The sequence below is a fragment of the Notolabrus celidotus genome, chromosome 19, assembly GCF_009762535.1.
Source record: "Notolabrus celidotus isolate fNotCel1 chromosome 19, fNotCel1.pri, whole genome shotgun sequence".
In the NCBI taxonomy this organism is placed as follows: Eukaryota; Metazoa; Chordata; class Actinopteri; order Labriformes; family Labridae; genus Notolabrus; species Notolabrus celidotus.
Window position 1 is genome coordinate 30,908,432 of NC_048290.1, and position 72,089 is coordinate 30,980,520.

At 39.0% G+C, this 72,089-nt stretch overlaps 3 protein-coding genes across 6 annotated transcripts; 1 reads left to right on the forward strand and 2 right to left on the reverse strand.

Annotated features, from left to right (window-relative positions):
• Window positions 1–1,968: 1,968 nt before the first annotated feature.
• LOC117831280 (N-acetyllactosaminide beta-1,3-N-acetylglucosaminyltransferase 2) lies at window positions 1,969–4,620 on the reverse strand. 4 transcript variants are annotated; one of them, XM_034709905.1, is made up of 3 exons: window positions 4,378–4,620; window positions 4,029–4,048; window positions 1,969–3,799 (listed from the first exon to the last, which is right to left on the reverse strand). In XM_034709905.1, exon 3 carries the CDS (start codon window positions 3,768–3,770, stop codon window positions 2,439–2,441), a length of 1,332 nt encoding a protein of 443 aa, XP_034565796.1. In that variant the 5' UTR covers window positions 3,771–3,799; window positions 4,029–4,048; window positions 4,378–4,620; the 3' UTR covers window positions 1,969–2,438. The 4 variants fall into 4 exon arrangements, with proteins under 4 accessions (XP_034565796.1, XP_034565794.1, XP_034565797.1 ...); XM_034709903.1 differs by having other exon boundaries at window positions 3,887–4,048; XM_034709906.1 differs by lacking the exon at window positions 4,029–4,048.
• A 1,700-nt stretch (window positions 4,621–6,320) lies between these two features.
• smad2 (SMAD family member 2) lies at window positions 6,321–40,528 on the forward strand. Its single transcript, XM_034709620.1, has 11 exons — window positions 6,321–6,533; window positions 16,009–16,502; window positions 23,918–24,007; window positions 24,603–24,796; window positions 25,060–25,194; window positions 27,271–27,333; window positions 27,524–27,577; window positions 27,671–27,883; window positions 28,078–28,215; window positions 30,127–30,271; window positions 33,691–40,528. The coding sequence occupies exons 2-11, from the start codon at window positions 16,255–16,257 to the stop codon at window positions 33,812–33,814; spliced, it is 1,404 nt and encodes a 467-aa protein (XP_034565511.1). The 5' UTR covers window positions 6,321–6,533; window positions 16,009–16,254; the 3' UTR covers window positions 33,815–40,528.
• On the reverse strand, window positions 10,738–13,663 carry LOC117831108 (zinc finger BED domain-containing protein 1-like). Its single transcript, XM_034709618.1, has 3 exons — window positions 13,233–13,663; window positions 11,446–12,826; window positions 10,738–11,329 (listed from the first exon to the last, which is right to left on the reverse strand). The coding sequence occupies exons 1-3, from the start codon at window positions 13,439–13,441 to the stop codon at window positions 11,078–11,080; spliced, it is 1,842 nt and encodes a 613-aa protein (XP_034565509.1). The 5' UTR covers window positions 13,442–13,663; the 3' UTR covers window positions 10,738–11,077.
• Window positions 40,529–72,089: the final 31,561 nt, after the last annotated feature.

Below are 72,089 nucleotides of genomic sequence, written 5' to 3' on the forward strand. Positions count from 1 at the left end.
AGTTTGGGCACCCCTGACAATTTCCATTATTTTCATTTATAGATCATTAGGTGTTTTTATCAGCAACTTCATTTTGATATATCAAATAACTGATGCCTGAGAACATTTTGAGCAGTGTTTTGGGTCGTTGTCTTGTTGAAATATCCAGCCCCGGCGTAACTTCAACTTTGGGACAGATTCTTTAACATTATTCTTAAGAATTTGCTGATGTTGAGTGGAATCCATGCAACCCTCAACTTTAACAAGATTCCCAGTACCAGCACTAACCACACTGCACCACAGCATGGTGGAACCTCCACCAAATTTTACTGTGGGTAGCAAGTGTTTTTCTTGAAATGTTTTGTTCTTTCGCCGCCATCCATAACGTTGCTTGTTATGCCCAAATAACTCAATCTTTGTTTCATCAGTCCACAGCACCGTATTCCAAAATGAAGCTGGCTTGTCCAAATGTGCTTTTGCATACCTCAAGCGACTCTCTTTTTGGCGTGTGCTCAGAAAAGGCTTCTTATGCATGACTCTCCCATACAGCTTTTCCTTGTGCAAAGTGCACTGAATTGTTGAACGATGTACATTGACACCACCTGCTGCAAGATGATCTTGTAGGTCTTTGGAGGTGGTCTGTGGATTGTTTTTGAACATTTTCACCATCCTTCGCCTTTGCCTCTGCAATATTTCTCTTGGCCTGCCACTTCTGGCCATAACAAGAACTGTGCCTGTAAGCCTTCCATTTCCTCACTATGTTCCTCACAGTGGAAACTGACAGCTGAAATCTCTGAGATAGCTTTTTGTAGCCTTCCCCTAAACCATAATGCTAAACAATCTTTGTTTTCAGGTCATTTGAGAGTTGTTTTGAAGTCCCCATGTCGCCACTCTTCTGAGGAGAGTCAAAGAGAAGAACAACTTGAAATTGGCCACCTTAAATACCTTTTCTAATAATTGGATGCACCTGTCTATGAAGTTCAATGCTAAACGAGCTCATAAAACCAATGTTGTGTTCCAATAAATCAGTGTTAAGTAGTTACAGGTATTCAAATTAATAAAATGACAAGGGTGCCCACACTTTTGCACAGCCTATTTTCTGTGAAGACAGAGTAAATTATTATGCAGCCTCAGAGGGGTGCCCAAACTTTTTCATACAACTGTATTTGCCCTGGTCCTAGCAACATCTCTTTCTTTAAGAAGATTTCCCCTCTCTGGGGTAAACCAGGGATAGTTTCTCTCTTTAACCCTGAATCTACGAAAAGGAGAATATTTGTCAATTCAACCCCACAAACCATTATAAAAAATACATCTAGGCCATCTGTACATCATCAAAGAGAGAAACTATGGTCCAATCAAAATGAGACAAATCATGAAGGAAAGCTTGCTCATGGAAGTGTTTGAAATGTCATTTAACCAGAAGTGGAGGCTTACTCTCTGGGAGTTTGGCGTTTCTAATAGCTGCAAAAGCACAATGATCGCTCAAGTCATTTGCAAAAACGCCAATATCAGCATAATTATGGGGGGCACTTAACAAAATGAAGAAAATGCTATTTGCAGCTCACAAATGCAGCTCTGATTGGGGATCTAAATTGTGACTGGTTAACCTCATCATCAGACAGCCTTAAAAAAAATTCTGTTTCCCTAACACAGTTAATTAATAGTCCGACTCAGCCCAACACTAAACAACCCACAAGATACTCCCTTCTTGACTTAATGTGACAATTTTTTCAACTGTATAATGGTCAGAGGATTTATTAGTTATTAGTATAACTTGTTGCAACCACATACAAACTTGATAACACTGATAAAAAAAATATGACATTTTAAAATAAAAGCCTCTATTAGAAAACTACTGTATGTTTATTCATTATGGCAAAGTTAGATTCTTTGTTGAAATCCTCGGTTCTAGTAACACCACTGTTGTATCTGTCCAATAACACTCCAATCCATTCCAAATAGAAGACATTTTTTATTTCTCTTCAACCAAACAACATTACAAGTCAGCCACATTCAAAGTTTTCATGATATAAAATCTTTAACTAAATTACTCTTATCCTGGAACGAAGACATGAATTAAACAAGAGAAAACGCTTATCAATAAATGTCCACCAGGGGATGTATCAGAAGGATATTAAAAGTATTCTCTTTAAACATAACTTATTTAAGGTAGCCTATACCCTTCATAGTGTAGTAAACTAAATCTTTTTGTTGAAAGGATATATATTCATACCTGAATTGATATTATAATAAACCTTTATGGTGTAATGCCCACAAAATACACTTTGAGGTAGATCTCCTCATTGTTGCATAACCCCCTCTTAAAAGGGTACATTATGTTCTTTGTGGGTGCTGCCTGCTTGACATGACTGTGCAGTCACGTGTGTACAAATTTCCACATGTGTGTTGGCGGCCTTCAACCTGTGCTCAATAGACTCCATTTGCCAGGCAAATGAGCCTCAGCAATGACCTGGCAGATTCTTGAGCCTCTTCCATAGCATCAGCATCTCATTGGGACTCCGTCTGTGAACGAGCAGAACAGATTTGTAAGCACAGGGATTGCCCCTATCTGCTTCTGGGAGATCAAATGTCAAAAAACCTGGATGATGGCTGGGTGACAACCCCAGTCTGTGAAGGCACATTCCCAGATACACATCATCGATTGGAAAGAGGCGAACTCTTTCAGACACCTTTTTCAATCGTAATGCAAGTGAGACAGAATACACCACCCCTCCTCCTCCTGCATATGGTGGGTAACCGCCTTTGTAGAAACTTCCTGGTATGTAATATTTGGTTGATGGTTCACGGTTTGGCATTGCATTATTTATTACATCACCTACAAACAAATTCATGTCAGTATCATTTGAAAAGGCTCTCCACAGGATATGCTCCTCCCACTGCACGTGAAGATAATCCAGAAGAGCACTTGTTCGAACAAAGACATCATCATCCCCTTTAAACACAAAGGTAGCTGTAGGGCAGTATTGCTGAAGCCAGTGCCAGAACAACAGGTCCTTTAAGGTCAAGTTAAAGAAAGTGTCCCTGAAATCCCACTGTAGGATATCCCCATATCTTCGATTCTCAAGCTCCAACAGATTTGTGAGGTCTGGATGAGGACCTGTACTAGAGTCCTGCCTTCCAAGCAGAAACAAAGTGCGCACTAATCCACCTTTTTTTTTGGATTCCCCACTCACTAGACCACTGCGTCCCCACGTTTCCCGAATGGCCTGCCTATTTTCAAAGTTTCCCATCTGAGATTTGATGGCCATGACGAGCATGGGAGAATCCAGACTACTGTTCTTTCTACACAAACCAGGCTGATTGATAAGGAGGGGATACTCCCTGCAGTGCATTGATCTGATAAATGCTCTCATTTGTTCTGGAAAGCTGTCTAAACCATGTACACGAGGGACTGAACACGGTGCCATGCAATCAGAAAGACATTCATCTTCAATTTTTGATATGAGCTTAGCCTTTGGATTTCTCATCATCCCAGTTGTGTTTCCTAGCAATATTGGATTATGCAGACGGTCCCAAGCATGCTGCATCTGGTTCCACAGTGCACTGTCCTCCAAGCGAAGGTTCCAGAAAGGGTGAAGTGGGTGAGAGGCCAATGCAGAGGAGTTAGCAGAAATCCCAGGGGCAACATAATGGATGGTTATTTTTGGAGGAGTGTAGGAGATGGTGACAAATATGGACACCATGATGTAAACCAGAAGATGGCCAGTCATCATGCATGGCAGCAGGCACATACACAGCAGCCTGCTGTTGCATTTGCAGCATTTGCCCATATCCTTGAGTGAACAAGTCAGTCACACACCTGCAGACACACAAAAAGTTAACACAAATGGAGAGTCATTTGTTTCATAATCATGATAGATGAAACTATTAACATTTTCCTCCTCACCAAATTCAGTGGATCTACTGAGGAGATCTCCAAAGCTAAAACTGCAGGCTACCCTCTGGAGTTTCTGTCTCCCTGGTGATGGCCCAGTGAGGGTTATTATCTCTTCTTGTCTACACACTTTAGAGCATCATCCAGCACTTACCTGCCATAGGCCCGTAGCCCCTGTAGACAAAATGTGGAACAAGTGATATGGAATAAATTGCATCAAGTCACTCTTTCCTTTCTTTTCCAATCTTAAAAGTTGAGTACACACAGGTATTATTTCTGCATTTAGCTTCAAAGGTGGATGACAGTACAACCGTTTTTTATTCATTAAGTCTCACTGCATGAAAAATAATACATGTTCAAGTCGGAGGGTAGCCTAAAACCACTAAGACTATAAAATGCACAACATAAACTTGTAATAATTAGTTTTGCACTCATTATTTCAACTGTTTGCCTAACCCATACCGATTTAGGAAATTACAGAAAGACCCAGCGTAATTACTTACAGGTGTGGGTCCTTATGTTGGTCAAGCCGACTGAGATGAAAAGGCAGTGTCTTCTGGTATCAATTTTTTTCTTTTTAGTGTTTTCATCCGGCTCGTATAGGCTGGTTATAACGTGGCAGGTCTCCAGTGCATCATTTTCGTCCATAACGATGAAGGATAACGAGAAGCATCCTACAAATCTGAAACAAGCCTTACAAAGCAGTCACCGCAGCTGAGCAACAGGTCTCAGGTGACTTTACGCACAGAGCGTGCGCACTGCAGAGACTGCAAGGTACGATATGGAAAATAGTATGCTCACAGACTTCACCTACTGGTTAGGCTGCAGATGGATTTAATCTGGAAAATAGCTTCATCAAGTAGTTTGACAACGGACGAGCCTTGATTTGCATTCACGAGCTGCGGATGCATGGGCTATGTTTCCATATTTGCATGATGTGGCACAATGGTCCTTGAATAGTTGAATGAACAGGAGCAATTTGGTCGTTTACCTCAAAGTGGCTATGAATTATCATTTCATCTCCTATTCAATAACACAATTACTTTGTTTTAAACAACGAAATATGCCTTAAGTAAATATAAAAATGAACCATGCCTGTGCTTCTATGAGGTGGCCTAAAACAAATGTAAAGTATTTATATCTAAGGGAGTAAGAATAACGTGGATCCCATTCAAGACAAAGTTTCCCACATAATCTGTCATTTTAAAGAATAGCCAATGTTAGGTGACAACTTCAACAGTCATCAGAGCGCTGCAGCACTTTATTGTACAGTTTATTGTGACCATATTTATTTATAACGACAGATGTATTTGTCATCATAGTTTTATTATTTCATTATTATTATTATTATTTTTACTATTAATTTTATTTTTATCATTATTATCTAGACCATTGTTTTAACATGTATTTATTTATCTTATTTATTTATTGTGTTCATCTGATGTTATAAACGCTACCTTATTTTTAACTTTTATTTCCACTCTTACTTATTTTATTAATTTTACTGTGTTGATTTTATTTTATTTGTTAAAGGCCCTGTGAGGAGTTTTGAAATGGCTGAGAAACAGACTGAAAATGATACTGATGCCTCTTTATAACCTTCAATAGCAAACAAGTCCATCAGCAGCAACACTGGCACCTTCTCTGTTGTAATTTTTAATGCCTGAAACCGCCCTGGGGGGGTAGGTGTCAGACCAGATGATGAACATCTCACTTCAGAAACAGCCTTTATTTGACTGTTTTCATGGAAAATAATCACATTGCCTGATAAAGTTGACTGTTGAACACAACAGGATGAGGCTTTAGTTGAAAACACTACTTTTGCATGTATAGGACAAGAGATAAGAGGTATCACTTTGTCCACAAGGGGGGCGCCAGAATCGATACATAACAAAAGTTCCTCACAGCACCTTTAAGTATTTCTTTCTTTTTTCTCTTTTTTTAAATCATGCCTTCTATAATTTTACCATTGCTGTTGTTTTCTGACTGTCTGTTACTCTGTGAAGCACTTTGGGCTACATGTTTTTATGTATGAAAGGTGCTATATAAGTAAATAAAGTTGAGTTGAGTTGAGTTGAGTTTTATGTGCTGAAAATTGGGCATTTTCAATACTTGGTAATGACATGATGGTGCATTGATTTAATTGCAGGTAATGGGAAAACAGGAAAGCACTTACAAATGCAATATTCTCTTTTATTCTTCTATATGCCAATCTATTCTATGACATCATCTTTGTCTGGGATTTATTTTATTCAGTTGAATCTAATTCAATTTACGAGCCACCTTTTATGGGACATTTCTCAACAAACCCCCCCCCCCCCCACTTACTAAGATCCCTGACATACCTTCGTATGACGGACATAACTTCAAGCCAACAAAACAAACGTCTAGCAACAGGATATAAGCTGAATGCTGGCCTCTGGCTGAACGCCGGCCTTCAGCCAATAGCACGACAGAGAAGGCGGGACATGACGGTGTCAAGTTGCCTATGCTGTTAGCGACACAAGTTAGGTTGAGCTTTGAATGAGGGGCCATCATCCCGGTGGCTCGAAGGTGGAAAACACAGTTTAAGTCCCTCTGACTGCATTCAAAATGAACAAACGGACTTTTCTGACTGGGACACGAGAAACTGTGAAGCGTTCTTTCGTATGTTTGTGAGGTAAGTGTGTTTTGGTCGTGTAAGGGGGTTTGATTTGTAAGCGACTAAACATGCAACAGACATGTTTATTGTGATACATATTAGCAAGCTTGCTAGCGGATTTTTTTCGTCCTCTTTCTTTGGGATGTAAGCTGAGTAGAAGGCAAGAGGGGACAGTTATTCCGCCACTAAAGAATAGGCTATTTTCACAATAGAACTACCAATGACAACTAGCCGGGAGTGTTATTTGCAGTCGGTGGCCTGTTAAAGTCTTCATTCACTGGTTACTGAGTCAGAGTCGTGGTTAGTAGCGTTAGCCTATTCTAGACATCGCTCGTGCTTCTGTGTATTTGTGTGGTTCAGAAGAACTAACCCAAGCGTACCTGTATAAACACAACGTGCACACATGCCGTTGTTTGTGCCACCCTAAAGGCCCTAGCACTTATGGTCAACACTACCACGAGACAAACACAGTGAGGTTACCTGGACACCTAATGACCATTGTGCTTCTTCCATTAAGACTTCTTTCTTGTTTAGTTTGAAAGGCTCCAGAACGCTGCAAGATTCATCAAATCAGCTGTTATTGTTTGACATTATCATTATTCCAACCCTTGTCCCTTTCTGGTGTTAAAGCCTGCTCCAAGTATGTTGACAAGTGTGTATGTAGTGCATGCTGGCCATGATGAACAGATTGCTACTATGGGTAACATCAATCAACTGCAAGTACTAAGATTAAGGCCCTTGTTAAATGATCTCAAGAATATTCTTCCCTTTTATCTAAAAACCATTCATACTCTTGCTCTATTAATGAGCAGTCCAACAGTTAAGGAAATTAATTCTGAGAAGGAGCTTGGACTTTTATTGTACAATGACGAGGACAGCTACCCCTTTCTTTTCTTGAAGTTGAGTGGAGAACTCTACAATAAAGGTTCCAATTTGGAGAAAAAACAACATTATATATATATATACTCTTAAATAGAGGATCTAATTTGTATAGAAAATAACTCGACTCGACTCAACTTTATTTATTTATATAGCACCCTTCATACATAAAAACATGTAGCCCAAAGTGCTTCACAGAGTAACAGACAGTCAGAAAACAACAGCAATGGTAAAATTATAAAAGGCATGATTAAAAAAGAAATACTTGAAATAGAAAATCAACACAGTAAAATTAATAAAATAAGAAAGAGTGGAAAGAAAAGGTAAAAATAAGGTAGAGTTAACGAGATCAGATGAACACAAAATAAATAAGATAAATAAATACATGTTAAAACAATGGTTTAGATTTAAAAAAGAATAATAATACAAATACAAATAATAATAAAAATAATAATGATAATGCAATGTATAAATACATACATACATTATATATATATATATATATATATATATATATATATATATATATATATATATATATATAAAAATGTGTATATATACATGTTTAAATGTATTTATTTTACACATGTTTAAAAACACACACACACTCACACATATACATCACATACATAATTAACACACATATAGGTCAGGGACATATAAGGATTTTCAACAGGCCAATTTTAAAATACAAAAAATTTGAATATCTATAGCAATTGTCCAAACATTAAGAATGTTATGTAAACATAAATTGATAATTACAATTTTAAATCAAGTGATTTGGGTGTTTTTTCATCTAGATTTATTGGCCCTGGCCTTGAAAAAAGTTGTGTGGTGCGACTGTGATTCATTTAAAAAAACAAAATTAATCTCCTTAATATGCTTTACTTTTTTTCCCACACATTCTGAGGTATATTACGTGTTTAGTAATTAAGTATCTGCATTTCTTTTAAGTTTTTGTAAATAATGATCTCATATTTTTCCTGTATAATTTCAGACGCCTTCCTAAATGCAGTTAACACAGACTTATTTCTCCTGTAAATTGCACAAAACTGATCAGGATTTAAAAAACATTCCATTCACTAAAGCATACTGTATCCCTGATTAGTATATCAGCTACAGATATTAGATATTTAGTTCAGAATTTAATACAGTTGTTGCTATTATTAGTCACAACACGTGATGAGTGGTCGCTCTGAATGGCATGAAGACCTCATATCATTAAAACATTATTAAAAGAAATCAATAGACAAAACATTCAATGCAATAAAAATGGATTTAAAACAGAGTTGATTAAAATGTCACACTTTAAATCAACACAGATATTTCATGAACATTTTCTTTTTTTTTTTAAATCTCATTAACATTTAGAAGTCCAGTGCACATTCACAGGCTTTTTTAAAGTGGAAAAAATGCAGTCGAACAGAAAATGAGGGCATCACGCCCTTGACCCTTATGTCTCCTGATGAACATGCATACAAATCAATCAATCAATCCAATCAATCAATCAATCAATCAATCAATCAATCAATCAATCAATCAATCAATCAATCAATCAATCAATCAATCAATCAAATTTTTAAGCAGACATTTTTGTGACGACACAAAATTCAAAAATGTTAAATGATAAATGTTACACATTTAACATTTAAAATGTTAAATGTGTGTCAACATTTAACATTTTATAAGCAGGTGGCATACAGGCTGTAGAACCAACTAATCATGCAGCTTTAGTCAATGGTTTGAAGTTGTGGGAGGGTGTGTGGTACCATCACTAGTGTATTACTACAGTGATGTTCATGGTGGACAGATAACACCAGGGTTATGCTAGCTATGATAACTTAAACAGCTTTGTAGCTGTGGGACAGAAAATGTGGGTGTCACGTAGAGCTGGGCGATTTTGAAAAATATGTTATCACAATAACTTTTTTGAAATCTGTCGACATCGCTAATTATCATGATAAATGTTAAATCATTATTTCATTTATACTTAAAGGTAGATTTTTGCTCCTGATTGAAAGTTGAAGACGGTCTTTCAGCTTGTATCTGGGTTTAGTTTTCTGATTAGCATCTTGAATCCCACGTTTTTTACAGATCTAACAGGAAGCAGGTCTTTAGTGTAAGATGAGATTTTTGTGAGTTTGTAGATTCTTATTTTTCTCAGCTTTTGATCATTTGCATGATTTGATTTAAATTTACAACAAAGATATTACATTTTATACTGTGTACAGTTTAGTAGAGTAGTGTTTACTAAGGGTTATGGGAGGAGTCATCGTTTCCTACGGTGCAGTGAATGCATCACGGTTATTCAGTGTTCAGTTGTACTGCGGTTGCGGTGGACATTAAACATGTCTGAAATGCACAGGAGAAGTTTTGCTCTTCTTTTCCCTACATCTTGAAAGTATATCTAACGAGGTGTTCTGAGTTTAGGGCATATAACAATTATTTTTGGTGATGACTAATCTATTGATTATTTTTTCGATTAGTTGATTAGTTATTTGGCTCAATTATTTGAGGGGTGCATGAGCCTCTCCTCATCACAAACTCATCCACACGCCTTTGCTTAGCACAACTTAAACAGAAGGAACAAAACAGAGTATTGTTGTTTATTGTTTCATTTTACTATCTTAAGGCTGTATATGTATATCATGTTTCATAACAGTGCAGTAAGTTAAACAAGTTATCACTGATTTCTTACTGCGTATAAATATTAGGGATACACCGAAATGAAAATTCTTTGCCGAAACATATTAAGACATCTACAGGTGCTTTATTTTACTCTTTGAGATTTGTGAAGTTACTACAGCTGACAACATGCTGCTTCCTGTTATAGCCCTTTCAAAATAAAGTTTTTTGGACCACATAACATTAGGGGACATTTATTGTGAAGGGTTCTTTAGGAACGTAATGTTTATCTTCGAAGTAACTTAACTCTGATAGCGGCGGACGTCGGGAGTTAAAATTAGGGATGCATGATAACTGTTTTTTCCACCGATACCGATAACCGATAACTTCCTGCTTCTCCAAACCAACACCGATAACCGATATCAGTTTTTTAATAGTCTATACTCACCTGACGGAAAGAAAGGCTAGGCGAGTGTGCAAAGATGAATTCAACATCATGGTTCTGCCTTTGACCTAAACAAATTATGTATCTGATATTACTATTAGGGCTGCAACAAACGATTATTTTTGGTGTCGACTAATCTATCGATTATATTTTCGATTAGTCGATTAGTCACGATTATTTGGCTTAAGTATTTTGGACTGCTTCAGTCTGCACACCTGTGAAATTCAACTTATTTACAAAGCAAATTTAAATAATGACACGTGAAACATGTACTTGTAACATAGTAAATATATTTTTAAGATAACATATCATTGTGATCACAATGAAAGGAAAAAATAAAACATAATACAAACTTAAAGTGCAAGCTGTCACTAAATCATGTGCAAAAAAGTAACTCAAAATAGCAGCTGTTAACCTGCCTTGCAGCTTAAGATCAACTAAAGTATAGCTTTCTTTGACAGTGACTGTTATGTCCATAAAAGTAAAAAAAAAGCCCATCCTATTTCAAAACTTGGTTGGTCTTCAAGTCCAAAAGGTCAAATAACCCTTCATGTAAACAAACCACAAAAACAAAAAACTTCCAGCCCAAGTGACTGAACATATATGTCACAGTTTATAATTTGGTTAAATTGAAGTGCAGGAACGTTAACATATCAACATGCTCAGGTGTCAGGCTGGCTCTCTTCTTTGAGGTAATGTTTCCCGCTGCTGAGAAGAGGCGCTCAGATGGTGTTGAAGTAGCTGGTATGCACAAGAATGACTTGGCTAGTGATGCAAGTGTTGGATACCTCGCCTCATTTGACTTCCACCAAGATAGAGGACTCTCCGTCTTTGAGAGAGGCTGCTCTCCAAAGTACATCAGCACCTGTCAGGGAACAGCAGATGAAAATTAGCATTGTGACCAAGGCTGGCATGTTACAATTAATTTGAAATATAAACAAACAAGGTCTATTCTTGTTCAAATAAATAAATACATCTTACCTCATTTGTGACAGCTTGGTTGTCAGCATCCTGTTCATTCTCACTGTCAGTGTCTGTTGAGGAGTCACACCCAAGCAGTGTATCAAGAGCTGAAACAGCTGAGGCAATGGCTTGGTCATTTTCACTGGCATGTTGTTTCCTCACAGTGCCTTGCATGGATTGTAGTGCCAGAGTTTGGACTTTCCTCTGAACACCAAACCTCTCCTCTGGTGTCAGGAATTTCAGTTTCCTGAATCGTGGGTCTAATGCAGTTGCGATGATCTGGCTGCTTGGGTTATCACTTGTGACTGTGACCTCTGTAGACCAGCGTGCAGTGATCTCATCTGAAGCAGCTGTCTGAAAGGCCTGCACAGGAGCTGTATCGTAAGTGGTTTGAGTGGACTTCAAAAGCCCTCTGACCAGAGGAGGCAGGGCAGATACTGTCACGTAGCTTTCACCACTCAAGTAGACTGTAGCACATTCAAAGGCCTGAAGAGCTTTAGCTAGCTCCTCTAGCAGGGCCCACTGGTCTGCTTTCAGGTCGAGGTATCTTTTCCCACTTTGTGTTACTGTTGGGTCAGACAGTGTCGCAGTCAGTGGCCATCTCTGTTCCAGCAGACGAGTGACCATGTAAAAGGTACTGTTCCACCTAGTAGAGACATCTTGGACAAGTTTATGCTCTGGGGTCCCCATCTGTTTTTGTTTGGTTTTCAGCTTGGTTGCAGCTAGTTCACTTTTTCTGAAGTGCTCCACAAGACACCTCGCAGCTCCAAGTGCTTTTGTGATCTGAGGCTGTTTCAGAGCATGATTGATCACCAGTTGCAAAGTGTGGCCTGCGCAGCGGATTGACATCCACCCATGCTTTTCTTGTAAAATGTTTGCTGCCAGGACAATATTACTGCCATTATCATGGACTATCGCCACAATCTTGCTTGGAGAGATCTCAAACCTTGCCACAGCCTGCTCAATCCATGCAGCAATGTTGGGTCCAGTGTGTCGTTCTTCCAGGGGCATGGTTGTAAGGCAGAGGGTCGTGAGCTCCCAGTCATCACTTATAAAGTGACAAGTGATGCCAAGATATGCCTCTGTGGCGACACTGGTCCAGGCATCAGCTGTCAGGGCAATCTTGTTCTTAGTTAGTTTCAGAGTATCTTTCATGTTTCCAACAGTAGCTCCGTACTTTCCCTCCATGAGTTTAGTGAAGTAAGTTCTGGATGGCAAGATGTAGCTAGGATGGAAGGTCTGGATCATGTGCTTGAAGCCATCATCCTCAACCATGGATAGTGGTCTCATGTCCTTGACAATCATGTTGAGGATGCTCTCTGTTAAGACCTCAGCCATTTGAGGGGTGCATGAACCTCTCCTCATCACAAACTCATCCACACGCCTTTGCTTGGCACAACTAGAATAGAAGGAACAAAACAGAGTAATGTTGTTATTGTATTATTTTAAGGCTATATATATATATATATATATCATGTTTTATATGTTAAACAAATTATCACTGATTTCTTACTGCGTAAATATCTTAAATTAATAGTAATCTGACTCAAAACAGACAAAATGAACCGATTTTTACAACTTAGAATGAACGCTAGTATTAACAGAAACAGAAAAGAGACAAGTAAAGACAAGCCACGCTAGCTTCCGCTTAGCACGCAACAACTACGGTATTCCGACAGATAGCGTATGCCACAAAATTCATCATAACGTTAAGTATTTATATTTAAGGCAGCTGATTAAAGCATAAAGTAAACAGTAATCGGAAATGAAGATGTACGAGCTATCAACGTAACTCGCTTACTCACCCATTTGCGGTATTTGAAGACACCATGGCTCCAGGATGTTTGCGTTTAAGGTGTTCGTGCATTGCCGTAGTGCTGCCATGGAATGAGAGATGCACTTCACATAGGGTGCACTTAACCTGTTTCGCTGCTTTGTTCTGGATAAAACTTTCCCAAACTTTGGAAATTTTGGGTCGGGGTTTTCGAGCCTCATCGTCTGTGCGTTCCGCCATAGTTAATGTCTTCTTCTTCTCTGTCTCGATACAGAATGTAAACGGTGGGGGCGATACTGCCCCCTGCACTTTTGGTTATGCACTGCAGCTACAAATGAACATGTACCGGCCGGCCAGGCATGTGATTTTTCATACAATTAAACAATTAACAACATTAGTATGACGCGTCGACGCTACATTTTCCGCATCGACGATTTTTTATAGTCGACGTAATCGATTATGTCGACTAATCGTTGCAGCCCTAATTACTATAGCTGTAATCACAACAACAACAGTTCAGTCTCCCAAAAAAATTTTTATTTATTAGTTTAAAAAAAAACGAATGCATCAGTCAATACAAAAAATAAAGTGCTTTAGTCAATTCAAAATTCTAAGTTTTTACAAAACAACAGTGTCAGTGCAATAAAGTCCTGGAAAGAGCATCACATGTGCAGCAGCAGAAAATGTTATTCCTGTCTGTCCTGGTCCTCTTTGCCTGCAGCTCATCTGTGGTACCTGAGTGAGGAGCAAAGGCTTTTAACGTTTTTTAAATGCCAAAAGATATAAATCCCTGAATAACAACTGTGATTGAGGATTAAACTTTACCCCAAGATTAGTTCTCTTTTATTGTCATTCACTTTATTTAGCCAATTCATTTCCATGTTCTATTACTGACAGATAATGAGCAGCTCCACTCTCATTTCACATTTCAAACAGCAGCATTATTAGAATCAGATTTTTGTACAGCCCCCATCAAATCTTGTAGATGCCCCCAACTTTTTAATACAGAAAAAAATATTTTATTTCTCTTACCCTTTGAGCCATGATCATCCTGGCTGCTCTCACTCTTCTCCCGCAGCCTTTCTGTTACTTTGGTTCGGTAGCATTAGCCGCAGCAGATTCAGCCTCTTCGTTTTCCTTCCATACACCGTCGTAGCGATGATTAAACTTTAGGTGACTTATGAGGTTTGATGTGTTGTATGTCACGCTCCTTTTCCCTCCTCTCTGAACTTCAGCTGAACATTTATTGCAAATTGCAATCGCGTTGTCTTTGTCGCAGGTAGTAATGAAAGCCCAAACTGGTGATGGAGGCGCCATGTTTACCTGCAGGCGCAGTAGTGTGACGTTATGATCGCGACAACAGCATGCAGCCGTATTTATACAGTCTGTGCATGCAGCACAGGCAAGACGAGAGGGACTGTAATCAGAGCAGTCTTGGTTTATTTGAGTCGGCTCTTGTTATCGTAAATTTTTTTCAATATCAGACTTATCGGTGTGACGTCATTTTTCCCAATATCGAACCGATAATTATCGAAACCGATATTTACCGTGCATCCCTACTTAAAATATGTACAGTTGTTCATTTAGCTTCAAGTGACAGCTACTGACATCGACTCTACACATTTTGGACTTTAGAAAACAGAGTGTTAACACACTTTGAAGCAGGTAGAGCCGTGGTAACAGATGAAAATCTCTGCATCCATGCTGCAGCTGATAAGTGTCTCTGCTCTGAACACTGCTCTGCTCTGTCACAGGGTAACACAGAGAGGAGGGGGGTCTGATCTATGTTGTTGTCTGTCACATATCACTCTGCTATGCTGCTATGTTTACCTGACACTTCACTTCTATCACACATACACATAGCTGGCCTAGTTAGCAGTGTGTCACCACGGCATTCTGTTTCGGCTGTGTTGTTATATCAGTTATTGTTATTATTATTATTATTATTATTATTATTATTATTATTGTTATTGTTGTTGTTTCGGTGATAAAAGTGTTTCGGCCGAAAACATTAATAATAACAATAATATGACGAGTCGACACTACATTTTCTGCGTCAACAAATTTTTGTAGTCGATGTAATCAATTGTGTCGACTAATTGTTGCAGCCCTAATTATAGCCCTATAGAATAATGTGTCTGAAGAAAACTCAAAACCTACCAGCTCAAAGCAGAGTCGCTGTTGTTCTTTCAGCTGTGTACATTTCGCCCCAAACATCTCTAAGCCCGCCCACGTCTTACCCTGCGACTTGATTGGCTGTTCAATACCGCCTTCTTCTTCTTCTTCTTTTTCTATTTAATGTTGGGTGGAAACTAGCGTTTAAGGAACATCCCTTTTTAGTGGTTGGGTGGTATAATTACAGGTTTAGATATATCAAATATTTATTGAACATTTGTTATATATATTTATATTGAGAATATAAAAACATTTTGAATTTTTTTGAATTTTAACATTGTATAGCCAGGTGGCACAAAGGCTGTAGAAACAACTAATCATGCAGCTTTGGTTAATGGTTTGAAGTTGTTGGAGGGTGTGTGGTACCATCACTGCCAATTGAGCATATAACAGTGATGTTCATGGTGGAAAGATAACAGCAGGGTTATGCTAGCAATGGTAACTATAACAGCTTTGATGCTGAACAGACAACTGTTTATCAGTTTGAACAAGTGGCCATAAATACTCATGAGTTCAGAGGAGATTGTTATGCTGTGAGTTGTAAATCAGACTTTTCATCTTACTGATTGTTGTACTCTTTGAGTTGACAATTGTTGACACTTGCTTTTTCTTCTTCCCTCTCTGTCTCTTAGGTTTCTCTGGATGCACTCCACTCTGGTCCCTGTGTTTATTATTTTGATATTTGCCAAGACCTCTATCAATGCCTTAGTTCTGTCCTGATATTAATTTCAACAACACATACATATATTTTGTGTGTTTTGTCGGTTCTCCAAAAACGACAGCTCGTGTCACCCTCCTTCCCCTTTCCCTTTTCTCTACGTCCACTTAAGAGGGTCGTTAAAAACATATTTAGGCAACACATACAAGCACAGGCTACCATGTCCTCCATCCTTCCCTTCACCCCCCCTGTAGTGAAACGCCTCCTGGGCTGGAAGAAGACTCCAGCAGGGAGTGGAGGAGCAGGGGGAGGAATAGGGGAGCAGAATGGAGGGGGACAGGAGGAAAAGTGGTGTGAAAAAGCTGTGAAGAGCTTGGTGAAGAAGCTGAAGAAGACTGGGCAGCTGGATGAGCTAGAGAAAGCCATCAGCATGCAGAACAGCAACACAAAGTGTGTCACCATACCAAGGTGAGATGAAGACACACACACACACACACACACACACGCACACACACACACACACACACACACACACACACACACACACACACACACACACACAGTATTCCTCATTTCATGTCTTTCTGATCTTTTGCATAAATCTGTAAGGTAAGGCTTTTTAAAAGTTCCAAAAGGCAGTGCCAGATGCTTTAAAACGTTCCATTATGTTATTTTTATGTTAAAAAGAAAAAAGTGCTTCCTCCTATCTGCTCTGTGTGTCCCTGCTCTGCCCCCTGTCACAGACAATACACCACCAATTCTCCTCATTCACAGGCCAGCCATACTGAGGTCTGCTAGGTAGTTTTAGCATCTAATAAGGACACAATATTAATTTATATTGCAGACAACAGAGAGCAGAGGAGAGAGACAATAATATAACCTTGTCCCAAGTTTTCACACCAAACTCAATTACGATTTTGAATCATTTTTTTTCCCTTCTTGAAATAAATTACAAATGACAAATACAATCTGGAATTAGAATCTGTACCAAGAACAAATTTGATAAGAGCCCTGAATGTATTACTGGGATATATGACCTAAAAATCATATCTCTGACTTTTTAACACCAAATTCAATAACGATTTTCCATAACCCCCCCCCCCTTGATATAAGCTGCAAATGACAAAGAAATACTTAAAACACATTTTTAGCCCCTGTGAGATTAGCTAACATTTGTCATCAGGGAGGTTAGCTGTTTGGAGGAAGGCACTTTGTAGAGCCCAATTGTCATTGATAAAATGCACTGTGAAATTAACCTAAGGCTGTTTGGTTAAGGCTGATTTATACTTCTGCGTTGAATCGACGGCGTAGCCTACGCCGTAGGTCCGCGTAGCTCCCGTACCTACGCAGAGGCCTACGCACGTAGCTGACGTGCACCTCCTCCAAAATGTAACTACGCGTAAAGCCGACGCGGACCGCAAGCCCTGTGATTGGTCCGCTCGACGGCTTTGTCTTTCCCGCATTCACAGCACTTCCGGGATCCCGGACATCGGCCAGACATCGGTCACACATCGGCCGTGTATTTCATCTCCTCCTCTCTATTCTTCATGTAATCATGTCTGTATGATAAACAGCAAAATGTATCAGCTGTAGATTAACAGAACACGCTCTGAATCGATGTGGAAAAGTAAACAGAGATCGTAGCTGGACCGGAAGCAGGCGACCGGCTATCAGAGAGACCACACTGCCCTCAGGCGTAACGGAGGAGAATTGCTGCGCGACACGGACACATCGACGCACAAGTATGTGGGGCTCTTGTCCGCGTCAGCCCCTGCTGCGTAGGGGAGACGCAGAAGTATAAATCAGCCTTTAGACCGGACCAAATTTCTGATGGAGTGGAATAAAAAAAAACATCTCCTCCATGTCTCTAGCGATCTTTTCACATGTGCACTTGGCATATTGCAACTTCAGCTAAATACTTGTGGATGAGTGGCGCATACCATGGGTCTATAGTTTTAAGCGTGTGAATAAACATAGGCTTTAACACTTTGTATATGGGCAGCACGTCTTTAGTGATATGCAGCACAACTGGATCAGTAACCTCCACTGGCTTGCAGAAAGTATTTGTTGTGCAACAACAGGGTCACTTCCCTAATGTGTTGTGACATAGCAGCAGAAGTGAAACCAGATCGGAGGAAACGGATGTCCAACATATGATGTCTGGCACCTTTAAGTTGAGCTTCTGTAGAATTCCTCAAATCTTATCCATGTATTCCCAGTCATATTTTTGCTCTCTTTTCACCAGTTGGTGCAAGTGGCGCAATCCTGATGCACCTAAGTTCAATCAATCAATCAATCAATCAATCTTTATTTCTACAGCGCCAAATCACAAAAAACGTTATCTCAAGACGTTTTTAAAGACATAGCTGGTCTAGACCATACTCTTTGTAAAGTTATTAACAAAGACCCAACATCAAGACAGGATAAGATCCAGTCCCCTCTTACTGACAGTTCTCGATCGTATCTCATCTTAATCCACCATGAGCATTAGGGGTGTCCAGATCCGATATTGATATCAGATATCGGACCGATATTGATATCGGATATCGGTCCGATATCATCAAAAATCCAGTATCCGATTTTATCGGCCTGCATCTAAAATCTTCGATATAAGCACTCAGATATAAGCAGTCCATTGCAGACTCCGCTCCAGCACTTCTATCCAGCAGCGCCCAGATCCAGAATGCAGAGCCCACGTGATCACAACAACAGCCTGTGCTATGAGTAGAAGTGATGTCGGCCGTGTGGCAGTGTTTTTCATTTAAGTCTGAAAAGGCGTTGCAGCTGTGGTGGCACAGAGCCAGGGAAGTTTAATATGACCAACCTCAACGCTCATTTGAAGCAGCATCACAAAAAAACAGCATGAAAATTTTCCCAAGCTATCTCTGTGAGGCCACTATTGAATGTAAGAACAATCCTTTACATTACTGGAGAGCAGGCTGAGTTATTATCAGTGTTAGCTTGGTCCTGCAGCAGGTGTGCTTTATGAACCAGCTCTCCCTGCCTCCATGCATCTGTCTCCTCTTCATTGATGATTTTTACCCCCCAGTGTGTGTTAGTGACAAAGACACAACCGGGGAACGTCTCTTTAATATTTGACGTTTGCAGATTTTGCCGCTCTCCCCGTAAAAAGCTCTGCGTCTAGAGCTTGATTTAATCCAGTTTGGGGATACATCAGACACATTTAGTAAGTTTGGATCAACTCCTTGTCATCAAAGATGCAGATGCATTTCAGTGTGAGTGCCATGAACTGTCTGTCCAGTGCCTCTGCTGCTGCGAGGTACATTCAGGGACCGTCGTAAAAGTGCAATACAGTCCTTCTTTTGTGTCCATGGCAATTTTATTTGAATCAAGAGAATCAAAATATCTTCATATCAAGAATTTTTTCTTTTTACTTTTTAGAAGTGAGAGGCTGAATCATTTAACTTCAGATATTACAAAAGTGTTTTATTTATTGTTCTCTGTATGAGTAATATCACTTGATCAAGCCTTTTCTAACATTCCATACTACAAAATAAGTAATAAAAGTATGTCTGATTCGATATTGGCCAAAACTCAAGGCTGCAATATCGGTATCGTATCAGAAGTGAAAAAGTCGGGACACCCCTAATGAGTATTGCACCGCTGAAACAAGTCCAAACTTTAACAGGCAGAAACCTTGAGCAGAACCAGACTCATGTTAGACAGCCATCTGCCTCGACCAAGTAAAGTTGAGGTCTCCTCCCACTTGTCTTCTCTATTCTGCCCTGTTATCATTGCTGTATGATAAACAGCAACATGCTTCAGCTGTAAGTTAACATAATACGTTCTGTATCGCAGTGAATAAGCAAACAGAGAACATAGTGGGGCCTAAAACAGGCGACTCGACTATCAGAGAGACCACACTGCCCTCAAGCGTTTTAGTGGAGTATTGCTGCACGACCCGTACACATCGACGCAGAAGTATGTTCACATTTTCTCTCCATTTAAAAAAACAATCCTGTCCACACCAGAGGTGTTTGGGGATATTTCTCCATCCACACGACAATGCAGAAACGGTTGAAAGAGCCTGCGTAAGCATGCCAAGCCAGTAAGTGGTGAGAATGTGTTAACAGTCTGCCGTAGCAGAACATCGTGCGCCTGTGTGAGTGCCTCCTTGAGGGGTAAGCGGTAATTGTAAACAGCCTTCTCTAAATTGTGCACAGAGTGGATATTTAAAACTATTGAGTGAAATGTATTAATTTGCCTTCACGCTGCAGTATTTGATGAAGAACAAGTGATGGAGTGGTTCCTTCTAAACATACAATTAAGCGTAACAGTTCTGAGCAAACATAAACAAACCGGCAGCTTACCACAGTGGTGGGTGTGTACTACAAATAAACAACAATTGCTTTTTGAACCAGGAGAATTTCTCCTCATGGTTGGAACCTCCACTTTTGACAAGCTGGTCTCTTACCTTTACATATTGCTGTAGGAGATTTTTGGTTGTTGAGTGACACTGCTTGGTAGAGCCGTTAAAGCCCTCCTAGATCATGAGCTGACTCACAAATTAGTAAACTTCTGTATTTTTGCAAGTGGTGGCCAGCACTTGACTAATATGCTCGTTTGATGGGGCATTTGACCGCCTCGCTGCTCCAACTGTCAACTGGGGACTTTCACACAAAATGTTTCTCTTGCAAATGCCTTTAGTTTTTCATTAAAGGCATATGTAAGGAGTATATTTTATATAGATTTTAGTGAAAGAAACAGGGAGAGAGTGGGGGAATGACATGCAGGAAAGGGGCTGCAGGCTGTAATCAAACCCGGGCCGCCCGCTAAATTAAGGTTAAATCCACGCCCAAGTAATCCTATTTAATTCTTCTCCCTTCTTGATCAACTTTTATTATGAAACATCAGTGATAGAATTTTGTGCCTGCAGAATGCGTCTGTCATTCTCAATTCCAATACCAGCCACAAATCAGTTCAACTCAAGTTGATAGCAATTCTAACTTGCTCTGAGACAATTCAGCCGGCTAGCTTGATTTTAAATGCTTCCCTGTACTCCTCTTGTGAAGGAAATAAATGTATAAAGTGGGTTAAAAAGGAAGAGAGCCTAACAAGTTCAGAAGTAGAACCATATGTGAAGTGTCTGATGTCAGGCCACTCTCTGTGACCTCCCCTCTGAGAAGGAAGAGGGACTAAATTATAGCTTCTGAAGTAGAAATGAACAGTTGATGGTGGTTTGACTTTTGCTTGATAACTGAAGCCGCCTATTTTAGATTATTTAGGCTTGCTCTTCTTGTTTTCACTTTATTGCCACAGGTCACAATTAATCCAGGTTTTTATAATGGCAGGAGAAACCTGATCATCAGACAGTAGAGAATGTTTTTAAGTATGTTTGATTTGAATCAGTCTGAACTTTTCACAGGTTTATAATGGCTTAAAAAGTTGTATGACAGGGGGCAACTCAGCCATCAAGAGACGTCAAGAGACATCTTTCTGACCGCTGAGAGCAATTTTACTCTACTTGTCACATTCACCCATTCATCATCACAGTACACAGGTTCAGCTCTTAAGCTTTAAAAGACAGACATTTTTAGAGATTGTACTGGTGGCATTTTTTTTTAAAGATATCAAGGCATGGATTTTCTTCTGGTGATGATCTTCAAAGGACTTTTACAACTCTGTTTCATATTAGTTGGAACTCTGGGTAAAGTGTAAAAGAGAGAGTGAGAGAGAGAGAGAGATAGGGACTCTGGAGTCCGGCACGTCCATAGCAGTTGGAGTCCAGAACGTCCACAGCAGCAGGCCTTCTACGGCAGAGTTAAAGTAAACGATAGGGAGCTTGAGAGATAAGATCCCAGTGTGTCAATGTGCTAGTTCCCCCTAGGAACAATCTAAGCCTATTGCAGACTGCACTGACAATAGTGCAACAGTTCAAGAATAAGGTTTCCCAACATAATAATGGAAAGAATTAGGGAATTTAATTATCTTCAGTACAGAATATTTCTAACAGAGAATCTAATAAAGTATCTTTACCCATGGGACTCGACTTACAACCAGTATTGTAAGGCTATGTTGTTTGAGCGGTCATGTATCACTGCATTAAGAACAGACATGATTTCCAAAACCATAATTTGTGAAATCCCCTCATCTTTGCATAGACAGATTCAGGTTACATAAACCAGGTCAATGATCAGCAGATTTTGGAGCAACATATGTTACTAAATAACCCTAACCCTTACTAACATTCTGCACATATAGTCAGCTAGTCATCACCAGAGTTACTAGTCAGTTAAATTCCTTTAATTGTTAGTATTTGTATCATTGCTGGCCATAAATGCCAGTCAACCTTTCAGTCTAATCTGTAACGCAGCCAACCTCCTCTAGCAAGGGCTGTGTTACAAGTGGTGCAACTATTTAAGGAGTCTGATAAGTGTTGATGTTGTACAGATAGTTCTGGCAGTTTCTTTGCTCTGATCAGACCACATAATCTTTTCCACCCCTCACTAAGAGACAGTGAAAATTAGTTTCAGAGAGCAAGTTTAGAGGGATGTTTAATTTTTGTTCTCAGTCATACACACCACTTGTTCATGAAACCGATTTGTATCTGTTTTTCCTTTTGTTGTCTCAACACATCTTGTGTAGTCTTTTGAATACCTTTGGATTCAAATGTATGTATCATTATGCATGCTGTTTCACGTGTTGCTTTACATCAGGCATGTCCAAAGTACGGCCCGGGGGCCAATTGTGGCCCAAGGTCCATGTATTTATGGCCCCAAGCTTCCATCTTAAAGCTCCTGTGAGGAGTTTTTGAGTGGTTATGAAACAGGCTGAAATCAACAACCATGCCTCTTCATGACCCTCAAAATCAATCAAAACCATTAGAAAATATTTTTAAAGCCTGAAACATCTCTGAGGGGGTAGGTGTCAGACGAGGTGATCAACAGCACATCAAAGAAAAACCCTTTTAGTACTTTTTCTGCAGCAAATATTCTAAATGAGTGAAATATTTGACTATTTGGTGCATAAAAATTGTTCAGAACTCAGGAAAATATATTTAGTTCTTGAAATGTTGTCTTCTGGTCAGAAAAGTCTTAAAATCAACATGAAAAAGAAGTGTGATGAAATCCAGATTGTAATCCTGCCATAGGAAAATAATGAGACAAGATTTTTCCCACATTGCCTGACCCTAATGAAAAACATTTTCCTCCAGAAGAAGATAAAGTTTGCTCATGTTTACATGGCTTGTGGAGAACTGACGACTCCCTAGTTACTGTTTCATTGAGGACATTTTTTAAATAATTGTTATTAGATAGATATTTCATACATAACTTTTATGATTCCTAAGTCACAGTATAGGAGCCACTGGCCCTGAGGTATTCTCACAACATTATATGTGGCCCTCTTTGAAAAAAGTTTGGACGCCCCTGCTTTACATCATACTTCTTATATCATAGAAATAAAATACAGAAATGTCCATCACATAAAAACTGTGTTGGGCCTGATGTCACTTTAATCCTTTCAAAACTAGTGGAATAATCAGTGATGCTCTTCAGATCTTTTAATGGTGTATACAGTCTCATTTAAAAGAAGTCATTTAGTTAGTGTCATTGGTGTCAACCTTTTTTCAAGTTTTAATCGGCTGCCACAATTCATTGGCATATTTATATTGTGTCATCAGATCATCCCTCTGTGAAACCACAGCTTTGTCACCTGTTTTTCTTTTGTTAAATGTTCTAGTATTTACTTCCTTCACCCCATTAAAAACATACAGTATATGTTTTTGATTTCAACCTGCCAGTTTGGAATGAAACACCTCATTATAACCATCTTTTCGTTTTCATTTTTACATCTTTTGCATTTGTCCTTTGTGTATGCATGTGTGTGTGTGTTTTTGTGTGTGTATGATTGGGTTTCTATAGCAATTGCTCAGATCTATGGGGTCTAGGCTCAGGCCACACGATAGAGCAGTGGGATTCCGCAGGCATGTATGGATACCCCGACCAGAGCAGGTGAATATACTCACACACTCAAACATAGCGAGTTGCTGTACTTCTCCTCTTTTCTTTACACACTATGCAGTACAAATGGTAATGTCCATGTGTTGTATCAATTTTCATCATGTTTCTGTAAACAACAGTATCACTTGGCTGATCTGTTTGGCCATTTCTTTTCATTCGTTACTTTCTATGATGTAGTGGCATCTCATACAGCATTATTATCGCTGTTAGCACAACAATGCTTTACATAGTACAACCAAATCACAAAACAAGGGGAGCTCAATAGCCAAAAATCTATTAATGTGGTGAAATGACTGATACTTGAAGGAGAGTATTACACTTAGAATTCTGAGCAATCTTCTTTTTTTTTTACTTCAATGAGTACAATAAAATAACACTTTGCCTTGAGACATTGTAGCAACCTGTACTGCACTGGTGCATAATATTCTGCCTTCCCTCCAACACTTTTTCTTTTTCTTTTATAATAAACGGCCCAACCAAAAATAAACAAAGAACTGTCTAATTCAAGCAATTCAGTTTATAGTTTCTATTCAAGCGCTGGGCATATCAGTAAGCTATTAGCTGTCCTTTCACTCATCCTGCTCAGGTCACTGGATGGACGTCTTCAGGTGTCCCATCGTAAGGGCCTGCCTCACGTCATCTACTGCCGCCTGTGGAGATGGCCAGACCTTCACAGTCACCATGAGCTAAGGGCCATTGAGGCCTGCCAGTATGCGTTCAACCTCAAAAAGGATGAAGTGTGTGTCAATCCGTACCATTACCAGAGAGTGGAGACACCCGGTAGTTATTTTCTTGAGATTACATGTGTGTGTTTGTTTCTTTGAAATACATTGTGCTCTGAAGTTCAAGATCTTCAAGGTGCTTTCTAATGAGTCTATTATTGGAGTAGCTACAGTAATGGGCAGTTCTGTTTTTACTTTTAATTTTGCCACTTTGTGTAATGATGTTATTGTTTATGTTTTGTATGTGTACAAAGAGCAAGATGTTTGATTTTTGTAGCAAATCATATTTGTCTCCGGTAGTGACAATTCATCTCTTTCCAGTGCTGCCTCCAGTGTTGGTTCCACGGCACACAGAGATTCTGACAGAGCTTCCACCTCTAGATGACTTTACAAACTCAATCCCTGAAAACACTAACTTTCCTGCAGGCATCGACCCTCCCAATAACTATATACCAGGTTAGTATGAAGGTCAGATATTGTTCTCATTTTTTCATTCCTACTCATTTGGGTAGGAAATAACATAAATGAATGAAGGGAAGTAATGAATTAATCAACCAGTCTTTATTTGTATAGTGCCAAATCCCAACAAACGTTATCTCAAGACACTTTTACAAACACAGCAGGTCCCAACATCAGACAGGACACAAACAGTCCCCGCTTACTGACAGGACTTGATCTTTTCTCATCTTAATCCACCATGAGCATTGCACCTTGCAGTATTTAGCTAGTTACAGCTGCAAGGAAAAACGTCCTTTTAACAGGCAGAAACCTCGAGCAGAACTAGACTCATGTCAGACAGCCATCTGCCTTGGGTGAGAGATAGGATGCCCGTTTGTAAATGTGCTAGTTCCCCCTAGGAACAGTCTAAGCCTATAGCAGCATAACTAAGAGCTGGTCCAAGCCTGAGCCGGCGCTCACTATAGGCTTTATCAAAAAGGAAAAACTTCCTTTTAACAGGCAGAAACCTCGAGCAGAACTAGACTCATGTCAGACAGCCATCTGCCTTGGGTGAGAGATAGGATGCCCGTTTGTAAATGTGCTAGTTCCCCCTAGGAACAGTCTCAGCCTATAGCAGCATAACTAAGAGCTGGTCCAAGCCTGAGCCAGCGCTCACTATAGGCTTTATCAAAAAGGAAAAACTTCCTTTAACAGGCAGAAACCTCAAGCAGAACTAGACTCAAGTTAGACAGCCATCTGCCTCGAACAAGTTGGGGTTGGAAAGAGGGATAGAGGAGAATAACAGGGTGATAATAGTCATGAGACACACTGTGTTCCCCACTGTGAACTGCACAGTGAGGAACGATGATCCATTAGTGGCTACCTAACTGCATTATGCTCATAAAGTGTAATCCAGTTACACTAGGCTCTTAATTTCCATGTGTCGGAAACTATCCCTCTCTCTTTCTCTTAGTTTGTACAGGACACTCTGTTACTTTCTTACGAGCCCTCACTTTATCAAATTAAGATTCCATCAGAAATTAAAAATCCATTGCATTCTGTGCTGTAGTAACCAGAATTGGAAGTCATATTACACAAAACTACATATAAACTACATATAGGCCAATTATATTTAGACTACAGCTCTAGAAATTCTTCAGAATTGAAATAATGCTAAAATAGGCATTATTGTTTTTGATTAAATGTTGTAGGCGCCATATGTAATTTTTAAGTGGTTCAGTTATTATTTAATTTATTGAAAAGGACAATGAACATCAGTCAACATATGAGCAATATGCTTTTTTTTTTTTTTTGATTTGATTTGATGACTTTATTTCGAACATGTAAAAGTAAAAAAAAATACAATTAAAAAAAAAAGCAGAAAAGAAGAAAGAGTTATACAAACATAAAATAAAAAGAAACAGTTTTACAAAAGAAACAAAATCAATATTAGCAAGCAGTGAAACAATTTACTCTACATGTACGAAAAGGAGTAGGAAGAAGTTTAAAACTTATCTAATCCTACCCCCTCTATTCACTATTTTCTGCCGTTATATGAGTGCAGTCCCACATGTCAAATCTTCATCTATTATCTTCATATTTATGCTAACAAACAAAAGTAAACCCCTCGTGATTATATACACTCGTCTTCCTCCTTGTACCTTATTAAAATCATTTCTTTGTACTTCTTCTTGAATTGAATTATGTTCAGACATTGCTTTAGTTCCATACTGAGACTGTTCCATAGTTTAACACCACAGACTGAAATACAAAAGCTTTTCCTTGTGGTCCGAACACTCATCATCTTTAATCTCAACTTCCCTCTGAAGTTATAACCCCCCTCTCTTTCAAAGAATAATCTTTGAATATTTCCTTGATGACAATATTCCAGATTTAGCCCAATAGCTGCCTAATAGTTGCCTGTTGAATAATAAGAAGACATGTAGATACAAGACAGCACACTTAGGTGTTGTGTCCACTGCCACCGTGCCTCCATGTCGTCTTATTACCTATAAGGGTTCCTTATTAATGTAGATGCTTCTTTGTGTTTTTTAAAATGTATTCTTATTGCATTCTTTTTTGTTTGTGTGACAGAGACTCCCCCGCCGGGCTACATCAGTGAAGATGGAGAGACCAGCGACCAGCAGATGAATCAAAGTATGGAAATGGGAAGACTTGTTGAGTGTTGTGCTAGTGTTGGCAGAAAAAGACACACCACGAACGGAAGGAGGAGTTTTCTGACAACTTAAAACCATTCTCAATGCCACTCATTATTTTCTTGTGCTGACAAACATACAGCTCTAAACATAAACACTTCAATATGTCTGTTTTGTTTGTTTTATCCAAGGCTCACCAGCAGAAATGTCACCAAGTACCCTGTCACCTGTCAGTCATGGCCTGGGTAAGACTGCTTTATTTGTAGTTGTCTGTTAGTGCTGGATGGATACATGTTAAATTATGTAAATCTAATGTCCCCTCCATTACTTCTTTTCAGACCTTCAACCAGTCACCTACAGTGAGCCTGCTTTCTGGTGCTCAATAGCCTACTACGAGCTAAACCAGCGGGTTGGGGAAACATTCCACGCCTCACAGCCATCCCTGACGGTCGACGGGTTCACTGACCCCTCCAACTCAGAACGCTTCTGTCTGGGGCTTCTCAGCAATGTTAACAGGAACGCAACTGTTGAAATGACAAGAAGACATATAGGTACAAGACTTCAAACTTATCAGTTATTTCTTTAAGTTTAGATTAAAATTGATCTTTATTTGTAGAGAAGGAGGCATGTTAAGTTCAAGGAGAGTTTTGGTATCTCAGAAGATCATGGAGCTAAACATTTTAGCCTGAAGTTCATGCATTAGTTAGTTATTTTAATCTGTATGTTTCTCTTCTCGCACCCTAAGGTCGTGGTGTAAGATTGTATTACATCGGAGGGGAGGTGTTCGCCGAGTGCCTCAGTGACAGTGCCATCTTTGTCCAGAGTCCAAACTGCAACCAACGATATGGCTGGCACCCTGCCACCGTCTGCAAGATACCGCCAGGTTTATCCAAATATTCAGATAGATGTTACACAACTAGCAAAAGGCCTTTTCTCTGAAATTGCGGATAGGGGATATATTGGCAGATCACATTTAGTCCTTAAGATGAACAGAGCATCAACTGTAACTTCAGACTTTGGTACTTACAAAGGTGGTTTACTTCTTACTGATCACCATGGTAAGTCATGCTAAACCTCAGGCGCAGATTAGACTTAAAGAGCACCAGGACATTCCCAACGGCCTGAGGGTGTACTTCGGCTGCCTTGTGCAGTCACTGTGAACAGCAAGAATGAGTAATGTACCTCTCTGAATGCACACATCATCATATGCGAGTGTAACTCTCGTAGTCAATTTATTTTGCTCAGCCAGTTGCCAGTTTGCCAGGCCGCTGTTAGCAAAATATGACGTTGTCCCTCTCATCGCACATAGCAACTGTCTACTTGCTGCTTCTCAATTGACATAAGTATAGTGTATATATAATATAGTGAAAGAGATAGGGAGAACCAGTAAGAGGATGCCCTTGCCACAGTGAAATGCAATAACATAACGGATATGTTCACTGGTAAGGGACCAGAGTAGTCTACACATAACCAGCATGGCAAGCTAAGTATCCGTGCTAATAACAGTGTGACCAAATGGCCCGTAGGCTACACAGTGAGCATGTCTCTCTACTGAGGAATTAATTCACACCAATAATGAGTGCAACAGAGTGATCATACATACAACATTAAAGGCAGTGTGTTTCAACCAAGTGAAAACCTCCAGTCTTGAGAATTGAAGCCAATGTGGAGGTGTTAAAAACTGCAGTTCCTCAAGTGACCTCTTGAGGCTGGATCCAGAAGTACCAGAAGCCACATGCCCACAAATAAAAAAATAAAAAAAATCTTTACAGAAGAAATGACCATGTTTACAGCCTGGTACAAAAAATTAGTTAAGTCTGAATAGCTCATTTCTCTACAGTACACACTGTACGGGGGCTGCATTTTGTCATAACACGGCAGTTTCCATTATGAGAGGAACAGCTGACTTGATGGACATGCGAGAACACTGTAGCTGTTAACGAGGAGACCCAAAGCCTGCCTCTTTACCTCACACTAGCTTGACAGAAGTTAGGTTGAGTTCAGCACTTCCAATATGGCTCCCGCCGACGATTGGCTTCAAAACAGTGCATCAGAAACAGATGGGTGATGTCACTGATAATCCGTCCATTGATTATACAGTCTAGGTTTCAACCAGATAAAAACAGTAAGAGCTAATGAATGTGCATACATACTCAGAGGTGGGAAATACAAAAAATGTAATCTGTTCATTGTTTATCCATTGACAAAGACAATCCGATAATGGTTGATTTTAGTTTGGATTAGCTGTTCAACTTATCCATATTGTTGAAGCAGTCTGAGGTGAAGTGATAGGAACAAACCAATGCAAATACTGTAGAATACAAAGCAACCACTTAAACAGCATTGCTTTTTTATTTCTTAGTCCGCCGGTGCTGGAACAGAGTACAAGAATTTGTGTTGGTTTTTGCAAACGACAAATGTGCAGCTGGCATGCCTGGCTCTAACCTTACATGTCTTGTCTCTGCAACACAAAAGCAAAACCACAATAACTGGAAGGAAACAGGATCGTCCGAGGAGTGGCAGTGGGAGTGGTTTGCATGCACGCTTATGCAAATTACTCCTGTCATTATGTCACCACAGGAACAAATTCAAATCACCTCGTATGAGCTATGTTTTCAGAAACGCACCCACAACTTTTATGCATATGCTGCCTTTGTCCTGGGGTCATCTGTTTTGAAAGCACACAATTTTGCAAAGTAAACCATAGTTAATCATTGTGTTTTCCATTCCTGTTTTACCTGTCAGCAATGACCAGCGTATGACTATCTTTTTTTTTGTCCTTTTTTTTTTAAAGGCTGTAATCTGAAGATTTTTAATAATCAGGAGTTTGCTGCACTGCTGGCCCAGTCAGTCAATCAGGGATTTGAAGCAGTTTATCAACTAACCAGGATGTGTACCATTAGAATGAGCTTCGTCAAGGGCTGGGGAGCAGAGTACAGGTATGTTGCTCACTTATATACATCATAATCTGATTTGATGCAGTCTAGCAGGGATGGGATTTTTCAGGATTTATCTGGAATTTAGGGTTATGATACTTTTCATTTCCGACTAATCATGCTGATGTTTGGGTTAAGCTTGAATGCAACCTGCCCTTTTAATTTTACAGCAGTGAACCATGTTAGCTGTTTATGCTAATTTGCAGGTTGTGCATGGACTTTAAAATGTACTATAATATGCGATTAGGTGCTAGCTAAAAGTACAGCAAATGAAGGGATCTGGTCGAAAATGGAACTGAGAGGTTGCTGCTTTTCAGTGAATGCTGAACGCAATGATCATTTGTTCTTTTTTTGTAAATCTCAGGAAACATCAGTAAATCACAATCAAGGTTCCATTTATATAGAAAAAGATCCCTTCTCTATTGCATGGACTGTGACTGTGTCACAGAAATTCAACAGCAACACTGATAACAAAAACTCTGACAACATATGTCTTGTTTTTAATGAGACGATGACGAGGCAAAATGTTAGTGGCGGACCGCCAGACATTCAAAATCCATGTTTTCCCAGACTGTGCGTCTAATCTTTGAAAATACAAGCAATGCAGTCCTGTGGCAGGCTGAGTTATCATTGAGGGGCACAGTGTTCGCTTGGTCACTACCTGCAGCAGGTGTGCTGTGTGAGCCAGCTCTCCTCACCTCCATGCATCTGTCTCATCTTCATTGATGATTTTTACCCCCCGGTGTGCGTGAGTGACAAAGACACAACCGGGGGACGTCTGTTTACTATTTGATGTTTGTGGCTGTTGCCACTATTATTGTAAAAAGCTCCACGACTAAAGCTTGATTTATTCCAGTTTGGAGAAACATCAGACACATTTACTTTAACATGAGACTTTTAATTCCTCTTTAATTCAGAATTAAAATTGAATCCTCTTTAAAAAAATGACCTTGTAAACACCGTATTCCAAATGAAAATGACCATTTCGAATTAAACTTAAATCCAAAGTAAGTGTCTGGTTTATTCTGATTTTAAATCCGAATTGAATAATTCCTCGATCATGTATACGTTCATTCTGCTTTAAATTAATTCCAGTCGTTCTGGGCATGCTCGTTCCCTTGTCCTGTCGCGATGACGCACATATTCAGCGCTGGCGGGCACATATTTCAGGCTGAGGTAGAGCAGCCGTTGCACTGACTGGCTTTGATTCTCCAAAGTCCGGTCTTCCACCTCCCTTCTCCGGTCGTCTATCTCTCTTCTCCTCCTCAGCTGACGGAAGTGAAGCAGTATGTTTGTGTCCAGCTGCTTATTCAAAACTATAATCAAAATCAAAGCGAAAGTTGTACTTATTGTGTGGTCTTCCATGTTGTAACCAAAAATAAAAGAAGCAGGAACTGGAGTCTGTTTTCTTCCGGTAAATGTAAATACGACACGCCTGCCCCTGTCCAATCAGAACCCTTCTCAACCCACAGACCTTAAGCAGAAATGAATAAAGACAAGAAAAAGGTTTTCTTTCTTTTCTTTTGCTGCAAGAATAAATTGCATTAATATTTGACAGTTTGTGACAAACATGACCCATATGCAGACAAGAGAAAAGAAGAAGAAAAAAAGAAAAAAAAAAGAAGATAGAGAAAATAAGAAAAAAAAAAGAGAAAAAAAAGAAAAAGAAAAAGAAAAAAAAAAAGAATTGAATAAAGACGCTTAAACGTGTTTTCAATGTAAACCTCATCTCGGAATAACTATTTCCATGTAAACACGAAGGAGAATACTTAAATTCTGAATGATTTAGTTCTGAATAATTAATTCTGAATTAAAAAACATCATGTAACCGTGGCCGACGTTAGTTCTGATCAACTCCTCATCGTCAAAGATGCAGATGCGTTTCAGAGTTCCTGTCTGTTCAGGGACCTTCATAAAAGTGCAACACAGCCCTGTATTTTGTGTCCATGGCATTTTTATTTGAATCAAGGCAATCAAAATATTGGCCTAGTGGTCACATCAAGAATGTTTTCTTTTGACTTTTTAGCAGGGACAGGAAAAATGATTGAACTTAAAATATAACACAAGCAAATGAGTTAAAAGAGTGAAATATTGACCATTTTAACACAACCCTGACACTGATATATGATCGACTACATGAATTATTTTAAAAAGAGAAAATGTTTCGGCGAAAGTCAAAGACTAAAATGTGACTTTAGACTAGAATGCTTTCAGTTTTCATGGACTAACACTAGACTAAAACTTTAAAGACTTGAAAAGACTAGTATGTGACTTAAACTAACAGTCTTTATCATCTAAAGACTTAATCTAAAATAGCTGCCAATATTAACACTGTAAAGGAATCTAGCAATGTTTACACAACTACAAATGAACTTTACATAGGTTACCTTGTTTGCAGCCTGTAGGCAGCGATCCTAAATCCCAGTACTAAAATACTACTGAAAAATAGGTTTGAAATGTATCAAAATAACTGAACAGGTATCAGTTAAACATTTAAAGGGGGTTAAGAGCTGATCTTCATTTTACATTTCTATTTAGTTAATTTATATGCTAAATTAAATAAAAAATATACAGTGTACATATTAGTGTAGTTCAGGAAATAATTGAAGTTGAACATTTTGGAATGCTTTATTCCACCCCCAAATTGACTGAAAAATAATAATAAAAAGCTTACCTCACTTTGGAACATTAGCTTTGTAACCTAAGTCAGTGGCAATGATCATTTAACATTTTCTTTGTCTCTTGAGTAAGCCACCCTTAGGAGTCTCATCACTAGGTGATAGCTGGATCATTTGTATAGGCATTAAATGTGTTTAGCTTTGGGCCACCTTATAGCAATACATATTTTACGAAAGGCCACCAGTAAAGTCATATCTGCAGCTCAAGACCTGAAATTTTCAAAAAAGAAAATATATAATATTTTTTCCTGGATAGAAACCTACTTTAAAATGAAGAGGGAATATTTTGCTGAAAGGCACTTTAATGCGCTTATTTGCACTTTTGTATAACTTTTAGTCTTATAATGTATTGTTGTTTTCATTGTCATGCTATCATGTATTGTTTCCATCTGTTATTTTTCTTTATCATTTGTTATGAATTGGCCTGCCGGAGACTACGGATGAAAATTAGCCTTATGGCTAATTCTGGTATATTTACAATGATGCTAAGCTGAAATGTTCATTAAGAATAAAATGCTGGGTAATTCTGGGTAAATTGTTTATATTACAAGAATTTGCAGTCAAATATATGTATATATATACTGTATATATATTGCTTTAATACTAATGAGTACTTCTTTAACATCATGATGTCAGTACTGAATAAAATACCAACATGGCTTTGGGATCCAATGTCATTTTCTATACATGCCTCCAAGGGTCGTGACTAACTAACTTTGACCTTGTTGTATTTTGTCTCTGCAGACGACAGACAGTAACCAGCACACCCTGTTGGATTGAGCTGCATCTCAACGGCCCCCTCCAGTGGTTGGATAAGGTGCTGACCCAGATGGGCTCACCATCAGTGCGCTGCTCCAGTATGTCCTAAACAGGGATCTGCTGCTGCTGCCTACGCTAAGTGAAACCGACATTTCACAACATTTGAAAGTATTTCTTTGAAGAGACCACCATGCGGTCTTGAACTCATGTCGTAACAACATTATGAATATGAAAAAACAAAAAAAATGGAAGGCTTGGAGAAAGACATCACTGATGAACCAAAATGGAATATAAAAGTGATGTCAAAGCGGGCCTAGATACCTTCGGCTCTCATGGACTAAAGTTGACATTCCAGTGATGATGGACCTTACAATTGAAATCACCCTGCAATATCCCAATAACCAGAGTGATGTCATAAGTGACCAGATTAGTTATTTTACTCAGGCTGTGCTCATGAAAGGAACATAGCAGGATGGACCTTTTGTTGTGCTCTTCATGACGAGTGAATGGCTGTTTTTGGGATAGCACATGTGACTTTCTAGTTGCATAACAGTCTCCCCAATCACTTTTCAACCCTGTCTTTTCAACACCTACTTAAAACAGCACAACTTTTATTGTGTTTACGCAAGGTTGTCAAACAAGTAATACTGACACTCCAGGTTTTTATTTTACCAAAGTCAGCTTTGAACTTTTTTTGGTATTGGTGACCAAACTTCAACTCCATTTTTAACTACGATTTCTACTTTTCCTGTTTTTTCTTACTTAGTCCAGTGTTATCATGATCCCCCACCTAGCTTAATTGGACTAACTGTCTTCAGCTCTTAAAGGGGTGACCACTGTAAGAACAATTTGATGTCCTTTATTCATTTTACATATCCTGTCTTCACATGTTCAGATACACAGCCATGTACTAAAACAGAAACAACCTTTAAGGTTCTGACATCATTTAATATTTTGACTTCTCTCTGTGTGTTTGAGGTCTTCCTCTTTACAGTTTAATTCTTCAGTATGCTCAGTTGCTTATCAGCACTGGTAAATATAATGAGAGAGCTATGGAATGCTCAGCCAAAGAGTGTACATGTCACTCCACTGGAACTTCACACAGTCTTTGAAGTATCGACTCTTTGAAGTGCTTAGCCTACGTGAACAGTTTGACCATGTTTGGATTTTAAGGCCAAGCAGTTCTTTTTCTCTCTCTCCCTCTTTCACTTTCTTTATCAATTTTTTTCTGAAACTCATATTTCTGAGCCTCAATTTCTGCCCAATGAACATAAGATGAATATCAGCTCAAGTTAACTGATATACATTATGCTATGACCTCATCTTTTTTGATGATATGCTTGGAATAATGCATTTGCCCAGTTATTGACATTTTAGTGATATAAAATGAAGACGAAAGTCCTGTAGTCCTGTGGGACTTTAAAGAAAAATGTACTTGCACTGCCCCAAATAATGCACCCATAGTATTGTAACAATAAAGTTGCCTTTGATGAAAATTACAGCAAGATATGCTTTGAAATGTGACATAGGAATGTATAAAAGGAGAACTGATATCCCCTCGGACTCATTACTAAATTAGAATATCATGAAAAAGTTCAATATTTTTCATCTTCTACATAAAGTGTTTCACCTTAAAGGAGACCCAACCAAATATTGAGTGTGAAAATGAACGCACTTTTCAGAAGTTGACATCTCTGTATTTTAAATTCTTTTTTTAATTTGTCTTTGGAAGTATTCTAAGAATGATTAAATACTGGATTTGTGATTTTCATTAGCTGTAAGCCAAAATGATCAAATTTGAGGAGGAAATGGCCTAAATTAGGTGTGTCAAACAATTTTGTTTTTGTTAATCGCGTCATTGTCTTTAAATATCTTGGTCACTTTACTCTGTGATCAATTGCAAATAAATTGCACATTTCTTAAACTCTTCTGAATGTACCTTTTTAAAGGAATACTGTTCAAGTTTTTAATACTCTTGTCATTGGAGTTAACAAATATGCATGCTTTTTTATTTTAATTTGAATATTTCCTTGAAAAATCTTGGCATCAATAGTTTTAATGATGTATTTCAAGCTTCTGAGAGTTCATGTTAGGAAGTTAAACAGATAGTAATTTCACCTGTTATTTTACATCTTGCTGGTTCATACAAATATTTCCCTCCGAAAACTTTATTAATCAAGTTTCTCTCCCAAATGTGAATTTTCATTTTCTTGACTTTGAATTTGAAAACATTATGACATTTTATTTTTTTAATAGTCATCTTTCCCAAACAACCTTGAACATATCCTGATATAACCCCATGCCTCCTCATTTAGTTTGCTTATTAGCCTTTGTCCTAGCCTTTTGACCCTTTGACATTTTAACACAGATTCCAACATGGCCCAAGTCTCAAAGATCGAGTGATTGATAGTTTTGAATGATATTGGTACAGCGCCAAATCACCACAAACGTTATCTCAAGACGCTTTTACAAACAGATCAAGACCATCCTCTATGTTGAATTATAAACAAAGACCCAACATCAAGGCAGGATACAAACCAGTCCCCTCTTACTGACAGAACTCGATCTTATCTCATCTTAATCCACCATGAGCATTGCACCTCACAGTATTTAGCTAGTTACAGCGGCGAGGACAAACTTCCTTTAACAGGCAGAAACCTCGAGCAGAACAAAACGCATGTGCTAATAGGCTAATGGCTAGGCTAGGCTGTGAGTAGTCGTAATCACCACTAAAGAGCTTACTAGATCAAAAGAAAAAGAGTGCTTGGTGAAGACTAGCTTACGTAGTGGAAGAATAAGTAAAGGTGAATTAAGGGAGATTTAGATTTAGGTCTAGAGATTTAGATTGAGAGCTATCTACAGCTACGTGCAACACAGAGGAGGAGGAAACGGAAATGATGTAATGCTCACTGGAACCCGTATTGGTCCAAAGTTTGGGTGTGATACCAAGGCTGCTTTAAGATGGGGAGTAGAATAACTTTCTAAAAACCTCTATACTACCAATTTTAACACGGATTTCAACATCGGATTACTATTTTGAATTTCGGGACTTGCTACAAAGTTCAGGTGAGATACCATGGCTGTCACAAGTGGGGGAGGGTAACTTTCTCATAGCAGTAGCAACAAGAAGCTGGCAGAGTTTTCAACCTGGAGACACCCGCTGGTATTGTATTTACCAAAACTTTAGACCTCTTCACACCATCAATAGTCCACACAAGCAACTGGCCACCAGAAAGGATTTGTCTTCTTGCAGTTAAGTTCCTGTTAGCTGGGAATTACATCTGATTCAAAATATTTGTAGACAATGGATGCATGTTTTTGCGTATGTGATATCAATGAACAGACATAGATCAACCCACTACATACTGGCTGTTTTCGAAACCGCCGACTTTAGCAGTACGTACTGATTTGGCCAAAATTCAGTATGTAGTAAGTAGAATGTTAAAAAGAGCAAAATCTGCAGTATGTCAAAACTCCCCGGATGTCTACTGATTCGGGAAAATGTCTAAGCCTGCATTGGACTAGTCTGCCTCGCGTACTGTTTCCCACAATGCACAGCGCTCTTTCAGCTTTTTCTTTTCTCAAATTTTTTTTGGGGGAGCACTCAGTTTTTAAATGCTGTGAAAATTATGAAATTCCATATAAACCACTTCCTAACTTTTAAATCATAAATTATGCTAAAGAAGCAGTTTCTCTATCAGCTTGGCCGGTGTTTACTTCTGCTAAACCGGAAATTCAGTGACGTCTGGCCCAGCGTACTGCAACACAGATCCAACAGAACAGTCAGACTACAGACTAAATTCAAACACAGTATGTAGTAGGCAATACCTACTGCCTACTACTTTAGTAGGTAGTATGTAGCAGGCCGTTTGTAAAGCAGCTAGAGTCATAGACCCAACCAGACTTGGTAGCAGTATGATAAGCTCAAACTTCATTCCCTTTTCTAAGCTTAAAACATTTGGAATCCAGCCCTTATTAGAACCGTGCTTCCAATTCTTTATCTATTTCGGCTCAATGAGGTATGTTGCTTCTTACCCTCCACAACGTTACTGCCACTTTCTTATTTCCCAAAGGACAGCTCACAATCATAGAAAATGTTTGTTAATTGTGTGTCCAAAAAAAAAAGTTTTGTTAAAAGGAATTTACGTAAACTGGTTATTAACACGTTAACTTTCACAGCCCTACCTGAAATATCAAAAATATATATATATTTAAATTGAAGCTTAATCTTTTTTGAATTAAATGACTGAAAAATGAACTTTTCACAATATTCTAATTAGTTGAGATGCACACCCAAACACACACAAACACATAGATGGATATATACTGTATATACATGTATATACCGTACGTATTTATATATATGTGTGTGTACATATATATACACACACATGTATATATATATATATATATACATGTGTGTGTGTATACATACATTTTCATTTTCGCAGTAAAGATTTCGATTCTTGTATTTTTTTTAAATTAGCTATTAAGTATAAGTTTGATTTTTCAATGTGATTAAGATGTACTGCCGAGTTGTAATACCAGCAAGTACCTTCCATTGTGTTCATAAGTCCAAATCTTTACTCAAAGTGTTTAAGCTTTAAGTATTAGATTAGTTCTACTACACAACTATTGTTTTCTTTAAATGTTATTTTGACTACTTTTTTGTCTTTTCATGTATTTTTTTATATGTGAATCTATTGAATATCTAATGCATTCTTCCTTTTGAACAAAAGATACTTTATTTTTTGTGGAATATGCCCCCTGTTAAATGATGATTAATTAAGTATGAAGCACAGGATATTACACTTTCAGTGATACTGCTGCAACCAGCACCAGTTATTCAAATTCTGTATGTGGCAAAGTTATCATAATTATATCTTATTTTCTTCAAACACTAACTTGGCCGCTTTCAATGTCCATATCCTGTTTTGCTATATTCCAGCTTGTATAGCCTTCCAAGAAGGTAGCCGTTTGTCCATTTATTCAACATTTTGTAGCTTTGTAGCTGAGGCCAAAAAACGATGTTGCCATCCCAAAGACTCCGTGCATGATTTTTAGTTTGTCCCGGCCACTCAAGAACCTCTGTGTCATCAACATAACTGGTGAAGAAAATCTTTCAGTTTGACTTTTTATGTACTGAATTTAATTGGTTTGAGTGTAATATTGCAAAATTTAATTTGGTCCTTTGGGATTTTGTCAGTTGCAAATAAAACTGTTTTACATCAAAGTGCCTGTTTAAAAACATGTTTATTTTTACTAGACATAGTCAGAAGAATAGGATGCTGCTTGAACAATTAAATACTGTATTTTTGGAGCTATTAGGATCTAATGAAGCAGCTAAACAAAAGAGTATTAAAGTTCAACGTCTAAATTATTGGTAGTAATTCAAAAGATCCAGACTCTGGAAGGTGAATTTGTGAGGATTCCACTTTGCAACAGATTTGATTGTTGAAAATCCTTATGGATGATTAAACACTTAAGTAAGTGTGTTTACATGCACACATTTTACTAAAATATTACATCGTAGTTGAGGCCTCTTACTACTCCCATTGTATTACTCACTGTCACCCCCCAAGATGAATGTTACAAAGAAAAACACTTTTGTTGGTGGTTTTCTTAGTAGAATTTTTGGCACTTGCCTCTCTTATACTTCTTACTGTCACATTCCAGAAAGCTTGTTTTGACTTTCCAAATTTACAGAAACCTGACCGTCTTAACTTTGTGATTTGTTGTTATTATTTTCTTTTTATAAAAGACCAAAAAAGCTTTTGGTTAATCCTAAAATAACTGGGGAAATAATCCAGAAATCTTTGTTTAATTATACAGATTGCACCCTGCAGAAAATTCATAACACAAGAGGATGTTTCAGCACCTCAGCCAGTCCAAGGTATAACATAATCACCAGCACTTGGTAATTGCTGCAATTGGACAACCTCTTCTCATGCTGCTGGTCACTGTTACAAATCATTTGCCAGTACTTGTTCCTACACTAGGTTTCAACTTGACCCCTTAAAACAGGGAGTCAAATATGACAGTCTTCAAAACAAACTGAGACCTGCCAACTGCACTGTTATTCATGTGTGTGTGTGAGTCTATCTGTGGACCTGTCTGCCCTGTCTTGTTGCTGGTCAGATTGTTTTTTTCTCATCAAAAAATAAACCTAACTGGACTGCGTTGCATTTTTACAAATGGTGCAATAACAAACATTATTTTCTCATTATTGTGTGTCATTGATTACACACTTAAATTGTGTCCTATGCAGTGGCATCAAATTGTTCGGACTGTACACTGAAAAATGTCCCCCCCTCAGAAATATTAAATGAAGTTACTGATGGCTTGAGACACTGTTTTTTATGCATATTGAGCCTTTGTATCTACCTATTTTTATCTGACACTCAACATACTTCACAAAAAAATTAAATAAGTAACCAGCTTGTCTCGCTTCAAGACAATTTACATTTCCATGTAGGCTGCAACTTCACATTGTGAGGGTCCACATTCCTATTTACAGAATACATTTTGTGTATTTTTGTTACTAATGATAATTGTATATCTCCAAATAAGCATTTTTTATTAATTACTTAAAGGATGGCCTATTGGAGAAAGTGAAGCTTTCACATAGAACAAGTGATCTTATTGTATATTTGTACTTTTATTTTAGCTTACACATTTTTTGTCTTGACATCAAAAGAGCCTTTCCGGGAGACAACTTGTCATTCTTTCTTTAGACATTGATGATGATCTTTAAAGGCTTTCAAACGACTCCACATAAACAGATGAACTCTTTCAATGCACACAAATAAAGCTGTTACTTCAGTTCAAATGTATGCGTGTTTATTTTGCTGTATGATGTGAGCTCTTATCAGTTCCAGGAATAGGGGCGGCTGTGGCTCAGTGGATAGAGTCGGTCGTCAATTAATCGGAAGGTTGGCGGTTCGAGCTGCCGAAGTGTCCTTGAGCAAGACACTGAACCCCGAATTGCTCCCTCTGTTGTTCAGAGGTGTTTGAATGTGAATGTGAATGAGTGAGATCAACTTCTTCCACCTCCGCAACATCTCCAGACTCCGCCCCTCACTGTCCCAATCCAGCACCAAAATCCTGGTTCATTCATTTGTCACTTCCCGTATCGATTACTGCAACGCCCTCCTCACTGGACTCCTCACCAAACTCATCAACAGACTGCAAATCAGTCAGAACTCGGCCGCCCGGATCATCACCCACACCAAATCATCTGACCACATCACTCCTGTTCTCATCCAACTTCACTGGCTCCCTGTACAACACCGCATCCACCACAAAAACCTTCTCCTCAACTATAAAGCTCTCCACAACCTGGCCCCCACTTACCTCCGAGACCTCCTTCATGAATACACTCCCTCCCGCTCCCTCCGCTCAACCTCTGCTGGACTATTAACCATCCCACCGTCACGCCTCAGTACCATGGGTACCCGAGCCTTCAGCTGCTCAGCACCCAAACTCTGGAACTCCCTCCCCCCACACATAAGACAGTCGGACTCCACAACATCATTCAAATCCCAGCTCAAAACCCACCTTTTCAAACTGGCATATTCACTCTAACTGGACTCTCTGCACTTCACTAGTTTTTATTTTCTATTTATTACTTTTTGTTTGTTTGTTTGTTTTTATGATGTTTTAATGATGAACGTTTTTACTATCTGTAAGGTGACCTTGGGTGATCTGAAAGGTGCCCAAAATAAAATGTATTATTATTATTATCATTATTATTATTAACTAATACTGATGGTCCCTCACTACATAGCAGCCTCTACCATCAGTGAGTGAATGGATATGAATGGGTGAATGTGACGAGTAGTGTAAAAGTGCTTTGAGTGGTCAGACAGACTAGACTATATAAGTACAAGTCCATTTAACATTTACCAATAGACTGTCTCCATAGCAAGTTATTCTCAAGTTTGGGTCACTAAAATAAATGCACAGCTTTAAGCATGAAGTGAACATGCATTAAGCACGGTACAAAGAGTATTAAAAGAAGGGAGAAAGGAGCCTAATTTACACTCATTTTCACTTTCCTTGTTTTTTTTTTTTTGGCTCAGGAGCAAAATTTGTCACTTTTTCATCTTTTTTCACTTTGGAGGAAAAATGTTCTCTTTTTTCATGTCTTTATGTTTTGGAAGATAAATTGTTACTTTTTCAGTTTTCTTTGTGTCAGAGTGGAAAATTTCACTTTTTCATGTTTTTTCCAAAGTTTCACTTTTTGATGGGTCTTTTTTTTTTGTATGTCTATATTCAGATACACAATATTGTTGTTTCCTAAATGATTTTTCAAAATGACATGACTTTTTTTTGTAGACATGTTTTATTGATTTGAACATTTTACAGGGTATGTATTGAAACATTTAGAAAACACATAGTAGAAAGTGACAGAATATTAAAACACAGAAAACATTAAATAAAATTATGTTGATAAAAAGTATGAGAAGTTTTTTACACTAAAAGCACCAAGTTTAAATAAAAAAACAAAACAAGTAAAGCTTTAATTATCAGTACATTTTCAGAAATTCAAGACAAAACCTTACAGTAAATTATGTAAAAATTAATTTATAATAATAATCTGAACCAACAGAATAAAAAAAATATATATAAATATACTGGCACATTGAATTTGTCATACATTTAATCAACATAAATATAGTGCATGTTATTTGCATCATGGCCTCACAATTCCATAACTTCTTCAATTTCAATTTTTTTGATAAAATTAAAAAATGTCTCCCAGATAAACTCTATAAACTCACAAGCCTTCTTCCTCACAACATAGGTAAGTTTTTCTGTTAAGTATTTCAACCAGTGACCAAAAGAGGGGCAACACATTTTTCCGATATAATGAAATTAAATGTCTTGCCCAGGGTTCCCACGCGTCCTGAAAAACCTGGAAAACAGTTGACCAGTTTTCCAGTACTGGAAAACACCTGGAAAATAGGAGAAAAAGTAAATTGTCCTGGAAAATTATTCCAACATGACTGTGCGACCTGACACGACTAAGAAAACACATCTCCATTTATTGAAAGTTGAGTGCCTCACTTGGTCCTAATCATTTATTCACAGTTAGCTTCTCTACACTGGCTCCCAATAAAATGTAGAATAGAATTTAAAATCCTTCTTTTAACCTACAAAGCCCTTGAAAATCAGGGACCCTCGTATCTTAAAGAGCTCATAGTGCCCTATAACCCCTCTAGAACTCTACGCTCCCAACATGCAGGCTTGCTAGTTGTACCTAAAATCTCTAAAAGTAGTATGGGAGGTAGAACCTTCAGTTATCAGGCCCCTCTCCTTTGGAATCATCTACCAGTCAGGGTCCGGGAGGCAGACACCCTCTCCACTTTTAAGAGTAGACTTAAAACTTTCCTTTTTGATAAAGCTTATAGTTAGAGCTGGCTCAGGCTTGGACCAGCTTTTGTCATGCTGCTATAGGCCTAGACTGCCGGGGGAACTGGCACACTGACACACTGGGATCCTAGCTCACCTTCTTCCCCCCAACCCCCTCATCACTTACTTTAACTCTGCCTGTCCCATTAAAGTTACTAACCATAGACCTTTCTGGAGTCCCTGAGCTCCCTTGTCTCGTAGATTCCTCTGAGCTGCCGTTGACGTCCTCCTGCTGTGGACGATCTGGACTCCAGCTGATACGGACGTGCTGGACTCCAGCGGCAACAGCTTCTACTACTCGTCTCATCACTATCACCTCTCTCTCTTACTCCCCTCTATCTGTCTTTCCAGACCCAACTCAGTTGAGGCATGATGGCTGTCTAACATGAGTCTGGTTCTGCCTGAGGTTTCTGCCTGTTAAAAGGAAGTTTTTCCTCACCACTGTAACTAGCTAAATACTGCGATGTGCAATGCTCATGATGGATTAAGGTGGGGTCAGACTGAGTCTTACCCTGTCTTGGTGTTGGGTCTCTGTTCATAATTTGACATAGTGTGGTCTAGACCTCCTATGTTTGTAAAAGAGTCTTGAGATAACGTTTGTTGTGATTTGGCGCTATACAAATAAAGATTGATTGATTGATTGATTGATTGATTGATTGACAGTAAACGGGGGTCTATTGTTTATGTTTTATGGTTAATTAACCTTGTAGAGTGCTCTTTTGATTCAAAGAGTCTTATATTGAAGTTAAAGAGTGAGCAGCGGAGTTGGGCAGAGAGCTTGGGGGTCTGTGACTCACAACTTTCCCTGCAGGCTGAGAGCTCAGTTACTGTACTGTAGCTAGTAGGAGTGCAAACTCCTTATGGTGAAAACAAACGGAACAAAAAGAGCTTCACAGAAACTACACGTTGTAGACATCGCCACACAGGAAGACAGTTTCAACTTTTTTAAATCTCTGAGAGACCTTCAAATACAGAGTGTGTCTTGTATACCGGTGTGATTTCTCAGGAGTTTATGGTAACTCAAATAAACATTTTTATTTGAATGTGACATTTACTTTGATTTATATCGACCACTTTGCTGGATGAATATCATGATAAAGCAGGTCTATTTTGAGTCAGAGTTGAGTTGAGAAACTTTTGTCGCCATTTTTGTCATTCAGTTTTATGTAGGTCATTAATGCACTGATCCTCTGATCATTCTTATTATTGTTTATTTCAGTAAGGCAGCTTCACGGTTCCTTTGGTGGCGCTTTTCTTTCTTACTTTTATTATTTTTTATTTTTTTGAGAAAAGAGAAAGCTGAGATGAGAATTGCCCATAATTTTTACTTGGTTATTTAGGAACTAAATTTAGACTGTCATACCAGCTTGATCATCGCTGAAAATGTCCTGGAAATGTCCAGGAAAATAACCTCTGGAAAAGAGTGGGAACCCTGCTTGCCTGTAACAAACAAAGTCCACTATCATGTCCCTTCTTTTTAGGCAGAGTACGGTTATCTGGAAACAAACCAAACAAGCACATTTCAGGATTTAGAGTCAAGGGGTCAAAGCTAACCACTGACCTCCAGAATGTTTGACCCTCTGCACATTCCCATAGGCAGTGATATAAGGTGTCTGGATATGACCTTGCACATCAAACAGAGGTCAGGATTATTAGAATCCATCTTATTCAATGTTCGACTTAGCCTTTTAATGTCCACCAAACAGTGAGATCACAGATTTACAGCTAATGGCGTATTAAGTGGTGTCAGCCAAGCAGCATGGCTGCACTTAGTTCTTGTATTAGATGTAATACACTAGAACAGCCCCTAGATGGAGTGGAAAGCACACTTATTAGAGACCGCTTGCTGTTTTTAAACAAACGGAAAGCTTTCTTGATTTTTGGGGAGCATTGATATTCTAAATTATGTACACGATCTTCAACTTAAAGAGAATCTGTAAAGATTTTGATTTAACATTATGCTAACTCTACAGGGTTATTTAAAGAACTCTAGGAAAGCCAACATGAATTATCTTTTTTAAGTGCAACATTTTTGATGTGTGTGTTAAAACAGATCAGTGTGTTTCAATGATTTTGTTGTTCATGATTGCTTGAATTTCAGAGCAGATTTAGCAAAGATCATTAGGGTTTATAATCTTACAATCTAGCTGTAATTTCGCTAGATATACAGCAATAACGAATAATGCAATGTGAATTTATACCTATGAATTATTTAGAATTGTTTACTATTTACAAAAAAGTCTCAAACCCCTCCTTCCTGTGCACAGTAGAGCACACTACTTAGGAAGGCATTGGCCTCATGTTTTAACATTTCAGATCATTTGAAATACATTAAGCATCTTTGCAGTTAAAAGGTTTGTTGGAGTTGAAGTAAACAATCTTTCATGCTTAATGGATAATATCTGTATGTGCAGAACAAGCACATTAGCTTACATTACACTGTAAATGTAGGAAGTTTGTAAAATAATTTTTTCCCTTCTCTGGATTCTAGTTATTCTATTTAGCATACTTTGAACATATTTCAGGCGAATACGTTTCGTTCTTCTGTCCATGTGCAAACACTTAACACAAACTAGATTACTGCAGTTGTGTTTGTGATAGCGCACATACTTCCATGTGTGTCTGAGTGTGTGTTTTTTTCCTCCTGCCAGAGTGAGTACTTTTTCTAAGTGACCCGCTTGTGCTCCATTACCAGAGAATCATTAAGCCGTTGTTGTTGATGTTTGCTCTCCTTCCTTATGGTTTGGCCTTGGATCCCATCTCTTCCCCTGAGCCCCATTAGAGCAAAGAGCAGTAAGCATTTCCCAAACAAATTAATACCATAACCTGAGTGTACCTAAACTTTCTGGAAGTGTAATATAGACTGGTAATGATGGCAGTCATTTTTATTTCTTGTGGTTGCAAAATGGATTTCAGCTCATGTTGATGTTTCTGAATGGTTTATAGACACAAGCATGTTAATTTCTGTGACTGTGGCGTCTGCTTTATGGACAAGATATTGATTGGACATGCTGTAACCATCTAGTCCCTTGCAGCGGCTGCCACTGCAAAATACCTATCAATAACAATGAGGGTAACTCAGATTGGTAAATTATAATCAGTTGAAAAATTATTACAACAGTGAGCATATACCAGCCTGAGAGCCTATGGTATATCATGGATTTCATTTCACTATCAGTTAGGTGTTTTGATGCATGTAAAAAAAAATCAAAACTCAGTCAAGTTACTTCAAAAACATTATAGAAAAACTTCCTAATCAATATGTAAATGTAAATATAACTATATATATATAGTTACAGATACAGATATGTAAAGTACTGTCCAGGGAGTTTGCAAGGTTCACAGCATGGAAATACAGATACACCATATACATATTAAGGAGGTTGACCATTCCTGAGAAGTTACTGCAGTTCAAAATTCTTCACAGAGGGAATTTCCCCTTGAAGAAAATAATGATTCTGACAATATAATGTAACATTGATAGTAGAATATAGGAGTGTGATTATGGGCTTGGGAACAAGCCGGAAACAGCTTTAGATAATGCATTACTGGAATTGTAGTTCATGATAAGTTGGTCAACATCATTTTATGCTTTTTCCTTTCTTTTGTTTATTTGTTTGTCGAGTTACTACCCTTCACATTGTCAATTTATTTGTAAAATAATATGCATGTAAATCATTATATGACGATCAATACTAGTTAGTTGATGTTTATGTCTATTTATATCCCAATCTATCATTATGTAGCTGATCAAGGGCTAAAAACCTTATTTGTCAAAGATAAGGTAGTATTTTATAAAACACATTTCATTTTCTTCGTCTTCTTCTTTGATACCTGGTGACAGCAATGAAGGTCCTGACATAGGACCTGAGCTCTGTCCCCAGACTGTCATCTATCATTAACATGACTTTTGTTTCTGACGTTGTTTTTGTGGCGTCTGACGTCCTGGGGTAAGGTTCCTCCAAGGGTTCCTTACATTTCACCTGCCTGACCCCTGTATTGTAAACCTTAGACACATAAGTGTGTGGGTGTGTGTTAATGTGTGTGTGCGTGCGTGCGTGCGTGTGTGTGTGTGTGTGTGTGTGTGTGTGTGTGTGTGTGTGTGTGTGTGTGTGTGTGTGTGTGTGTTTTGGGGCCATAGGATTTAAACAGAGGTAATCATGTATAAGTTATGTCAACTAATTAAGACTGGGTCCTAACCTATGGCTGACCCCGTGGAAATAACAATGCAACATCTGAAAGCCTTTGTACCAGTGTACCTGTGGCCTCTTGACCACACTAGAGTGTTGGATGTCCTGTGTGTTTGCGTGGTTTTGTGTGTGTGTGTGTGTGTGTGTGTGTGTGTGTGTGTTTGTGTGTGTGTGTGTGTGTGTGTGTGTTCTGGCTGGCTGGCTGATCGTGCTGGGCTACCTTGATCTGGTAACTGGAGCACAGGGCGAGAAGAAACGAGAGAAAAGAGAAAAGAACAGCAACGGAGTGAAGGAGAAAAGAGAAGCTTGGAGTGAAAAGAAAGTGCCTCATCAATGAAAGAAAGTAAGAGAGAGAGAAGCCTAGCCCATGTAATTAGGCCTAAATGAGTTTTCCACTGAGTCAGTGGGATGTGACAATGCAGTGGGACAAAGATAGACTGGAGGTCAGGAAGTCATGAAGACAGTGAGACAGGACATACTGGAGTCATACGAAGAGAGGGGGCAGTATGTAGGTTTTTCAGTTTGCACTACAGCAGTTTTTGCACTGTTCTTACACAGGAGCTGCACAAAGTAAGATTTTATTTGAACAATATATCAACCTGTATTTTACTAGTTTGACAAAGAGGAGATAATAAAATTGATGTTTTAGAAGGGAAGCTCACATAATTCTCATAATTTAAGGCCCTGCACCCTCATGGCAGCTACACAAGAGATTTCACTTATTGTAGAGGATTAGACTTCTTTTCAGATCATAGGGGTCATGTATTATTGCTAAAAGCAGTGGTGAAAAATTAAATTTATAATGGCTGAATATACAGCTTTGTTTTTGGAATCCTCGTTTTGTGCTTGCTTCTCTGTTGATCTGCCATGGCTTATGGGGCTTCTGAGTAGAGCTGAGCGACTGTTTGTGTTATTTGTGACACCTGTGTTTTTCCCAACACAACAAACTACTATAAACAAAACTAAATATTACCTAAGAAGAATGTTAATTCAAACTGCATTTTTGGCATTTGTTTCATACAGTAAATCACAGCTGTTCTGAGACGCGTTACACAGACCACTAAACAGGTGTACCTCAAAAATGTAGACATTTATTTTTAAAAAATTAATTTTAAAAAACAGATTTTGTGTCTTCATCTTGACAGCAGATAGAAGTTTAAGTGTAAAGTAGACAACTGCATACACTTTGGACTTTATGGAACACAGTGGACCAACATCAGGAGTAACTGGTGGAAAATATTTAACATTTACAATTTTTTTGTATTTTGAGATGCACCTTTATATGTGTATTTTTTTTTTTTAAATTATAGTGATTATAGCAACAATGCAGATTAGTACTGAGTTCCTGGTGAGATTTTTTCTATAACAGAAGATAGCTTAGAGGGACATCAGTGCTATTAGGTTACGCCCACAGTATGTTATTCAGTTTCAAATTACTGACATACATTCCTTCTTTCTTTTACAGACTTTCTTGCATTTGCTATTTACACTTGCAAATTCAACTTGCATTAACAAAATTACGTCCATTACAACGATTGGAAAAAGATATGAATCTAAATATATATATATGTATATACATATATACACATACATATATACATTTATATAGTTTCTCTCTCTCTCCCCCTCTCTCTCTCTGTATATATATATATATATATACCATATACCATTTTTGAGTCCAGCAGAATATTTATGGACAGAATGGTCATAATTCTATCAGTAACCTCCTTCCACAATTGATTAATTTCATCACACTACCAAATACAACGTATAATTGTCCCTTGAGCCCCATTACAGCTAAAACATGTGTCATGTGTCGTGTGTCATTTGCTGCTGACTGCCTTGGCCAGGTCTCCCTTGGAAAAGAGATCTTTGATCTCAATGAGACCAACCGGGTTAAATAAAGGTTAAATACAATTTTTTTAAAAAGGTGTATTGCTGTGATATCCCTACAATTAAATAAGTCTGCATCAGCCAGTTATACCGGAGAAGTTTGAAATCAGTGTCGGTTGTTTTACATTAACATCCTTTAAATCTCACGTTTTTGCATTAATTTTGTTTGTTGATGTTTCATTAGAACAAGATGCAAACCAGCTACAGTATAGCTATACTAATGAGATCAAACCATTGCCATTGCAATTTTTGGTTATACATTCTTGTAAGGATCATTGTGCATGAGTTTTTTAGGGAATAAATCTGCACAGGAGAAATAAAACTTCTTAACTAAAAGTATTTCAATAAGAATATTGTTGTATGAAAGAGAATTGTCCTAAAATGTCATTAAGACCTCCTCGTAATCAAAGTTAGATATTGCACACAGTTCTTTCTTTGCCCAACTTTGAAATCTTGCATCCAGCGTGCCTGGCTTACATGAAACATTGCCCTGGATTGGACTAAATTGTGATGGTTGGAAATAGATACGTGTGTTCATATATTTCTTTACTTCATGCCATATTATAACCATATGAAGCACTGTTGGATAGCATGTGTTTCTAAGTGTCTTAGATTGGCTGAATAAAGATTTAGTAGTGATTATTGAGAGGAGCATATCTTTATATCCATCCATGGTGGAGTATTTTCTTTATACAAAACACATAATGTTTCTTAAAGGTGCTGCCAATAAATACCTGTTAAGATTTAAATATTTTAACCTCCCTGTATCCAATGGAAAATATAACAGACAGACAGACAGACAGACAGACAGACAGACAGACAGACAGACAGAATCTTGACACTTCTTATTCCATGTACATTTTGTAATGAGTGATGAAGTTATTGTAAACCTATTTTTGGTGGCACCAAAGAGATATTCTGAGATCAATAAATTAATTTAGTTTTTATGTTCATTTTACTGTATTTATTCACCCTGAGTCCATTATATGCTATTAGTAAATTGACTATTACTTCCTGCTGAAATGCTAGGGTGATTCCAAAATAAATACAAATATTTGAGAAATTAAAGGCTGACATAAGATAAGATAAGATATACTTTATTTGTCCTCCGTTGGGGGAAATTTCTTTTGTTACAGCAGCTCACAACACGGGACAGGGGAATACAACAATGTAATAACATAGTTAAAAAATATAATAACAGTAATAATAGCAATGACAAGGTAAAATAAAATAAAATAAAATAAAATAAAATAAAAATAAGATAAAATAAAATAGAATAAAATATGACATGTGATGGGCCTGATATTGACTCTAATTTTCATTTAGCAACATAAGGACCGGTTTATACTTCTCATGACCCTACGTATCAGGGGTCGACGTGGACGTGAGCACTACATACTTCTGCGTAGATGTATCCGTGTCGTGCAGCAATACTCTGCCGAAACGCTTGAGGGCAGTGTGGTGTCTTTGATAGTCAGGTCGTTCGTTTCCAGCCCCGCTACGTTCTCTGTTTACTTTTTCACACCTATTCCACGTATTGCACTGAAGAATAGAGAGGAGACGTCGGAGTAGATGAGATACACGGCTGATGTGCAGCCAATGTGCGGGGATCCCGGATGTGCTGTAAATGCAGGTAACACAACACCGCTGAGCAGACCAATCACAGGACTTGCAGTCCGTTGATTCGATGCGTAGTCACATTTTGGAGGAGGTGCGCGTCGGCTACGTGTGTAGGCCTCTGCGTAGATACGGGAGCTAAGCGGACCTACTTGCTTAGGCTACACTGTCGATTCGATGCAGAAGTATAAGCCAGGCTTCATGTCTGATTGATTTTGGAACAGAATCACGTCATCTGCAAGGAAAGATGAGACACGTTTTTAATGCTTTGTCATTTAAAAAGTGAGCTGGTTCCTATACATCATGGATGTACCAGTATATAATGCAAAGAGAGGTATCCTATTGTGTTATGTTATTTTTCCCAGAAGACTGCACTCTAAGATGCAGACAACTGCTTCACTGTGCAAAGCTAGATGCGTACTTACATGGACCAGTCTAGCAGCCCCACTTTTTGATGCTTGTCTCCCTCACTGGGTCATTATAATGCATTTCAAGAAAACAATGGCACACTATTTAGTAAATAAACCAAGTCAAGTGCTGGTTTGATGGAAAAGACTATTCTTTTAGACAGCAAGTGACCGTTGTAGGTTGTTGAACCTATAATGATAATAAAACACTCTTGCCCAGTTTTATCTTGTTTATAATTGGGTAAAATCAGTGAGCGACTTGGCTTGTATATTACATCATAAAGCTTTGAAGGATATTCTTGGCACATAACATAAGACAAATTGAAACTCTGTCACACCTAAAGAATTCAGTGCAGAGTCTGCAGAGTACTTATGTATGTATCCTTGCGACAAGGTTACAAATGGGCAGGTAACAGCGTTAGCCGCGAAAACTCTGTGATTTGTTACAAAGGGAATTACACGTGAGTATGCACATCTAATGTATCTGTGCATTATGATGTATAACAGCATGTCTTCTCATATTGTTACTCTTAACAATATGATGCTGTTGTGGTAACAAGCACACAAAAACAGACACACACACACAGATGTATATTCACATCTTCCCTTTCTTATCATCACAAGCACCTCCATCCCCCTAATATCCTGTCCCTCCTCCCTCCTGCATGTGCTACATGGCAGGTTTAGTGTGGGGTTATGAAAACAGTTAGGCTTAATAATTGATGTTCTGCATTTCAATCAATTTCACCACAGAGTTAGGCTAATTAAGGTTACTTCCTTCCTCCCAGGGGCTGTGTGTGTGTGTGTGTGTGTGTGTGTGTGTGTGTGTGTGTGTGTGTGTGTGTGTGTGTGTGTGTGAAAGAAAATGTTTGACATAGACAGTATGTGTGAATTTTGCTCCTGAGGGTTTCACACTTCGTTTTATATCTCAGAATACATGGGAATTCTCTATTTCAGGAACAAGAGAAGAGAGAAAGCCTCCCTTTTTTATTCTTTCTTTACCTATCTCTCTCTTATTCTCTTTCTTGCTCTTGTGCAATGTTCCCTTGCTCTCTCTCTCTCTCTCTCTCTTTCTCTCTCTCCCCAGGCAGGATCCTAAATGCAATTAACACAGCCGCTTTACTGCCTGCTAATTATTAACACGCACACGCATGCACACATCCCCCAGCTTACACGGATACAGCACACAACCACACTCACTCACACACACACACGCACGCACACACACACACGGTGAAAATGATTATTTTATGCTGGACTAATTTAAAGTTCATTGACCATTGTTTTAATTAATTAAATAAGAAAAGTACACACTTTAAAAAAAACGTGAGTATGCCAGACAGGCACTGCAGGCGTTTGCTTATGAAGGTAATAATTATCCTGAGTGTGTGCGTGTGTTTCTGTGTTCCTATGTGTGTGTGCAATCCCTTTCATGCATGTATCTGTGTCTGTGTGTTTAGTTCACCCAGCCATACAACCTTAAGGTGTGTGTAAGTGTGAGTCTGTGTGTTAATGAGCCTTTAAACCCTCTCTGCCAGTATTTAACATTAACATGAATAACTAAAGACTCCACTTAAGAAGCATAGGCTGCTTTATGTGCAGCAAATTTGTTTTGATTTCAAGATAAATGATTGGTCCGCCGCAAACCCAGGGAGATGGGACTCAACCAATGGAAAATCAGTCTAATGCCTTGCTGTTTCAGAGAGTAATTAGACAAATGCCATGTTTAACGTACAATCTGTATAGAGACCGTGGTTTAACTTCAGTACATGATCACTTCTTCACTTTGCTTCTTTACACTTCTCCATGTAGAACGGTGGCTGGGAAGTGCAATGCAAATGAACAACTGATGCTGCATTTTTACAAAGTTAGAGACAAATTTACATTTGGCATTTTGTTTTTTTTACATTTTAAAAAACTAAATGACATTAGCAAAATACTTTTACCAGTCCCCCCCAAAAAATAAACAAAGATTCTGACAGAAAAGGAATGTGCTAAAGACCTAAAGTGATCAGGAAGTAATTGAGAGAGCGGTTTCTTTTGGCAGAGAGAAACAGACTGTCCTGTCAATCACAGGTCATTCTGGTGTGTGTCCTTTCAAAATAAAAGCCAAACGAAATTTGAAAAATAATCCTATATGTGCTTTCTGGTGTTTCTGCAGCCAGCCTCAAGCGGATGCTGCACGAACTGCAGTTTTTAGCACTTCCACATGGGCTTCATATTTTAAGACCAGCGGTTGCCACTTGGTCATGACTAGCTCTTATAATCTTAAGTGCAAGAAATAACAGCATAGCTTTTTTCTTTCTTGTCATCTGGCTAAATAGTGAACCAGAAAACCATGCTGCTTGTATCCCAACCTTCAATAGGCAGCGAGTAAGGCTAATGTCTAACCAACAATCATTCTAGTTTATATAATTGTTAAAAATGAACAGTTTGCACCATGCTAGCTCGCTCTCTCTCTCTCTCTCTCTCTCTCTCTCTCTCTCTCTCTCTCTCTCTCTCTCTCTCTCTCTCTCTCTCTCTTGCTTGCCCACACAATAACACACACACACACACACACACCCTAATTATCCATACTCCTTTCACAATTCACAACACATATACCCAAGTTTCCTCTGCAGTGGGTCTTACAGTAACCATATGCCACAATAGTAAGACAGCAGTGACACGCACAAAATTTGCTCACTTCAAACCACATGATCTGACCCTCGTATCTTAAAGAGCTCATAGTGCCCGATTACCCCTCTAGAACTCTACGCTCCCAACATGCAGGCTTGCTAGTTGTACCTAAAATCTCTAAAAGTAGTATGGGAGGTAGAACCTTCAGTTATCAGGCCCCTCTCCTTTGGAATCATCTACCAGTCAGGGTCCGGGAGGCAGACACCCTCTCCACTTTTAACAGTAGACTTAAAACTTTCCTTTTTGATAAAGCTTATAGTTAGAGCTGGATCAGGCTTGGACCAGCTTTTGTCATGCTGCTATAGGCCTAGACTGCCGGGGGAACTGGCACACTGACACACTGGGATCCTAGCTCACCTTCTTCCCCCCAACCCCCTCGTCACTTACTTTAACTCTGCCTGTCCCATTAAAGTTACTAACCATAGACCTTTCTGGAGTCCCTGAGCTCCATTGTCTCGTAGATTCCTCTGAGCTGCCGTAGACGTCCTCCTGCTGTGGACGATCTGGACTCCAGCTGATACGGACGTGCTGGACTCCAGCGGCAACAGCTTCTACGACTCGTCTCATCACTATCACCTCTCTCTCTCTTTTACTCCCCTCTATCTGTCTTTCCAGACCCAACTCAGTCGAGGCATGATGGCTGTCTAACATGAGTCTGGTTCTGCCTGAGGTTTCTGCCTGTTAAAAGGAAGTTTTTCCTCTCCACTGTAACTAGCTAAATACTGCGATGTGCAATGCTCATGGTGGATTAAGGTGGGGTCAGACTGAGTCTTATCCTGTCTTGGTGTTGGGTCTCTGTTCATAATTTGACATAGAGTGGTCTAGACCTCCTATGTTTGTAAAAGCGTCTTGAAATAACGTTTGTTGTGATTTGGCGCTATACAAATAAAGATTGATGGATTGATTGATTGACTGACAACCATCGGCGTTGTTAGACAGAATAATTTTAGTCCCTTTTGATTAGGATTTACAAAGTTATCCCTCATCAATTAATCTTTATTTGTATAGCGCCGAATCACAACAAACATGATTTCAAGACACTTTCACAAACACTACTAATATGATAAGAATCAGTTTTTTGGTTCTATTATGACATCCTGGGCCGTTTGAGTGTTTTTTTTTTTTTTTGGTATACCATTCTTTTGCATTTTAGATTTTAAAAAAACGTCCTTTCAACAGGCAGAACCAGACTCATGTTAGACAGCCATCTGCCTCGACCGAGTTGGGGTTGGAAAGAGGGATGGAGGAGAATAAGAGAGAGAGGGAGCGGTGATAGTGATGAGACGAGTAGTAGTAGTAGTTGTAGTAGCTGTTGCCACTGGAGTCCAGCACGTCCGTATCAGCTGGAGTCTGGGCAGTGACTCAGAGGAACCTACGAGACAATGGAGCTCAGGGACTCCAGAAAGGTCTATGGTTAGTAACTTATTGGTTAAGTTGTTGAAAATCCATTACTGCTTCACACAACTTTTCTTAAGGGTTAAACATCAGATACTATTTATGCAGGCGTGATGTTATACACTCTGGTACAGAAAGTGGCAACACATGCCTTAAAGGTTGCTGTCTGCTACATCTAGGGTTGCCAACTGTCCCGTATTCGCCGGAACATCCCGTATATTGGGCTAAATTGGTTTGTTTCATACTGGACCTCATTTCTCCCGTATGTTGATTATTAACTCTTGTAAATACAGCAGACTGCATTCTACAGATCCTAGATCAGATAAAACCACAGATCATGTGCCAATCACACCGCCTGTCATCCAATCACAAGCCCCCTCACACACATCAGTTGTATACAGCGCAGATGCTCCAAGTCCTGCAAAAAAAAAAAAAAAGGCAAAACAAAGTTAAGGTTATGTGTAGTGTTGTCCGGTCGGTTTGGCAAAGACAAGCATGGATAAACCTGCAAAAAAGAAAAGACTGTGCAATTACAAAAAACAATGGGAAGCAAAGAAGACATGGGTTAAGCCTCAGGGGGGAGAGGATTTTCTCTCTGATGGCCATTAAATGGTCAGATTCAAAAAACAGATGCAGCACAGAGCTGTTCCAAAATGAACTTCAAATATCTGTAAACTGTGACTCGTCATGTCAGGACTTCTCTCTGGCTGCAAAAGGACAAAAGACTGCTTGAGTCAGTCAAGAGCAGCAAAAAGGATCCACGGAACAAGTATACTTGGTGAGTCATACTCCTCTTTTGCATTTAATTTTTCTTTTGCCTGTTTTTTGATGTAAAGAGCCAAACTGTGGTTTCTTTGAGGTTTATTCATATGAGGTTACATAATGATACAGTAAGGATTAAAGGGAGTACACACATTTTCTGCATTTCCAGTTGAATCAGAATCAGCATATACTCTGAGTTCACACATCATGCTCACACCACCATGGCACCGTGCAACTGTCCCTTATTTAGTAGTGAGAAAGTTGGCAGCCCTAGCTACATCAGTCAGGAGGAGAGCAATAGTGGGGCACCAGTAAGTTGATATGTGAGTAAGTTCAAATGTCAACATTATTCCTTTGGAAAGTGTCTGGTTGAAGTTACATCCCAGCTTGAATGGTGTCAAAAAACATGTTGAGATTATAAAACTATTGTAGCAAGCTAACGGCTATACTTAGCTCTCTGCTCTTTACCTTCTTCACTTGCTACCTTCCAAACTAACTGATGCACTTTATTATTTTAATATTGCCACAATACCACTAATCTTGTTAGGATTGGGCTTTATGGTTTATTCATTACATTTATGGATAGTATTGAAGCTCACAGTGAACGCACAAAAACTAGAAACTGTCTTTTTTTCAGAGCTAACCAATTTCTTTTGAAAGAAGAAGCCAGGTTCAGGTGAGAGAGTGAGGGCAATATGTTACTTGACGGCACTTCCCACAGGGACCCAATAATCAATAAAAACTATGTCACAACGTTTTAATGGATCATGCTCTCCTTATTATTGCATTATAAAGTCTGTGTGGTTATTAATGTTTGCCTTTTGGTTGACAGCACAAAGAGAGAGAGAGAGAGAGAGAGAGAGAGAGAGAGAGAGAGAGAGAGAGAGAGAGAGAGAGAGAGAGAGAGAGAGAGAGAGAAAAGGATTGAGTCAGGAGAGGGAAAGAGCAAGAATTAAGTGAGAAAGTGGACAGGTATTCATGAATACATCATTTCATGTCAGGGCTTCTGTTTACCCACACTTTGCAGTCAAATCCAAAAAAATATTTACATTAGAAAACAGTTTAATGATTGATTGATTGATTGATTGATTGATTGATTGATTGATTGATTGAGTGAGTATATTTTTCTCTATTAAAATGTTTTTAGAAGCATTAAAAGGAAAAACACACAATGAATGATAGACCATGCAGATTAAAGGGATATTTCAGTGTTTTTGAAGTGGGGTCGTATGAGTTACATTACACTAGTACTCCTGCTAGCCCCACTGCGTGCCGGTGAGCTCTTCCCCTTTAATGAGAAAATTCCCAGGGGACCTGGCAGGCAAGCTAGGCTATTTTCTTTGCCGACGGGTCCTCCTATTTCACGTAATTTCACTAAAGTTAAGAAAATATGGTCCAGGCACTCATCACGGTGCAAATGCATGCACCAATAGAAAAAATTGGAGCTATTCAGTTCACCGTCAGAAACCCTCTTTGTTTTGGCACTATTTTCAGACGCACCTCGCAGACCGGTGTTCTTCCGCTGCATGAGCATGGATACACGCCGATCAGCTGTTTGGATCTGTCTGCATTTTTAGGAACAAAAACTACAAACTGCAGAATTGAGTGATTCTGACAGTGACGATGACATGGCGTTTACTGTGGATACAAGAGGATACCTCTATGAACCAGAGTTTACAGAGGAAGAACTCCAGATGCAGACCCAACGTACTGAAGAAGAGAGGGGAGAACGTTCTGTGCTAACAAGTGAGCAGGAGAGATCCCACGTTACCTGGTGGTGCCGGTGTGTAAACTGTGAGCCCATGCCAACAAACCCAGAGAGCTTCTGCTGTCAGGAGAGGCAACAATACCTCAGGACCTTTCTGAATCAGAGGATACCAGCGGCTCACATACGGCTCCAGTCTGCATCACTCGTCATCCAGAGTTCCCTTCCTTACAGGAGGTTTGCTTGTTTGGACAGCCAGGATAAAGACAGGTACGTCCCATCTTTTAAATTTGCAGAAAAGTGAGTTTAATTCACTGTAAAGACTGATACCGCTACTTGATCCTGCTACCTGCTTGTTGATCCAAACTGCTGATCGGCCTGTATCCATGCTCATGCAGCGGAAGAACACCGGTCTGCGAGGTGCGTCTGAAAATAGTGCCAAAACAAAGAGGGTTTCTGACGGCAAACTGAATAGCTCCAAATTTTTTTCTACTGGTTAATGCATTTGCACTGTGATGAGTGCCTGGACCATATTTTCATAACTTTGGCAAAATGACATGAAGTTGGTGACCCCATCCGCAGAGAATTGAAGCCTAGCTTGCCGGCCGGTCCTCTGGGAATTTTCTCGTTTAAGGGGAAGAGCTCACCGGCACTCATTGTGGCTAGCAGGAGCAATAGTGTACTGTAACTCATACAACCCCACTTCAAAAAAACTAAAATATCCCTTTAAGAGCTTGAGTCAACGCTCTGCAGCCAAATCAATTATTAAAACACTGTCTTACCATAATGCAGCAATACAAGATATTTCATCTTAGCATCGTTAGCATAGATGATGTCTTTTGCTCTGAATGTTTGTCCGTTTTGTTAGCTGAATTATTAGGTAGTTATAACTACCAAATTAGCGCTCCATAGCCTTAATATGATGAGTGCTAAAGGTGACACACACACACACACACACACACACACACACACACACACACACACACACACACACACACACACACACACACACACAAACACCACTCTAACCATCCAGGCATTTTTAAGTTAATGCACATTTGCCACTTAGCTTTCCCTTTGTAATGTTTGTATCAATGTCATTCTAACAAGGTATTCTGTAGTTATCTGGCACAGTAGGCAAGTTAAACTTCCTGTTGGGTTTTTCAAGTTGTATCACTGTTGAATTGAATTTTAACATTTTCTTACTAATGTATAAACCTGAAGCGATGCACAAAGCCCATGCTGATGATTGGTAGCTTTGAAGAGAGTAATTGTAACAGTGAAGTTAATCTTACAGTTGCACCAGCAGCTTATTGCCAGAGTTGCAGATTACACACTGCCTATGCCTTGATTAACTTAATTGAAAGTAACATCTTAATGAGGTGTTGATAGTCATATAACATTATTTACAACATTTCTTAATTTAGATTGAAACAACTGTATTGGTAAAAAAAATTACATGTTGTACTTAAGTCAACACCTGAAAGCAGAAGCATTTAGTTGTAGTTTTTAATCAAATTTTTTTTTTTAATAAATGTTTAATTTCATTTTAATTTTCTCTTTTTCTATTATAACTGTCTTTTTTTTTTACCCTTTATGCATGACCTGTTTTCTCTTTAAGCACTACCTATTTATCTCTTTTGTGGATAAAACAGTTATTTTAACAAATCAAATTTTATTGAAACCCCTTCTCACCTCATTCTTGTCAGTAACCACAGAGATGCTGCTGGAGCAGCAGGAGAACATGTGGTCATGGGGTGGGGGGAGGACCTCAGGCCCGGAGGCGACAGAGCCATATTGTAAGGCCCTTTTGTTCTTTTGCTACTCTCGTTTAGCTTGACCACTTTGTGTCCGTAAGTGTGTGTGTGTGTGTGTGTGTGTGTGTGTGTGTGTGTGTGTGTGTGTTTGAATGAATGCATGAATATGTGAAAGTGACAAATATGGGGATGTATTTGTGCACACATTTGTGAATGAGTGTGTGTGTGTGTGTGTGTGTGTGTGTGTGTGTGTGTGTGTGTGTGTGTGTGTTAAGGGAGGCCCCTGGCCAGGCCATACTTTATTGATGCTCCCCCCTCAGGGTATGTCGGGGGAAATGGATGTGTGTATGTGTGGGAGTGTATGTTTGTGTGTGTGCGTAGAGGGTCATGTTCTGTCTTCAAACAGCGGCTGGTGAAAGATGGCCAGTGCTGTTATGATCAGTCATCTGTTGATCAAGATGTACTGCCAACGCTTCATTGCAGTTTCTCTCTCTTTATTTCACTGTTAACTCACTTTTTCTCTTCTCTCTTTTTCTCTTCATGGATTCCTCTTTTTTGTCCCTTCTCTGTCTTTACCAAGTTTCCTTTGAATTTCAATCATGCATCATCTTTGTTTCATTTTCTCATAATTTGGACTGTGCTTTGAGAACATTTTAATATTTCCAGCCTTAAATTATTATTTTTTTAATTGAGGGGCGCTGGTTTAGCTCACCTGGTAGACCAGGTGCCCCACGTACAGAGGCTACAGTCCTCGAAGCCTTCGACATAGGCCCGATCTCCAGTCCTTACTTTAATGGGGTCATGTCATTCCCTCTCTCCTCCCACATTGCCTGTCCTTCTCAAGCTGTCCTGTCTAATACAAACAAAAGCCTCAAGAAATAATCCTGAAAAAAATGTCAAAATAGTCAAAATCACAAAAACAGAAGACACAAATATGCTGTCGACACGTAGTAAAAAAAATACAGACTCTCTCTGCCCACTCCATATACACGTGGTTAAGAGCTCTTTCAGTGTCTCCTTCTGTGTGTGTGTTTATGTGTGTTTGTGTGTTTATGTGTGTTCATGCTCATGTATCCTTGTCTTGTCTTGATACATTAAATAGACTTGTACTCATTTAGAGCTAATCTTGTCTTCAGTCCACATATTGATTTTACATTTCTTGTCAATTCACCCACTAAGTCATTCATACACGATAGTTGAGGGTATTACGTAAAGTGCTCATAAGTACTAATTCCATTCTTATATACTCATATTCTGCAAGACACGCCATTGGGTCCTGGGTCCACTTCAACATGTTACTGCAGGAGCTGGGTGATTTGCCAACCTTCAAGTAGAGACAACCAACTCTACCACTGACCCACAGCCACCCCTTGGATTCATTATTCATACAGCCCCATACCAATAAAGTTGGGATATTGTGTAAAATGTTATTATAAACAGAACTTGATGGTTTGGATCTGTTACTCCCTAAATTTAATTGAAAATAGTGCAGACAAAACATTAAATATTGAAACAAAAACATATTTATTGTTTAGTGAAAAGTGTGTGCTGTTCTTAAATTTGATGCAAGCAACATAAATACAATGTCGGTTATCACAACTTTACATATTGACCAATCAGAAATCACTCATCTCCACAACTGTCTGTTAGAAATCAAATCTTGGATGTCGAACAACTTCTTAAAACTGAACAACTCCAAATCAGAAGTTATTTTGTTCGGCCCTCTGGCAAAGAGGGATCGAATCCTGCCAAATTTAGGTGAACTGAAAAACAACCCTCAGCCAAAAACCTTGAAAAAAGTTGTCCAGTCTTGTTTTTATCAGCTCAGAAATATATCTAAAGTCAAGTCCTTAATGTCAGCTAAAGATCTACAGAAACTCATTCACACTTTTATTTCCTCCCGTCTAGATTATTCTAATTCTCTGTACACACGTCTTAGTCAGAAATCAATCCACTGTCTCCAATTAGTTCAAAACGCAGCAGCTCCTCTTTTAACAGGAACTAAAACATGTTCCCACATCACCCCCATGTTTGCTCATCTACACTGGCTGCCTGTTGATTTTAGGATTGATTTTAAGATTTTTTTACTGACTTTTAAAGCACTACATCGACTCGCCCCTCCATATATCTCTGAGCTGTTATCCCCCTACAAACCTGGTCACAGTCTGAGATCCTCTGGCAGTGCTCTGCTAGCTGTTCCAAGGACCCGACTGAAAACCAAAGGGGACAGGGCTTTTTCAGTCAGAGATCCTTCACTCGGGAACAGCCTGCCAGAGGAGATCAGACCTGCAGAATCAGTCCCTTGTTTTATGTCGTTGCTCAAGACACATTTTTACAGAAAAGCTTTTATTGTGGGATTTTATTTAATTTGATCACTGTTTTTAATGGTCTTGCATGCTTTTCAGTTTTTAATTCATTTTATTTTTTATCGCTCCATTTTGCTTTGCACTTCTTGTTTTTATTGCCCAATGTGAAGCGCTTTGTTACCTGTATTGAAAAGTGCTAAATAAATAAAGTATTATAATTATAATTATAATTATAATTATAATTATAATAATTATTATTATTATAATTATTATTTTGAACATGCTGTTAACATCTGGGAATCGAGGAGACAAGTTTCTGGAGTTTGATGATGCCCTGAATGTTGTTAGTGAGTGACAAGTCAAGATTGCAGGCAACACATTTAAGCACCAGCACTCTTATACTACTTGAATTTGGTACCATTTCAATTCTAAAGATTCAGATTCTGGTTCCCTTTATTGATCATGGTTCTTATCTATTCTTGTTTCCAATTCCATTATTTTTATTTTTGAAGAGAATAATGAATATTTTCAGAAAAAATCTTAGCATGCCTTCTTTGTTGGAACATTGAGACTCTCAAAAGTGAGCTGTCAGCTGTCAAGATTTATTCCTTCCTTTATAATAAAGGAAGATAAATTTGAATTTGAAAATAAATTTGGGGTAACAACATAAGAATAGTTGGAGTCCTCCTTCTGAAGGAAGCCCTTAGACTCGACAAAGAGCCACTGCTAGATGAGGTGCACAGAACTTCCAAGACAATGCACCAGCCCAAGTGAGTGACCACAACCTATCATTGCCATCAATCAATCAATCAATCAATCAATCAATCAATCAATCAATCAATCAATCAATCAGTCAATATTTGTATAGCGCCAAATCACAACAAACGTTATCTCAAGACTCTTTTACAAACAGAGCAGGTCTAGACCACTCTATGTCAAATTATGAACAGAGACCCAACACCAAGACAGGATATGATCCAGTCCCCTCTTACTGACAGGACTTGATCTTACCTCATCTTAATCCACCATGAGCACTGCACCTCACAGTATCGGGCTAGTTACAGCGACAAGGAAAAACTTCCTTTAACAGGCAGAAACCTCGAGCAGAACCAGACTCATGTTAGACAGACATCTGCCTCGACCGTGTTGGGTCTGGAAAGAGGGATAGAGGAGAATAAGAGAGAGAGGGAGTGGTGATAGTGATGAGACGAGTAGTAGTAGTAGTAGTAGTAGTAATAGTAGTAACTGTTGCCACTGGAGTTCGGCACGTCCTTAGCAGCTGGAGTCTGGATTGTCCACAGCAGCAGGCCGTCTATGGCAGCTACTCAGAGGAACCTACGAGAAGAAGGAGCTTAGGGACTCTAGAAAGGTCCATGGTTAGTAACTTTAATGGGACAGGGAGGGATGACTGCAGGGATGATGCATTGCAGTGGTTTTAAAACTTTTTCCCTTTCTTCTCGCAGAGATGAAACAGTTTTCTCCCAAAATTACAACTTGCCAATTAATGTCATGCTTTGGTGCTGGGGATGCACTCAGCTGATTCTCCTACCGCCAGTGTGCAAGTGTTAAAATGCTAATCCTGTAGAGAAGTTCAAATTTGGCTATGTTTCCTCACATCCTTGATTAAATAACAGAGAAGAGGTTTTTTTGCAGCTTTTGTTGAGCAAACTTAACAGCCTGAGAGTATTCATGAGGTCCCATTGTTTTCTCTGTGCCACTATACCAATATTTTTTTTTAGAAAAAGTATAAGTCCTTACAGCAAGCCAAAGCCAGGCTCTTCACCCAAGTTGTGCATGCCAAGGAGACCTTCAAAGAGAAGCATCCTGAGTGCACTCCAATGACATGCCTGAAAAACTTCAACTGGCCCTTTTTGGGCTTGTTGAAGCTCACTGCAGACAACAGAGCTCACTACACTTTCTGTAAGGCTGAGCCCAGTCAAAGCAAACCCAGCTGGACTGCTTGTATGTGTGTTGTCATCTTTTGGTCACTACCGAAAGCTCATGGCAATTAAAGGTGACATATCACGCTTTTTTCATCAATATATATTGGTCTAAGAGGTCCCCAAAACATGTCTTTAAATTTTATGCTAAAAAAACACTTTGAAATCAGATTTTGGTCTGCCTGAAAAGCCCTCTTCTTCAGTCCTCCTCAGAACAGTCTGTTTTCTCTCTGACCACGCCCCCTCAGGAAGTGGATGTGCCTCGGCGGTCTAGCACGTTGATCTAATGTTTACATGTTGGCTGAATATACACAGCTGCTCAGAGATCACGTTACTTCAACCCTCTGAATCTGATCCAGAATCTGATCCTGACGGAGAGGCGCCTGTAGCAGGACCTTTCTGAACGATTGGTCGTAGATTTAGTGTTTCTTGTTGTTTTATTTATCAGTATGTCGACGTGAATCTTGGTACACAGCTACGAACATGTAGCTATGTGGCTATGCTAACTAGCGCTAGCACTTATCCATGACAAATAAAAATCATCCACTAGATCTTCAAATCTGCAGACGTGGGGAGTAAAACCGACCTCTGCCAGAAAGGCAGCAGGACCTTTCTGAACCATTGGTCACAGATTTAGTGTTTCTTGTTGTTTTATTTGTCAGTATGTCGACGTGTGTCTTGGTACACAGCTACAGCTACAGCTATGAACATGTAGCTATGTGGCTATGCTAATTAGCTATAGCACTTATCCATGACAAATAAAAATCATCCACTAGATCTTCAAATCTGCAGACGTGGGGAGTAAAACCGACCTTTGTGTTTATTAAGACAGCCTACAACTAGCATGCCTCCCTCCTAAGCTCCTTGTTAGCACACATTTGTGCAGGTAATGAAAAACGGAGGAGGGATTCAGTATTATTTTATACAGTCTATGGACTGAACAAGCTCCGAGCTCTGACTCCGTGACAGACCGGATATTGTTGTTACGTAACAAAAACACTGAAGTCTGAAACGGCTCGTTTCTCACACATTTACAGAAAGGTGGAGAAATCAGAACAGGGGCAGAATGGATTTTTTTCATTCTCGGGGGGTTTGTAGACATGCCAGGGAAACATATTTCAGGTAGAGAACCATTAAAAAGTCAATTTTGCATGATATGTCACCTTTAACTGTCGGAGAATTTTATAATGGTACTGAAAGTTTTGCTTTTCAGGTGAGCTCCCTCCTCACTAATGGCCAAATTCCACCGGAGCGGCGTACGGTCTGTCTCCGATCTGTCACAGCACCAAAGTTGATAGGTTTCTATTCTAGTCAATGTGTTAACTCCCACTGGATCCGCTATGTTGTGTTATGGCTGCGTCTCGGAGCCCTCCAGATCAGATACGCAAAGACTTCTATTTTTGCCAGGTGCCGGAGAACGACGCATAAATCTCAGCAGAGAAGATCGAGAGGGACAGGAAGTCAGGAACTAAAACAAAGTGAAAACATCCGATTAATTTTCAGAATAAAACACTCTTTGCTATCGCCTGACCGGTTTTCCCTTAACTACGACAACAAGCCGTGATAATGAGCGAAGCCAGGCCTGCAGTCAACAGGTCAGAGGTTTTTAGAGGTCGATAAAGACAACATGGATGAGGTGAGGAGTCGGGTTTATCATTGATTCAGTAACTACTGTGGGATAACCTTGGTCACACGACTCGACCAGTGGGTGTTGATGCACGTGAGAGCATGGAGCCATACTGCAGCAATCTGATGGAAGTCCAATGTAAGATGGTTTTGGCACAACACCTGCAATCTCGCTAATACTGCACCAATCAGTTTTTCACTCTAAAGACAGAACCACAAACCTGCAAGATAAAGAGATTAAATTATAAACCCGGCACTAACCTGGCCACAGTTGGCCTTGAGATCCTGAGTATGAAATTTAAGCACAGAATTTGCTACAAGGAACAACCCTGGCAAAGGCCCACACTCACTGCGCCTGCAGCTTGTACAAAATGCGGCTGGCAGGAAAAAGAGGGAGCACATCACACCTGTGCTGCGTGCTCTCCACTGGCTCCCAGTCCGTCACATGATTGATTTTAAAGTTGCGCTTTTAACGTACAAGGCCCTAAATGGATTGGCACCATCCTACTTGGCTGATCTTCTCCATGTTCACAACCTAGCCTGAGCACTGAGGTCAACAAACCAGCTGCTCCTGGATGTGCCTAAAACTCGTCTTAAAACCCGGGGGGACCGAGCCTTTGCAGCAGCTGCCCTCAAGCTCTGGAATGGCTTGCCACTCCAATTAAGATCGGCCCCCCACTGTTGAATGTTTTAAATCTTTGTTGAAGACCCAACTCTTCTCTTTGGCCTTCTACTCGTGAAGAGGACATTAATATCCTGTTATGTTGTTGTTTATTGTTGTCTTCATGTACTTTTTACTTTTTACCTTGTAAAGCACTTTGGCCAACACTGGTTGTTTTTAAATGTGCTATATAAATAAAGTTGACTTGACTTGACTTCACTGTGAATATGTTTGACTATGTGCAGATATAATATAGCTCTTTCTTGAGTTTTACAAGTTCCAAAAGGCCTCCTGGAACCAAATATTACCACAGTTGCCACACTGGCTTCAAAGTTGCAGTAACGCATGTGGATTGGATGAGCACATTCATTCCAGTGACCACCTAGCAAACAAAGGATAAAGTGCCGGTCCACTGTTTCCTTGCAAGGATTCAATCCTCATTGCTCCTTTTGTATCTAAGGTTTAATGATTACCAAAGCCTTCTATAGAAACCGAGTATAAACCTAATATGGGAGGCTGAGTAGTGTAATACAACCAAACGTGTCTGCCTCTTCACAGGCACTTTTGAGCTCTGGTGACATTTAAGAAGCATGTCAGCCTAGAGAGCCCAATAATGTCTTGAGCCTTCAGCACATCAGGGCAAATCTAATCCATATCTGGTTCTACTACTAAGCAGTTTCTAGGCTATCTCAAATACCACTATCTAGGATATACAGTTGGTAGGACTTTCTCTAGAACTTTCAACTCTGCTTATTCATTAGTTCCTCAAGTTCCTTCATAACATTCCCAGATGTCATCAATCCAGGTTAGCAGTTATTGTCCTACTAAAAACAGCTTGAGCTAAGCCCTTCTTTCCCCTTAGGAATTGTCTAACCATTTGCTAGGTCTTGCAGCCAACTGCACGGTCTTCTTTAATAGCTCCCCAAAAATCTTCCTCCTTGTCAACCATCGCTGCCAAAACTCACTCACTCACTATGAAAAGACTTGGAAAAGGCAGTCCGGTTTCTCAAAAAATGGTTCTAAAACAGAACAGAACAAGCACTGCGCTGAGACAGGTGCCACACTTCATCAGCTAGGGTTCGACACAGATGCTGCCTTGCCTCAGCCAGCCTTACAATGCTCCCCTGTCCGTGTAGGGCCGACTGGATGTGGATGTGTGTGGGGGCAATTATATTCCGGCACATCTAAGCATATCGTCTTCAACCACTCTAGATTGCATTGACATGTTTTTAAGTGGGAAACAGATAATGTCTTTACAATGTGTGGTTAGAGTTTAGATCAACACAGTTCAGTGTGTACTGACCCAGACTTATAAATAATATAACAGCACTGACCACAGTGATGTATTAGTGGACTCAATTATTATATTAATGGTACTCAAAGCTGGATGGGAGGGAGGTACTAAGAGGGCTGAAAAGTGCTTTAAATGGAGGTGTAGAACAGTGGCAGGCTATGATGATAATGCTCATTGTGGTTTTTTTTACATGAGTGTTTGAGTGTCTGTATTCTTGAAGGCTTTGAAAATCAAGGAACATTTGAAAATGGAGAACACTTATGAAGTATTCCCTTTCCATCGTCAGAGGAAAGTAATGCAAGGTCAAATCAAATTGCAGGTATTCCCTGTCTGTCAGAGACAGGATACCTGATTTCACATCACTTATTGTTCATATTGATTTATTCTGTACATTTGTTGGCTTGCTTAGTAGATAAAGCATTAGTCGCAGTAACTTCTGTCATTTTACGTATCTTTCTGTTGCTAATTTATAAATTGTAGCACAAATTACCTTTAGATGTTCTTCCATGCTGTTTGGATTGGTCATTCAACTTTTCTTAAATGTATGGCATATGGACAGAAAGTTTGAGTATGAACAGGACTTTGCCCTGTAATCCTGCATATGGGATAGTTTTATGTGGTGTGTATGTCACTTTTATCCTGATATGTCTGTGTGCTTCATGTCATTGTATTTGTCCCCTAGACGAGTAACATTATCTATGGCTATCTTTCTCCTTTCTCTAACCATGCTTGCCTCCTTTTCCCTCCCTCCTTGCCTTACCAATCCCTTATATTCAAACAGTCATCCATCCCATCTTCAGCCTTCCCTTAGTTCTTCAGTGTCTGGCCTGAGTTGTAAACAACTGTCATATCTGGCCTTCTTAAATAGCCTTCACAGTTAGTCCAGCACTAAAGCACACATGCACACACTCACACACACACACGCCCACACATACACACACACACACACACACACACACACACACACGCACACACACACACACACACACATACACATTTCTCATCAATGTTTCAGAGGGAGGGCTAAATATCAGCTAGCTATACCCCCATACCCAGTCCTCACTTATTTACATCCGGCTGCCCCAGCGCCACTGAAACCTCAACAGCAACATCAATGATTCATAAGCCAATGTTTTAGCAAAATGCATGCTCTGTCGATACAGAGGAAGAGAGGAAAGAAATAAGAGGAGGGAAATGACAGGTGTAAGGAAAGAGAGTGTGGAGATAAAAGAGAGAGAGGGAAATAAGAAAAATAAAAAAAGAAGATAGAGATACAGATTATTGGAGAGCCATGAAGACAAAAAAGCTGAAAGTTGGATTCAGTTTGATACATCCAATTGGGTGAAAGACAGCGGTATGTGGAGAAAAAGAGCAAGGGAAAGTTTTGAGATTGGAAAGATTAATATTTTGAAGGGAGAGTAAAGATGAATAAAAGAGGATTTGGGTAAGCAATGAAGAGTGGGGTTGGAATAGAACAGGGAAGACATGGAGACAGTGACATTAAAGGAAGGAAAACGAAGAGAAGTAGCCATGATGAAGGAAATTAGAGGACAACAAAAAGAAGGAGGAAAATTAAAATTTAAGGAAAAGGGTTGGATACATGGAGATAGGACTTCATGGAGTAAATAAATTGATAAGATGAAATACAGATGCAACAACCTCCCCACTCCTGTTACTGCTACTTTCTCAATCTTCAACACTTGATCCTTCTTCAATGGATGAGCGTGGACTTTTTCTTTTGTCAGAAATCAATGACTTACTGCAGACCCAAACAGACACAGGATTCTGATATGTCTTTTACTCTTTAGATTTCAGTGCAATATGACCCCCCTTTCCTCCTGGGACTTGACAGAAGTTCACAAACATTCACATATTGATTTTAAGAATGTACCTGCATTTTTCATAATGTGGGTTTGGAGTTTGTGGTATGTGTGGTTTTGCGGTATACAGTTACTCAAGAGTAAAAAATTGTTAAGTATTATGGGTTGGAAGGTCATTTATATATATATATATATATATATATATATATATATATATATATATATATATATATATATATATATATATATATATATACATACAGTGGGTATGGAAAGTATTCAGACCCTTTCACTTTTTCTACATTTTGTTATGTTATAGCCTTATTCCTAAATGGATTACATTTTTTCCCCTCATTAATCTACACACGATACTCCATAATGACAGAGTGAAAAATGTTTTGTAGAATTTTTTGCAAATGAATTAAAAATGAAACACTCAGATATCGCATGTGCATATTTTCCGTACCCACTGTGTATATAGATAGATAGATAGATAGATAGATAGATAGATAGATAGATAGATAGATAGGTAGGTAGGTAGGTAGGTAGGTAGGTAGGTAGGTAGGTAGGAAGGTAGGTAGGTAGGTAGGTAGATAGATAGATAGATAGATAGATAGATAGATAGATAGATAGATAGATAGATAGATAGATAGATAGATAGATAGATAGATAGATAGATAGATAGATAGATAGATACTAAATACTAAATACTTTTACAATAGTCATCTATTGACATCTGTGAAATCTTAATATTGGTTTTACTTATATCACACAGCCCTGTCGAAGCTCATAATGGTAAGTCATTTGGGTTTTTGTACCTTAACATGTCAGAATTTTATTTTTAAATGAACAAAATGTGTATGCTTGATAGGTGTAAAAGTGATCAATAAGAGTGCTACAAAAAAAGATTGAAAGACAAACATAGAAGTAGGAGTGATGGACAGACAAAAACAGAACGGCAGGGGAAGTTGGCCTTGACTTTGATGCAGAGTTAGTGTAGGATAACAAGGACAGGACACTGCTGCTGAATTTCTCTCTCCATCTCTCCTTCTCTGTCTCTCTTTTCTGTCATTTGGCGCCCAGGGTGAAATTATGATAATAAGAGAAAGGAAAAGCTATTACTGTGGCTGCTCTCTCATTATGTAAATGATGTTAAACAGGCCCTCTGTGTGTGCTCTATGTGTGTTTCTGGTGTGTACACAAGATTGAGCAGCCAGGTGCAAGTACATGACTAAATGCTTGTGCACAATTTCACGTTTGTACCTTTGTAACCATGATTGTTGTGCATTAGTGGGGAATCCTAAGGTGACTTTATCCAATTGTGTCTGAGTGTGAGTGAGCACATGTGTGTGTGTGTGTGTGTGTGCGCGCGTGTGTGTGTGTGTGTGTGCGTGTGTGTGTGTGTGCGTGTGTGTGTGTGCGTGTGTGTGTGTGTGTCCTGGGGCTATGGGTTCTAATCTTCACAAAGTGACTACAAGGTGTCAAACTCCCCCACATTGATTATTACATGTTAATTACCCACCATGTGTCCACCTGCTCTGATGATGCAACACACACATTAAAAAAAGAACCCTACGACTTTGTGTGCCCACACCTTACATTCTAAAGAGAAAGTGCACACATGCTGTGCATTGGTATGTGTTGTCTTTGTGTTTGTGTAACAAACAATGTTAAGAAAAGCTGCAGCTAGTATGAGACATCTCATGGGCTTCAGTAATAGCTGTGGTTGAGGAATCAATGCAACTGTGTGTTTACCTGCAGGCAACTGGCAATATCTCACACATTAGCAATGACAGCTGCATTTTTTTGATATTGGTTAGAAGTGAGAAAACAGATGTTTAATGATTATGCAGGGCTGTATCGATGCCCTCACCTAAAAATCTTGTTTCAGATTAAAAACAGCAAATTTTGTGTCCAGGCCAAAAAAGATGATTTTGTTGCATGAGATTGATTTGATATTTGTGATATGTGTGATCAGGCTGTCCCTATAGTGTCACCTTTACTTTTCAGAAATAATCACAGTTGTTATGGAGTGTTAACCAATCAGGATCAAGTATTTTACAGCCTGGTGATTAGTAAGAAAGTTAGATGATATATCAAAATAGTAGCCTTATGCCAGTTAGAACTGGACTAGATCATAAATTGTCATGAAATAATAAAAAAGGTTAACCATGTACAAAGAGTTGTTTAGATTGTTTAGATTTAGACACATTGAGAATTGAAATATTGTTTTTTTTTCACATTGGGTATATTGTCTTACTTGCTTAAAATCACCAATATATATTCTAAAAAAATTGTTCTGTTTGTTTGATGTTTCCTGAGAAAATTTGACATCCTGCTAAATGTCTTTGTGCCTCTTTCTTTAATTTCTCACTTTAACTGAAGGGTTATATTTGAACTTAATAGCATGTCCATTTTAAATGTTTGAGTGAGTGCGTGTGTGCATGCGTGCGTGCGTGCGTGCGTGCGTGCGTGAGTGCGTTTGTGTGTGTGTGTGTGTGTGTGTGCGTGTGTGTGTGTGTGTGTGCGTGTGTGTGTGTCATGTGGCTTGTCTCTACTCCATTGCTTGTTTATATGCTTCATACCACCGGTCCTGGGGGGTTTATAAATATTGATTGTTACAAAGGATGGATAGTTGCTTGATAGTCTGCCGAGGCTCTGGGAATACGCACACCCACTTGAAATACAGTCATGCACGTGCACATGCACATAAACTCCCAAACCCTTTCCCCCAAAGTTGCCTCAGCCCAATGCGTTATCTGTCTTATTTGCAACTTTTATTCAGAAAATAAAAATAGTATCTTCAAAATGGCAGTTTACAAGTAACCTTTGCTGTCAGTACAGCATCTCAGTTCTTCCATCACATAAAAAAAGGGTAAGGCATAGGCATAGCACCATCCTTTTACCATTCCATGAAT

Excerpts from the sequence above, each read along its gene's own strand:
- LOC117831280 (XM_034709906.1), bottom strand. The coding sequence starts at position 3,770 with ATGGGCAAATGCTGCAAATGCAACAGCAGGCTGCTGTGTATGTGCCTG.
- LOC117831108 (XM_034709618.1), bottom strand. The coding sequence starts at position 13,441 with ATGGCGGAACGCACAGACGATGAGGCTCGAAAACCCCGACCCAAAATT. Across the intron at positions 12,827-13,232 it reads TCTTCAAATACCGCAAATGG|TTGTGCCAAGCAAAGGCGTG; the intron begins GTGAGTAAGCGA and ends CTTCTATTCTAG. Across the intron at positions 11,330-11,445 it reads ACCAAGCTGTCACAAATGAG|GTGCTGATGTACTTTGGAGA; the intron begins GTAAGATGTATT and ends GTTCCCTGACAG.
- smad2 (XM_034709620.1), top strand. The coding sequence starts at position 16,255 with ATGTCCTCCATCCTTCCCTTCACCCCCCCTGTAGTGAAACGCCTCCTG. Across the intron at positions 24,008-24,602 it reads GGATACCCCGACCAGAGCAG|GTCACTGGATGGACGTCTTC; the intron begins GTGAATATACTC and ends CATCCTGCTCAG. Across the intron at positions 30,272-33,690 it reads GGCTGGGGAGCAGAGTACAG|ACGACAGACAGTAACCAGCA; the intron begins GTATGTTGCTCA and ends TTGTCTCTGCAG.